Genomic DNA, 69,307 nt, shown 5'->3' on the forward strand with positions numbered 1-69,307 from the left:
ATATTGTCAGGGGGACAAGGAATGTCAAAAACTCCAAAATCAGACTGTAGTAGGTTTGTCTCTGCCTCTGCCTCTTGCTGTATGTAGTCATCTACACGGTCATTCTTCTAATCATAAGAAAAGAGCTTGATATGTCAGGGCAGGCCAACATGCTGGGCAAAGAGAACAAAATGAAGAGGTTTTTATCCAATGCAGACATGTTTTGGCTTCTGCGAAAGTTCCCAACACTAGTTGCAACTTCATGTGTCTCAGTGATACAAGACGGAATAAAAATGGAAAGAAACCTATCCATAGCATCTGCTTGTTTCAAAAGAATAGTTTCATTTATTTATGTCCCAGAAACAAGAGGAAACATAGAATTTCTTTGTAGAAAAAGTATTCTTACAATTTCTCCCCTCTGAAGGGGCATGCTCACTGAGAGATTTGAGGCCTCACATACAGTGAGAGAGATACTAAATACTTAATAAAATCGAGATTTTTCTACTTCGAACACATGTAATGAAACATGTAATGAACCTGTGCAGCTCTCTTCCTCATCAATGGCCAGCTCTGTGCTGACAGGCCAGAATACCGGGCTAGCTAGAAGTAGTTGCCACTGGTCATGGTGTTGACACAGCTAGAGGCAAAAGAGGCTGGTGCATGACTTTCTTCTTAGTCATCGGCTCTCCTGGTTTCGGCCCATTTTCTAAGTGTCTCTATGGGGAATACTTCTGTAAGTAGAACCCAAGAATCCCAGTGCCACAGACCCCCAGGATAGCTACTGACCCACACAGGGCAGCTAAAAATTAGACTTTGTCTTCCCAGCTCTTCACCCTGGTCATCCTTCTGGCACACAGTCTTCAGGGTAATGTGACATACAAGGAAACACACTTTATATGTGAGTTTCTAAAGCAAGCTCCTTCTGCTTCACAGTGTGGGACATATGGGCTAAATAGGCATACTTGTTTGTCATTTTCCTCAGTTTCCTTGCTGCTCTTCAGCAGTGTTTGGGATTTGGTTTGATGATCATAGTTATAGGTTTCTTCTTTAGATACTTCTATAGGACTTTTCCTCTGACCCCTAGAGGCTCATAGTTTTTTTCTGTCATGGTAAATCTAGCAATCCTAAATCCCCCTGATTTGGGAAATGCAATGAGTGTTGTTCTGTTTTGCTCTTGACAAAGGGCTGTGTCACTCTGTCTCCATTTCCCTTTTCTGAAATGGCAGGCCTAGCCCTCTGTTTTTATTTTGCTCCTTCTTAAAGGCTTTGAATTGGCTTGAATTTGAATTTATGTGAATCTCTTCCTGTCTTTAGTAATCCTTCTGTTTCAAAATGATATAACTGCTGGGGTCTGGGTCTACACTCACATATCTATGTGTAAAATCTTACAGCAACACTAGACTATACCTGTGTTTTCATTCTCTGGATGTTACTTTGAGAAGAAAGGAATATGCACGAATGTCTCCTCTGGGAAGAAAGATTTAGTGAATAAAGCAATGCATATATGAATTGTGCTTTTACGAAGTCCAGTCTGCTGACTAATCTTGGGCAGGCCTTTATGGGACTCAGCACAGCATATCACTAACAGAAAGGCAAACACTGTAAAACATTAACCATCTCATCTAAGATATGTCACTGCTACAGGTTTTTAAATGAAATATTATCCACATTTTCTGGTATGGGTGAAATTTTATTGAACTATTGATCTAAATTAAAAAGCTAAGGAAAAAAAATAAATATCAGGCTGGGGCAGATATCTACCACAGATAATTCCAGCCCAAACTCATAACATTTGGTAATATTGTAAACTGTAAAAAATAGGCTTTTATAATGGGAACTGTGGCACACTCTTGAGAGCTGACTGTATCAGTCTCATCTACAAGCACCCACCCAACCTTCTGCACAGTACTTGCATAAGCCTACTTGTGAAAAAAACACAGTATACTTTCATCAGAACAAAAGGATTTTCCTCCTACTCATGTTTCAGGGTGTTCTTTTATAGATTAAAGGTTTTTAGCCTCTTTTTTTATCTAATCTCTTTCCAAAATGACATTTCACTTAGCAGAATGTCCTGCAGCCTCTCCTATGACTTCCATCAGTCATACTGACCGAAAGAAAAGGGTCTATGGGTCTGTAGCATAACATAAGTTCAACCTTGTTCCAGACTGCAGACTTCCTGTTTGCTATTGAGCAGGTAATTGCATGTAGTTTTCTAACTACAATCCCATGCATATTAGAAGTGCTACTGTGTGAGTAAATATACTGAAGATTAAGAGGTGCAACTAGCAAGGTACTGCTGGCTTGGGATAGGTGGAACAGAGGTCACTAGGGATCTCATGCTGAGAAGATGTGGGTGGAATTTTCATAATCTTCTGATGGACAGATACACTGAGTAAAACATAAAGAACCTGTGGTCACAGATTTGCTGCCTTGCAAATAAGCGTGTGTGGCAGGGGAAGACTTGAAACTTACTGATCTCGGTTTGTTTTGGTAATGGAAAGTTAGAAGTAATGGCTGGTTTTCTCACAAGAAGCTCCACCTACCCCTTGTTCACTTTGTACCATCAGTGTAAACATTCTACATCAAGAAGATGATCAGAAAAAAAAACAAAACAGAAAATCATACGTTAAATACACATTATTAAAGGTTTAAATATGAAGCAGTTGGAAGCAGTAAGAAAACTGCATAGTATATGTGCATTATTGTACAGTCAGTCACAATGTGGCAGTGTACACAGACCACAGGGAAAGACTATGCAGACAGAATTAATGAGGGGCTTCCTTATTTTGTCCATCTGTGGCTGGGCCTTTGCTGGAATGACCTGCAGCTGAGGCAAACTAGGTCTGTGGGACCCAGTGCTGGTACTGGTGATAGCTTAATAGGATTGTCTTTCACTTGCTTGACACAGATACCACGCTGGAACTCGGAGTAGTCTCTTCTGCTGTTTTGAGGTCTGCTCTCTTTCTTCCTTCAAGAGAGTTCAAGAATGGATTATCTGCAAATTGTGGTGAAGCGCCAGTTTGCTTATGATCCTGTGCTGTCCAGGGTGCAATGCTGAGCCTTGCTGTCCTTGAGAGAAGTGAAATCTGTGGCTAGGAACGCAGAAAAGAGTTGTTAAAAGAGATGTTGGCTTTTTCTTTTCTCTCATGCTCTGGCTAGATACACCCACCTGCAGTGATGACGCTACTGCTCCAATCTCAGCCTGACAGGCACTAATGGGGAGGGACCAGTGCAACTTCTCCATGGCACTTGTGAAATTTTGAGCCAGCCTAGTGGTGGCTCCTGGCTGTAGCATGTTGCTTGGATGCAAAGCGGAATTACATGTAAGTGTCCTTGTTAATGAGGTGTGTACTGACAAGTGTGTGCAAAGCTCAGCTGATTCAAATCAGTCAAGTGCCTTCCATTGTGCTAGGTATGTTTTCACTCACCAGTGTAAGTATGCTTTCTAGAATGTGTTTCTTTTATATCTGCAAATAAGGGTGAGGTAGAACCTGGGTTCATGTTTGAAGAAGAAACAAAAGGAAAGATCTGATTAAAATAAGCTCCCAGATTCTAGAGTTACGTGGCAATTTCAGTTGTCTCAAGTCTCAGGCTGTACTGTTCTTCAAAGCAGTATTAGGAATGACTGTAACATAGAGTAATAACTCACCCAGGACTGCATCCACCAGCATAATGCCAAATGCTACATTAGTGTGATGCCTTAAGGTCCTTTTGATTTTTTGATTTTTCTAATTTTTATAAGTTTTATAAATAGTTATGTAGAAAATGTAGGTTTTAGAAGCAGCAACATTTATTTCCTTACCCTTACCCTTAGCATAGTAACTACACACATATCCCAACCCTTTTACCCCATTCCATGCTCCCCATATCAATTACCCCTGAATTCCATTAGAATATTTAGACTTCTCTTCAAGATAGGCCTCTTCTGTATAAGAACATCTAATCCCAGCCTGAACTGCAGAGTACAGTCAAGAACTGGGTAACCATGTGCCCTTTGTGCTCCGAGGAAGACGAAGTAATGCTCCCTTGGGCATCAAGTGCAATATTTTGCTGCTATGTCATGAGCTGACATGCAGAATAATTAAGCATCTGGGTGAATGTGGGGGGAGAAATGCTCTTCTCTTCATCTCCAACCTTTTATCTGATTCAAATGTTGACTGAAAAAGTTATTTCTCTTACATTCGCATGGGAATACATTTATTGATATGGCTCCACATATTTTTTATCTTGTTATTCATATCTTGGTACATGAGGCTACAGAGACTTGCTAATGTCCTTTCTGACATTTTTGTTATGTGTAAAATCAAGGCAACAGTTCAGGGGAGGATTTTTGCCTGGAAACACCTGGCAGGACAGGCCTTTTTGCCAGTGCTCTGACAATTTGGGCACCTCAGCACGTCTTACTGCTTCATGGACATCAGGGAACATTGAAGCAAAAAGATGTAAACTCATGAGAGTTACTTTTCCAGCCTTACTCAGCCTAGAGCAGGTAGATCTACAGGTTGGTGTGACAGCTTGTCAGTGGGATGACACGGGTTTGTATCCTTTTCCCAAGCCTCACAAACACTCTGAAGTGAGACCACCTTTCAGTTGCCCAGTGTGTCTGTTCATCATACTCAAACAGAAGTAGTAGGGGCATGGAGAGGCTTGTAATGGAGACTTGTAAAACTGAAATGATGTTAACATAGAAGAGACACAGCTGGTGATGCTGCAGTGGCCTCTCTGAGATAAGGTGGCAACTGAACATGGTATGTGAAGAGTTTTATGTAGATCTTTGGGTCAGGCTAACCAAGTGACAAAAAACTGATTCTGTGATCTCTCAGTAGAGCATTCCTGCTGGGAAAGACTGAAACATAAAAAATGCAGTTCTCATCTAGAAGTGAGGGCTGAAAAGTTAGTGCAATCTCTGAATTTATTAGAAATTTCCTCCTCTTCTTGAGATGAGTGGTGGAGTTGTTTGGGTTTTTTTTGATTTACTTTGCTTTTTTGAGGAGAACAATAGTTTAAAATGGATACATGTAGGAAAAAAATAAAAGTCCCATTAAAAGGCAAACAATCTCTTTCTGCTGTTGTGGTTTAACCCTGGACAGCAACTAAGCCCCCATTAGGCACCTATTTACTCACTACCTCCCTAGTGGGATCAGGGAGATAACTGGAAGTGTAAAAGTGAAAAAACTGGTGGGTTGAAATAAAGACAGTTTAAAAGTAAAACAAAGCTGCATGTGCAAGCAGAGCAAAACAAGAAATTCATTCACTGCTTCCCATGGGCAGGCAGGAGTTCAGCCATCTCCAGGAAAGCAGGGTTCCATCACATGTAACAGTGACTTGAGAAGACAAATGCCATAAAGCCAAACGTCTCCCAGGGTGTCCTGCTCCCACGTGAGCTCATCCACAGGTCACTGTCCCTTTGACTCAAGTTCATGCTGGAGCTCCAACCTGTGCAGCACAGCAGCATAGAAACAGCAGTGATGTCCTGGCCACCTGCCAGCCCAGGTGCATCACCAATGCCATTATCCAAATGTTCCCAGGATCAGCAGAGTAAGGTGATCAACAGCACAGCTCTACAGCCAGCAGGGAAAGCAAAAAGCCTCCACTCATCAGCACTAGACTCATGCAAACAAGCCCCATGGAAGCACAGGAGCCTGATGATTAATATCTGAACAGCAATAGCAGCTGTAACCTCGATCCAGCAAATTTCAATCAAATTTGTCCTTAACATGTAGTGGACACACCATTAAGAAGACCAATGTACTGTGAGAAAAAGGATAGAAATGTTCTTAGTTGCTGTGGTAGTTGTCCAGGAGGCTGTGCTGAAACTCAGGCTGTAGAATGCTTAGATTGCTGTATCCTCTCTCCTGCAGAAGGATTTTGAGATGACTTTGAGAGTAAACAGTGGAAGGAGTAGGAACCAGCCTTGTAACCACAAGGCTGGTTACAGAACCCTGTGGATTCTGGTATGCAAGTCTCTTTGATCCCTGATGGGAAACTGCAACTAAAGATGTGACATATTTTTCTTTTTGGCTGGAGACCTGACCAAACTGGAGAAAAGGTAAAGAAACCCAGTGAACAGAACTTAAAAAGAACATGTCCTGAATACCATGGACACCAGTGGGCTGTTGCTAACTGAGGTCACACCTATGTTGGTACCTCTGAAATTTTGACTTGCCCTGAATCTTATGAAGAGGGGAAAGGAAGATGAGTCTTCTCTGTGTAGTCCCTTTGTCTGTAATACACTTAGTAAGAGCCAAGCAGAGCTGTGGCTTTGTGGATGGTCCTACCCTACAGCGAGGGTGCTGGTGGAGAAGCTCTGTGCACGTAGGTTTGTGTGTGCAAGTGCTCAGGGCTTGCTGAGCTGCTGCAGAGATAAGACGTAGCTGAGGACAACTTGCAGGCAGGCAGTTGACGTGCACTGTGGAAACTCAGATATCAGGAGAGCTACAAATATCAGCTGAAGTCAGTGTGGTTTTCTGCTTGCTGGCCTTTGGGTAGTTAGGTTACCATAAAGAATTAACAGTAATTTTGTTGGCTTCCGAATTGTTTGTTCTTCTAGCTCTTATCTCTGAGTTCATTCGCACTGTATGTCAGCTCTGCAGAATGCAGACTCTGTTGGAACCAAACAGCTGTATGTGACAACAGATGGATAGACTGGAGCTGGGTCTGTAAGAGTGAAAGGAGAAGTTCCATGGTGCTGTGCCAGCAGAATCATTCTCTGTATCCCGCCAGTGTCCTGCAGAAACCTCCCCAGGCAGTGATTTACACCAGGTTATGGGCTGCACCAGGAGAGGCTAAGGGGCAGCAAGGTAGTGGTATTAAAACCTGCACATGAGAAGGAGTGAAGTGACATGGCGTTTCTTCTTATGTATAAAGCTAGAGAACTACTCCAAATCTTAGTGTGCTGAGACTGAGAAGCATGATCTTTTTATTACTGGTGTTTAGGTCCTGACGCCTGCAGTAGCTGGTTCAGATGTAAAATGAGGCTCACAAAGCTTGCGATGGGGTCAGGCACAGGTAGAAGCAGCGAATGAACAACAAAGATCTAGATCATACTCCACCTTGGAGTTCTTTGTTCTCTCCCCTCTCCTCACTATATTTGTCATGCAAACCTAACTCAGCCTTAGGCAGGTATTCTTCTATGGTTCAGGGGCTTAGCCCTGGCTGTATGTCATCAAATGAAAGATTAAACTCAAAGGCTCCCTTATGATAGGACCAGTAAGATGTGTTTCAAGAAATTAGCATTAGAGACCTTGTTCTCTGTGGGATGCAGTTCTCTGGATTATGCAAAGAAGTAAATGAGTGTGACACAGATCTCAGGACTGTAATAATTTCTGTGCTTCATGTAGCAATAACTGCCAAAGCTCAATTATTCTCTCTCTCTGTGAGACACTTCAAAATTCTTATAGCAAAAGTGAGAGTTGCTCAACTTTACCTTCAGTCCTGTGTGACCATTCTGGGAAGGTTGCTGCTCATTACACAAGACAATTTCTTCTTGATTTATTTTATTCTGTAAGAAATGCTACTTAAATACTAGGATACAAAGTATTTGAAATTGAATGACCTCAGTTTATACATTATGAATTAATTTCCAATTGCATGTGTGTTAGACTTGGTCTTCTAAAAAAAGAGCGAAACTTGCATGAGCGATTACAGCCATGTTTCTGCACAGTCACATGTGGCTGCATTGTACATGTTTGCTTCCTTCTCCTGAACAATTTGGTACCGGTGGGTTCTTGCTGCATGCCATGTTGCTGAGACATATTGGGACTTCCTTTTATCTCTGCTAAGTGCTGAGACACTTCTGCAGATGGAAGCTGCTGTGCTTGGTACTAGTTTCTCATTGTCCTAGGAAACAAGACAATACTCTTAAGCGGGAGGAAGAAGCTGTTGTGGAAATGCACTTTTGGTTTCTAGGAGTGTAAAAACAGAATTCCCCCCCTTTATTTGGTGGAGAAACAAAATACCATAAGGCTTTATGTCTGTGATCTCACATGAGCATGACCAGAGATTGCCATGCTCCATATGTACCTGCTACCACAGAAGGTGTAGAGATGAAAAACAGCCTGCAGGAAGAAGAGGCCCAGGAGGCTCATAAGGCTGATGACACAGTGAAGAAAGCTTCCAATCTCTAAAGATAAACAGTTGCTCATTAAGGTACATCTCAAAGATTGTATTTACCTTGTACCTCCGTCAGGATTTCATCTTCTGGACAATGCTTTCTTTGTGCTTTTCTTCGGAGGACAACCTAGGGTAGCTGCCTTCACCACCTAAAGCCTCCACCTACCAGCCAGTCTTTGGAAGCTGGAAGCTGCCTTTCAGTCTTCTTGTCACAACCTATGCGTTACCCAACAATTAGCAAGATGCAATGGCACCACTGGATTACAATCCATAGATCTGGGTGATCATACCACAGACATCTTGGTGTGTCATGAACTTGTGAATAATCCTGCCTTTCCATTCAGCCCTGGAGGTGGGAAGGAAAACCACTGCATCCATCTCCTTTCCTAGAATTTCACAAAGGACTTTACAGTTCTGACAGCACTCCTGTTTATCCTGTCTCCTCCCAGCAAATTTCTCACTGGAAACTTAGCTGCACAGTTCCTGCTGCAATCCTGCCAGGGCCACTGATGTTTGCTCAGTGCATAAACAGAGGGCTAAACAGGCTTTTGAACAGCAAATGCACGAAGGGAAGCTTACCTGAGGGGCAACAGGCTATGGACTCACTCCAGCTCCCAGCTGGGTGGAACACCACGCAGGTTGTGTCAGTCACATTGGTGTCACATGCTGTCAACCTGCTGAGAACAGTCACTGTCCTGTTGTCGTGGCTTTCTTCCTCAAGGGAGGAGTTGCTCTCTAGGAGCCACGAGACCTGAGCAGGCGGCTTCCCTGCCGCTGCCTCGCACACGGGCTTCCCGTGCTCGTCACAGAAGAGGCTCAGCCTTGGGGGCACTGCAAAGCACCAGGAAGGGGAGAAGCATGGAGTTAGTTTCCTGCAGCTGGGGCAGGATGTTCTTGTTCTCTACCCAAAATGAAAGCAGTGAAAAGAGGAGAATGAGGTTGGAGGTGCCATTCCATGGCAATAATGGGGATCCAACTCACAAGAGACAAAGATCCTGCCTCTTTTTTTCCTTTTGGACAACTCTCCTATGTTCAAGTGAGCCTTACCACAGCCATTCTCCACATCCTCTGTTAGGATATGGGAAATTGCTTCACAGCTGTTGTTTCTAGCTAGACAGTGGAAAAGGGAACAGCAGAAGGGAGCAGAGTTTTGGGAAATGAGGAGAAGGGAGACCAGACCTACTATCAATGAAATGCATGGGTTTATCCCAGCAAAAATGATAGAATCATAGAATGACTTAGGTTGGAAGGGACCTTAAAGATCATCTCCTTTCAACCCCACTGCGATGGGCAGGGACATCTTCCACCAGACCAGGCTGGTCAGAGCCATCCAGCCTGGCCATGAACGCTTCCAAGCTGGGGCATCCACAGCTTCTCTGGAAAGTCTATTGCATTGAGACCCTATTTTACTTGAAGTCATAGATCACCATGAATGATTGCATGACATCCTGTTTCCTTTATCTTGTTTCTTGCTTGCTACCTTACTTTTTTTAGCCATTCTGCAAAAGCCCTGTAAAGGGTTCTACACGTCCATTATACCCCTAGCAGAGAGACTTACCCTCCCCCTTCTGCCCCCGTTGGGCATATCAAGTGCTGATTTTAGCTATCCTTCTGCTATGTGGCTGCTCAGTTGTTATTAGTGGTTCAGCCCCTGGAAGAGCAGAGTTTTGCAAAAAGTGGCTTCATGCTGCTGCTGCTGCTGTTGCTGCGTAGTCCCTCTCTGAGGGCTTCTGTCAGGGCCCAGGCTCTAACTGTGCTTTCCTCTCCATCTCCTGCTCAAAGCATGCAACAACACTCACCTTGAAAAGTTGGGTTTGGTTTGTTTTTACCAGTTAAAAAACACAAAACATTTTACTTACTTTCAGAGATGTTGATTGGGTTTTTTTTCTAATATTGATGTGGTAAGTTTGGGTTAACTTTTAAGGAAAGTGTTTTAATTCCTGAACTAGGGAACTTCCTTTTGGGAGTGAAAAGGAAGGCATTTGCAGAAACTATTACTGGATTTATAAATTATCAAATAAACACTTTGCCTGCATCAGAAATGCTTTTGTTGCAGATCATTAAAGAATATTGTAGTCTGAGCAAATGTGTTGTAGATCTGCAAGGGACAGAATGAGATCATACCCTCCAGCCCTTACAGTGTAAAACTCAGAACTGTGGCTACATGAGCCATCAGTGCTCCTGAATTGTGGTTGCATTACAGCTTTTGGATGCTATGCCCACAAAAACTTCAACATGCTAAATAGGGTAACCTCAAATGGATGAGGTAATAAGATTACATTTGTAGATGATTATTATAAACAAAACAAAGGTTTGTTGTGGGATCTCAGTCATGCAACACTAGGTTACTGCATAAGCTGGTACTTTGCTTGGAAATTTCTATTATTTGAGAGCCTTTTGTTTTTTCATGCCATTGCACTGTTTTGGAACAGACATGGATTGTATGAAGATAGGAGCTCTGCTGACAAACCTGGTTAAGAACGTGGAGTACAGAAATGCCCTCACATAGCTTTGTTTGATGTTCTGAATGTCTGCAATAAAATCACTGCATGATGTGAGGGACAGCAAGACTGGAAAGGAAACACAGGGCACTGTCTTCCTTCTTTATCAATTCCTTTATTTCAAGATTTACCTGCTGCTACCCTAGTAATGGTCATAGCCATAGCAACCTTCCAACTAAGGAAGTAGAAGTTTGTCTCAAGTCAATTCTTGATGCAGTGGTTATATGGTCCCTGTCCCATATGCACCAATCATAGCGAGCTTTTCCACTTGATAGTGTCCTCACCAGTCTGTGTTATTGGCACTACTTTCATTTTTTCAGCCTAGATTCAAGGAGTTTCTAATAGCTTTAGCACACTTAAGACACAGAAATTTCTTCTCTTCTGCGCACTCACAGCACTGCATCCTGTGCTAATGACCAAGGCCAACTCTGAGAAAATGGATGAAGTAGTTCTGGTTTTGGCTCTTTGCCTGAAAGCCTGAAGTGCAAAAACAAATGCTGCAGCACAGGTCAGACCACATGCAAATAGAAAAAGTCAATAAAATTTAAGATGAATACTGAAAAGAGAATTTCAACGCTATAAAACCAGTAGAAACTACTCTTCAGATGGGATCAGCAATATTGGCTGCAACATGAACAATAATCCCTCTGTCTTCCATTACTTTACTCCAGAACTTTTAAAAACCTTTCCCACTAGTAAGTATAATGAGTATTTTAATTTTTTTAACTACTTTTAATGTCTCAGAATATCCAGCCCTTGAAGGGTTTGTGGCCTTGAATTCCTTACTGGGGATAAAGACACGTCTCTTCCTCTCCCCCCTGCAATAGAATAGTTTGCATAGAGGAAAATGCAGAGTTTCTTAGTATTTTATACAAATAATTTAGCATTTAAACCTGCATATCCTAGTAACTCTAGTTCCTAAACCACCTTCCAAGTGAAAAGAACATAAGATGTATTTAAGGGCAAGCACAGATTTAGACAGTCAGCAGTGCTCTTACTGTCACAGAAAACAGTAGGCAGGTTGGTGTATGTGCTCTGTCCTTTTCAGCATGCTTTCTGGTGACAATATTTGGTCTGAGTTTCTCTTTCTGGAAATGAAACTCAAGAGCCCAGCTGGTTTTGGTTCACAGGAACCAAACTGCCTGTCCCAAATGCACAACAAGAGGCCCTCACTGCTCTCACAGAATTCCATCTCCAGATGGTCTCACAGATACTCTTCTCTGAGAAGTATCTGAAATGAATAACAGTTTGACCTGTCTCACGATGCTAGGATCAGACCAGACAAGACAACTAGTGTTACCACTTCCTTCCAGCTCCACGCTCTTGCCCATTGTTTGGGATTTAGGTCAGTGTCAATGGTTATAGATCCCTCTTTCAAACTCCAGAGGAATGATTGTCAGAGTTTTTAATGTGGACTAAATTTGTAGTAATTCCCTAACATTTGAACTACATAACCAACAATTGAAAAGAGACATCTGCTGTCGCAGACATGAGGCATAGGCAATGTCAGACAGAATGCCTAATGTTTGGCAATAACATGCACAATAGAAAATAGTCTTTCAGGGGAGATACAAAGTAGGCTTAAATGTTGCTAATTTACCAGCTCTGTCCACAGTAACCTGCCATTTTCCATCTTCATAGTCTGTCCTTATAAAACCTTGAACTGCAATTTAGTACAGGAAAAAAAACAAACCACCTTCCATTGAAATGCACAGTTCTGTATTTCAGGTTTTAGATGTGGGTTTACTGGATGCTCTTGTTTATCTCACCCTTTGCTATAATTACAAGTATTCAGAAGGTCCTATACCATCTTAATTTGTTCCTGCCACCTATGTAGTCACATTAAAGGGAAGACTTAACAGTGGCTGGGGTACTAGCCTGTGAACTGGGCACCTCTGTTCACATCATCACACCTGCAGAGGTACTGTTAAATGGCCTGATTGGTTTCTCTACTGCCTTCCCTCCTGTCTCTGGCTGGCTGTTCTGGGTGTGATGTGCTAGAGAACATGTGCCTGGTGAGGGTAACTACTGCAGGGTGATTTGAAGTAGGCAAGTCTGCTGCCTGCAGCAGTGAGTTGTGTGGGACTCTGAGGCAAAAATAGCACTTCCTCTGTTTTGCGTGTCACAGTTTGGCATAGAAATGTGGAAATCTGCCTACTGGAATGGTTATGAACATACCTCTGGACAGTGTGGTTTTGCTGTTACCAGATTCACCACAGATTTCAGTTAAAATTAGGTTGCTGCATTACCATCAAAAAGCCCCTCAAAAAAACAATTAGCAGTGTTCTTGACATAATTCTTGAAAGGTTTTGCTTTTTTTCCTCTACATTTACCTGTGGTTATTCACACTCCTGGGATGACAGGAGGGAGGCCTGCTCTGTAAATTCCAAACTGGCTGGAACCAAATAAAGGGCATTTGTAGATTTATTTGGGAGCACTCTTCTAAGCATGCATGTAGCAGCCAGTGATTGTGGTCTGTCCTGAGCTATGCACATTTGAGCTCTGTCTTGCTGTGAAACAAAGCAGATTTTAAGAGGACTTGATTTACAGGTAGTAGAATGTAGGGGGTTTTTTTCCCTAGGTTTATACAGTTAACCTCTCACCATTAACAGCTTTCACTGATCATAAATTTGAGAAGCAGCATTTCTGTAGAAGTTTGTCTTACTACAAAATATTTGAAGCTATCTCTGAGACACATGTATGTTGCTGGCTGGCCTTTTCTTAAGGGATGGAAGTTCCCTCCCTACAGCTTTGTAACTGAGCTCAATACAAAGAAAGTAGGATGTAGCCTCTGTTATCTTCTAACAGTCCTTCCTGGACTTAAATCTATTCATTGTAAAAATGAAACTATTCAGAATTATAGCACTTAAAACAGAAGGCTGTGACTGCAGAAGAAAAAGGGGTCTCTGTCTCAAAGAAAAAGCAGCGTTCCTCAGGACGCCCAGGCTTGCCTGGCTGTAAGGCCAACATCAGGATATCTTTATATATTACTTTAATAAAGATACTGATAGAAGTTTACTTTCATTTAAGGGTGCTAAAACTGTGGTACTTCTTTGAAGCTGAAATGTTTCAAGGACATACATTTATTTCTGCAGGTTTTGTAGCCCTATGAACTGTAGTCATGGAGAAATATAATGTAAAAAGCTCTGTAGTTTTTTTAAATACGAAAACAGCGTCTGATACATATCAATTAAGCAGTAAAACTTCACGGGTTTTTTTACTATAATGTGAACACAGGTGGCAACAGTTTTGTGGTTAGTTTGGGTTTGTTTATTTTATCCAAAATAGAACTGACCTCTATATAGTTCAACTTAAACAGAAATAACTGATTTTTTTTTTCTTTTATTTCTTAATTTTTTTACTTATCAGGATAGCTCTTGGAAAACTGATGGCTGCAGCAGGGAGCCAGAGGATGCTGCAGGACTAGGTTGTTTTGCCCTGTTCCGTGGCCAAACAGAGCATCAGTGCATGGAGCCCTCAGCAGCTCAGAGGTGTTGCTGGGCTTGGCCTGAGTCTGTAAGAACACAGATGAGAAGACCCAAAGCTAAACAGGTGACAAAAACTCAGAGGAGCTGTTGACTCCCTCAAAGGCAGAGAGGCTCTGCAAAGAGGCCTTGATAAATCAGAGGGCTGGGCAATCACCAACCATATGAAGTTTAATAAGGGAAAGTGCCGGATTCTGCACCTGGGATGGGGCAACCCTGGATGTTCATACAGACTGGGGAATGAGCTGCTGGAAAGCAGTGCTACAGAAAGGGACCTGGGAGTCCTGGTCGAAGACAAGTTGAATATGAGTCAGCAGTGCCCTGGCAGCCAAGAGGGGCAACCGTGTCCTAGGGGGCATCAGGCAGAGCATCACCAGACAGTCGAGGAAGGGGATTGTCCCCCTCTGCTCTGACCTGAGGTGGCCTCACCTTGAATATTGTGAGCAGTTTTGGGCACGACAATATAAGAATACAGAGCTATTAGAGCGTGTCCAAAGGTGAGAAATGAAGATGGTGAAGGGTCCAGAGGGGAAGCCATACAAGGAGTAGCTGAGGTCACTTGGTCTGTTCAGCCTGGAGAAGACTGAGGGGAGACCTCACTGTGGTCTTCAACATCCCCATGACGGGAAGCAGAATGGCTTGCACTGGTCGCTTCTCTCTGGTAACCAGTGGCAGGATCCGTGGGAGTGGCCTGAAGCTGCATCAAGGGAGGTTTAGGTACGATACTGGAAAAAGGGTTTTCACCCAGAGGGTGTTTGGGCACTGGAACAGGCTCCCCAAGGAAGTGGTCACAGCACCAAGCCTGACAGAGCTGAAGAAATGCTTGGAAAAAGCTTTCGGGCACATGGTGTGATTCTCGGGGCTGTGTCCTGTGCAGGGCCAGGAGCTGGACTCCACGGTTCTTGAGGGTCCCTTCCAACTCCGCATATCCTGTGATTCTGTAAACAGCCTGGCCTGGGAAGGGCCTGCCCCTCTCAAAGGGTGATATGGACAGCAGGACGCTGCCGCCGCCGAGCCGGGCCCAGACAGCACCGGGCCGGGCGGGGGCACCCGAGATATCGCGCCCGCCCCGCTCCGCCCCACTATCCCTCTGTCCCGCCCCCTCCGCCCACTAATCCCTCTGTTCCGCGCTCGCTATCCCCGTTGTCCGCCCGCCGCCTCCGGGCTGGCCGTGTCCCCGCCTCAGGCGCCGGATGCTGCGGTCGCGGGCGTGGCGGTGTGGAGGCCCGGGTCCCGCCGCTGGGCCGCCTTGTCCCAGCTGGCTGCGGCTGGAGCGAGCCGCCGCACGCGGGATCATGTTTCCCTCAATCTTTCCGAAATCTCGTGAATCAGAAGAAGCTGCAGAAGCTGGAGCGGCACCTGGCGCCCGGCACCGACACGGCGTGGTTCCACATCTTCGAGCCCGGGCTGGACGCCCTGCAGCGCGCCGAGACGTTCTTCAGGTCCGGGCAGGGCCACCCCATCGACTACGTGAGCTCCGCCGTCCGCATGGACCACACCCCGCCGCCGGCCCTGCCCGAGGTCAGCGCTGCGCTGCCCTCGCACCCCTCGGCTGTGACCGGGCTGGGACAGCGGCTTCCCACCGCCCGGGCCGGGCTGAGCTGCTGGGGCAAGGGCGTGTCGGCAGTGGTTGTGGAGCTCTGGGGGCGGCAGTGTCAGAGCACTGCACAGTGCGTGCTGCACTTACTGCTGCTGTTTTAAAATAGTTCATTTGTTGTTGCTCTCCGTTGTGCAGCCCAGCAGCCCGGCGTGCCCGTGGCACAGGACACTGCTGTCCCCAGGCACTGGCACCAAGGGCTGGGAAATGACCAGGACTGTGGGACTGCCCCGGCACATTGAGGGCAGGTGTAGATGTGCCCTCTCTGCCTCTCCCTCTGCAGGTGTGCTTCATCGGCCGAAGCAATGTGGGGAAATCATCTTTAATCCGGGCCTTGTTTTCACTGTCTCCAGAAGTGGAGGTCAGAGTGTCAAAAACTCCAGTGAGTGACTTTTTTAACTTCTGTCCATCTTTGTCAGAAACTGATGCCAGGCCAGAGAGTAGGGCTGAGAAGGGGGGGAGGGGACAAGCTCTTGGGTAACCTGAAACAGCAGGAGAACGTGCCAGCTGTGGTGGCCACCACCTCATGTCTGGCAATGGCCTTGCTCAAGCACAGGAAGAGGCAGAAAGAGCCAAGCTTAGCTCTTCAGCCAGGCCTGGCACATGTGCCAGACAGAGGAGTTGCACAGCTCGAGCACATGTGCTGTTAAGTCCTTTGAGAAGAAACTGAGACACCCATGAAGGCATTTTTAGTCTGTTTTATGGATAGAGTCATGTCTCCTACAAGGGTAGGAGACTGGGTAGCTTAAAGCAACAGTAGCATTCTGGGAGGGCAGGGGCATGGAATAGAGATGTTTTGTGGGGCATCTCCTAGTACACTGCTTAAAGCAGCTTTTTAAAACCACTGCCTTCCCTGATCTTGCCTAAATCCTCTTCTCAGGGCCACACCAAGAAGATGAATTTCTTCAAAGTAGGGAAGTACTTTACTCTGGTGGATATGCCAGGATACGGCTACCGCGCCCCACAAGACTTTGTGGAGATGGTGGAGGCCTACCTGCAGGAACGGCACAAGTAAGGGACTTTCACGGCAGTCAATGCCAGACACCTACATACAGTGTCATGTAATTAGGTGAAAAAATGAAAAGGGGTAGGTGCTTCCAGTGGTAGTATTGGTTAGTTCTGACATAATTTCCCCGGGAGCTTCTGCAGTGTCATTCATTCGTGCTCAGCTCAAAACAACAGAAAAGACTGAGGTGCTGCTCCATGCTGACCTTCATCTTCCATGCATGGCTCTTCTTGACTCTTCCTATCCCCAGATCTCATGTTTTTGTTTCTCCTTATGATTTTGGAAGTAGCAGAGCAGGCGTGAAATAATGGTGGCAATTACTGTTGCTTGTCTTTCTGGCAGCTTGAAGAGGACTTTTCTGTTAGTTGATGGTGTAGTTGGACTCCAGAAAACAGATCATATTGCAGTAGAGATGCTGGAAGAGTTTGGAATTCCTTATGTGGTAGGTAATGCTGCTTTCTTGGGTTGGTTATAAGGTACGGGTAATCTGTAAGGGTGTGTACCCTGTACTTGAGTTTATGCAGGTTGTTCTACCCAGGCAGTAAGCCAACCCCATTTATTGTTAGTAAAATGTGCTGAGTAAGGCAAGTGGGATTTAAGGGGTTTTTTGCTTTGTTTATTAAACGGATACTTTTTTTTTTCAGTGCTCAGCTTGAGGAGCTTGAAAATGCCTGCTCCTTATGCAGGCTATAGAAATGTTTTGGTGAAATGTGTTCAAGTTTTACCCCTAGATATGACCCAGAGCTTTCAGTCTGCCTTGCAAGATGGTCCAGGACTCTTACAGATGTTCCAGGCTAGCAGCAAAATAATCTTATTTTCCTCTTTTAATCCTCCCTTTCTGGATCCATGCAGATGGTGTTAACCAAAATTGACCGAGCTGGCCGGGGACTGTTGTTAAAGAATGTACTGGGGATCCAGGAGTTTGTAAAGAAGAACACTCAGGGATGCTTTCCTCAACTGTTCCTGGTCAGGTAAAGCTCTGCTGTGCTGCTGCCATTTCCTTTTGGGTGACAAATTCAGGAGGGCAAGCTGAGCTGAAATGGGTTTGTCCACTTTAGAGGCAGCCCCTCTCTATGGCCCAAGGATGGAGGGTGGGCTGCTGATGGGGAAATGCCCCTTTTCTTCTTCCCTCTCCTCTGCAGAGTTGTTTTCAAGGTTGCTTCTTCCTTTGGCCTTTCTTGGAGGTGGGCAGAAGTCTTGGTGCTGGATGTTAGCAGGCTTTGCCATTCTATTTGGAGTTCTGGTAACAGTAGCAGCTGTAATTGTTGCATTAGGGAGCCGAACTTGAGGTTCATACCAAGGTGTACTGCACTGTGGGAGATGTAACTGAACACAGCAAGTAACTGTTTGCTCCTATTACTCCAAGACACAGCATTATCTGGCACTAAACATCCACACCTCTGTTTCCACAGTTCTGTGGAGTTTTCAGGAGTTCACTTGCTAAGGTGTTTTGTAGCCCACGTTACTGGAAACCTGGCTGCTGTAGAGACCAGCTGAAAAGACTGACTCCTGATCTGCTCAGCTCATCTGGAACAAAAGGTCTGTGTTTTTTTGTTGTAAATAACCCAAGGTACTAGAAGTTATTTAGGATAAATTAATATGTATAAAACTAAGCTTTTTGCTTATTAAGTTCATCAATTCAAGAAGTTTGCAGTGTGAGTGAATCCAGGGTATTATAAAACTGTTTTATGAAACCTACATGATTGTGCAGAGAACCTCCAAAGAGAAGCGAAGTTTTAATACAGCATTTTCTCTCCCTCCACTGAAATGTTCAAAAAGATACCACTGCATGCCTAAATTTTGCTATATTTAGGATATTAGAGATAGTCCAGTAATGTCTTTAATAAAGAGGCATTTAGTTTAGAATAGAAAAACTATAGCCCTAACATTAAGCAACCTGTACTTGTCCAGTTGAACTGAATGGTACACAGAAGTTTACTTCTCTCAGTTAGGGTTAGGATAGCAGGAGCCAAAAGCTACCACCTGTACAACCTTCCTGCTTTAAGGCCATCTGGAGTGGAAATAGCCAACATATTGTCTGTGAAGGTGTGTTTGACTTTCTGTATGTTTTACTTTTGTAACTTTCTGTGTTCTGCGTTCAGTAGGTGCAGTGAGATAGCATGCCCTGCTTGCATACATCGAGTTGTCCCTGTTCCAGATGGGTGAAGGAAAGGACACATCTTCAATGGGATCTACTTTTTGATCACTGTTGGCTTGAAACAGTGAAATGAAAGACTGGCCATCTGGAGGAACCCTCTTTTTCTGCACATTATCATCAGTCAGTGCTGCATTTCTGTTCTCGATCCAGCATGAAGTTCTGCATCTGCACTCGGATGAATTGCCAGATCTGAGACCTGTTGTCCATTATCTGTGTCTGTTCTGCCCTGGCAGCTGAAGCACAGTACTGATGTGTCCCATACTCTTTAGGGGTACTGTAGCAGCTCAGAGAACTGTGTCCCACACCAGCTGTGTCTGGCTAAGAGCACCTGAAACTGTGAAGTTTACAAGGTACAGAGTCAGACAAAAGGAGAGCTGTCAATAGCAGCAGTCATGCAGGAGAACTTAGATCAAAGCTATTAAGTGCCTGTGTTGAACTCTGGCACTCAGACTTTGTCATGTCTTAACATGGCCAAATGTGGGTGTGCAGTTGTCCGAGTTACTTACATTAAGTGTTTAAACCTCATGAAAGGGCAGTTTTTTCTAAACCACTCTGAGGGTGAGAAGGTGACATTTATAGCCCTTTCATTATGCAACTTCTTGTAACTCTCAGACTAGACATGAGGTGAGGCTTGTTTTCAGCACTCATGTAAGAAGTGAGGAATGTGATAAATGCATTAGAAAGACATGGCTCTCTAGCTTCTGCATTTTAACAGTAATTAAACCTGTAAGTCTCTTAATATTTTACCTCTAATCCCAAAATGCTACAGAGCAAACCAGCCCAGGGGATGCATGATCCTAGGGGAAGTGCAGTAGTATCTAGACAGATGGGACAGGTGAAAGTGAACACTTCAGGAAGAACTCTTTCTTAGTATTTTAAAACCAGGATTTTTGAAAAGCATCAGTCTTGTCATGGCTGTCATTTTCAAGGCCTCACCTGTGACTGGAGAGCCTCCGAAAATAATCCTGTATGTGTAAAAAATTGCAGTTCTGCTTTTAGTCCCTCCTCTGAAGAAAACCCCTTACAATGCTAGGAAAATGGGGCAGGCAACTCAGGAGGTGTTTAAGGATGTCATTAGGTCATGCAGAAAGAAACTAGAAAGGCGAAAGCTCAATTAGAACTTAATGTGGCCACTTCTCTAAAGAATAATAAAAGGTGTTTTTATAAATACATTAATAGCAAAAGGAGGGGCAAGGAAAACCTCCATTCTTTATTGGACACAAGGGGAGAATATAGTTACCAAAGATGAGGAAAAGGCTCAGGTACTTAACACCTTCTTTGTCTCGGTTTTCAACAATAAGACAGGTTGTCCTCTGGACAGCTGGCCTCCTGAGCTGGTAGACAGATATAGGGAGCAGAATAGCTCCTCTGTAATCCAGGAGGAAGCAGTTAGTGACCTGCTGGGTCACTTAGATGCTCACAAGTCTATGGGACCAGATGGGATCCATCCAAGGGTGATGAGGGGGCTGGCGGAAGAGCTCACCAAGCCACTCTCCATCATCTACCAACAGTCCTGGCTTACTGGGGAGGTCCCACATGACTAGGGGTTGGCCTATACATAAGAAGGACTGGAAGGAGGATCTGGGCAACTACAGGCCTGTCAGCCTGCTGTCAGTGCCTGGCAAGGTTATGGAACAGATCATCTTGGTTGCGATCACACAGCACCTACAGGGTGGCTGGGGGATCGGACCCAGCCAGCATGGATTTAGGAGGGGCAGGTCCTGCCTGACCAACTTGATCTTCTTTTATGACTAGGTGACCTGACTGGTGGATGAGGGGAAGACTGTGGATGTGGTCTATGTGGACTTCAGCAAAGCCTTTGGTGAAGTGTCCCAAAGCATACTCCTGAAAAAGCTGGCAGCCCATGGCTTCGACAGGGGCACTCTGTGCTGGGTTAGGAACTGGCTGGAGGGCCGGGCCCAGAGAGTGGTGGTGTCCCTCAGGGATCAGTATTGGGTCCAGTTCTATTTAATATCTTTGTTGATGATCTGGAAGAGGGGATTGAGTCCACCATCAGCAAATTTGCAGGTGGCACCAAGCTGAGGGGCATGTCAATTTGCTGGAGGGTAGGAGGACTCTGCAGGGGAAACTCGAGAGGCTGGATGGATGGCTCAAATCCAATAGTATGAGATTTAACAAGACCAAGTGCCAGGTCCTGCACTTCGGCCACAACAACCTCCTGCAGCACTACAGGCTTGGCACAGAGCAGCCAGGCAGAGGGACCTGGGGGCTCTGACTGACAGGAAGCTGAACATGATCCAGGAGTGTGCCTAGGTGGCCAAGAAGGCCAATTGCATCCTGGCCTGTATCAGGAACAGTTTGGCCAACAGGATTAGGGAAGTGATTGTCCCTCCATACTCAGCACTGGTTAGGCCACTACTCAAGTCCTGTGTCCAGTTCTGGGCCCCTCAGTTTAGGAAGGATATTGAGGTGCTGGAGCGTGTCCAGAGAAGGGTAACAAAGCTGGTGAAGGGTCTGGACCACAAGTCCTATGAGGAGCAGCTGAGGGAGCTGGGGTTCTTTAGCCTGGACAAAAGGAGGCTCGGGGGGATCCTTATTGGTCGTAGCCAAGTGGGGGTCAGTCTCCCAGGCAACTAACGACAGGACAAGAGAACAGAGTCTTAAGCTACGCCAAGGGAGGCTCAGGTTGGACATTAGGAAGAAGTTCTTCACAGTAAGAGTGATTGGGCATTGGAATGGACAGCCCAGGGAGGTGGTGAAGTCACCATCCCTGGAGGTGTTTTAAGAAAAGACTGGATGAGGCACTTAGTGTCATGGTCTAGTTGACAAGATGGAGTCAGGTCATAGGTTGGACTCAATAACCTCAGAGGTCTTTTCCAACCTCATTGATTCTCTGATTCTGTGAATTATTTTACAAACCACTTAAATACATTAAATGTGTCTAGTAAATCCATTTGTATAAAAAGTGGGACGTGTGCCTGGAACAGTAGGTACCTTCTTATCTTGAACAACTAGCTTTGCCTCTGGACACATCTTGTATTTCTGCTGTGCTAGTCAAAAGATCTTTACTCACAAGTGCTTCAAATAGTGGAATAACTTGCATTTTGCTCAGCCATTTGCAGGCGAGAACACCACAGTTGGATTCTTGAGTGCAACAGTGCCCCTGTGACAAGTGACAAGTAAGACAGCAAATAAAAGCAAGTCCTCTCCTTTACTTAAACAGTAAAACTTATATTTAAGTGTCTTCACAGGAACATGCTTTGGGTAAACAGGTGTCTGACACACTACTAGACTTTTTGTGCCAAGTTCTTAAGGAACATGCTGTATGAGGAGTTGCACTTTTTCAGACCAGGGACACAAATGCTCTCCCTTTCCCCCTTGATGAGTGGTGGGTGGGCCTGGCAGCTTACTGAAGCAGTAGAGCTCGTTTCGGTTTTAAATTCAGATGTCTTGGGTTGTTTGCAGTGCATATGCTTCTCTGCAGGCACCCAGCATTACCTTGTAAACTTTTGCCTCTTCTGCACCTGTTAGTTGCAGAATGATCTTGAGTACTAGCTTCTATGGAAAAGGATTCCACCTTGTGCATCTTCCCTGGTCTTTCAGCAGTAATTTCTCCTTTTTCTTTCTCTGCTGTCTGTGTCTGATCTAGTCTGTCACTATAACACTGGCACTACAAAGGCAGTATTTTTCAACAATGTCCAAAATTAGAACATTACAGTCTGGACAGGTGCACTACTCAATTATTAACAAACTAGTGGAATAATTGGGCTCAGAGCATTAAAGTCAGTGGGTCATACTCCAGTTGCTCAGCAGTTACAAATGGAACACTGCAATGATCTATTCTGGAATGTGTCCAGGTGAATATCTTTACGAGTAATCTGGAGCAGATGCATTATCAAACAACACATGGCACCAAACTGGGGGGAACAGTTGATACACTCAGGGGCAGGGCTGCCATTTAGAGGAACTTGGGAGAGCTGGAGGAAAGGGCTGACAGCAAACTTATGAAATTCAACAGGACTGGAGCACCTCCCCTACCAAGACAAGCTGAGGAAGTTGGAGCTGTTCAGCCTGGAGAAGAGGAGATTGTGAGGGCCCCCCTGAAGGAGGCCTACAGGAAAGCCGGAGAGGGACTCTCTGTCAGGAACTGTAGTGACAGGATGAGGAGTAATGGGTACAAATTGAAAGAGAAGAAACTTAGGATAGATATTAGGAAGAAATTCTTTATTGTGAGAGTGGTGAGACACTGGAACAGGTTGCCTAGGGAGATTGTGGATGCCTCAACCCTGGTGATGATCAAGGTCAGGTTGGATGGGGCATTGTTGCTGGGAGGTGTTCCTGCCCATGGCAGTGGTGTTGGAACAAGATGATCTTTAAGGTCCCTTCCAACCCCTTAACATTCTATGATTCTATGAACGTGGGCAAGTGCGTTTTTCTCAAGGGAAGGCAAAGCCCCTGCGAACCAGCAGGCAGACTGGGAGACCTTTTTAACATCATGGCTGATGTTCCTTTCAAGCAGGGGAATGGACCAGACACCTCCCGAGCTCACTTTCAGACCACGATATCCTGATCTGACAATCCAATAATGTGTCGACTACAGGTATGGGGAGGGTCATCAGATCTCTCCCACTAAATCCTTGGTGCCACGACTCCCACCAGCTCCCGCCCAGCCGGCAGCACCGCCCCGTGCCCGCCCCTCCACAGCTCGGCGGGCTCGGCGAGGGCGGGGGCGGGCAATGGGGAGAGAGGAACAGGAATCCCTTCCGCGCAGCCCGGACCGCCATGGCCGATGAGGAGGAGGACGTGCCGGTGAGTGGCGGGAGGGGCTGCAGTTCCCGGTGGTCCCCATCCCATGCCAGCAGCGGGAAGGGGCCGGGTCCCGGCGGGCGCTGACCGCGGCCTCTCCCCGCTGTGCCCGTGCAGTTCGAAGAGGACGCGGAGGACGCCGGCGGGGGCCTGGACGGCGGGCAGGGCAGGAGGAAGAGGCTGTTCTCCAAAGAGCGTGAGTCGAGCTGGGCCGGACAGCCCAGACCAGACCAGCCCAGCCTAGCCAGGACGGGTCATTCAGCTGAAACTCTGAGCAGATAGCTATGGAGTTCCTAAACTCACTTTTCCTTAGCAAAACAGCGGCTCTCATTCTGTGCCCTGGCTGCAAGTGCAGAAAGCTGTCATGTAGACAGACCCCCCCAAAAATACTGCTGGTGCATCCTCTGAACCGAGCTGTGCCCAAAGTCGGCTGTGCTGTAAGTCAGTGTGTAGGGCTTTGCAGGCTGAGTATTTAAAGAGCTTGTCATCAGATGTGCTTTTCTGCCTGTACAGCACCTGGCTTTCGTTGGTTTCTGTTTATTTCCTGTATGTTTGCTCAAGTATTGCCCTGCCTAACAGACAAGAGTTACATTCCTGCACCACCCTGGAGCAGGAATGTACAGGCTGGTGAACTCTAACTAGATGTGTGCTGCTGACACTACTGAATGGATGAAAGGAGCCTCACACTGAGTGTTTCTTTGTGCAGTAAGATGCATGATGTATGGATTCGGGGACGACCAGAACCCTTACACAGAATCCGTGGACATTCTTGAGGACCTGGTAATAGAGTTTATCACAGAAATGGTAAGTCAGCTCTAGACAGCATGGTCAAAACATCCTCACAAGGACTTTAGTCTTCTAAATAATACCTCTGACTCAAATACTGCATTATCCCGGGCCCCAAAGTCATGGCGCTAGTAGGAGAAAGCTAAACTTGGATTTTGCTTTTCCAAGAGAAGGGCAAAATTCATGCATCTTGTTCCACGTGGATTTAGAAAACTGAAGTCCTTAAGTAGGGGTTAAATTAGTATTGTAGGAGAGGAAATTCACATCTGACTTTGGGGGTCACTGTGGCATCACTGTATGTGCAGCTGACAGAAGACAAGGCTCAGCTTTGAAAATCTGTCAACTTTTTGTGTTGACCCAGTGTCTTTACGTGGATGGGAATGTAGCTCTGCTGCAAAAGAAATGCATTCTGGGGCCTGAAGCCATTACTCTACCAGGTATTTGGATACTCTTTAAAGTATCCAAGCATTTCCCTTTCTTTTGAAAGGCTGCCCTTGCCTTTCCTTATCAAAACACCCTACATTGTCCTCTGATAGGGTTAGCTCACATTGCTTCCAAGTTGTGCCTGATCTTCAGGCTTTTTGCATGCTGGGCATCATACTTGTAATCTAGCTTTAGTTTTGATACCATTATGTGATGTATATATACCGCTGTGTGTAGGTGTAGGTGACAGGGAGCTGGGGACAGCAGAGCAACAGTAAGTCCATGGTTTACTGGGAAGTTCTGTTGTGACTAGGATGATGGTGCCCAGGTCCTGCAATTGCTTACCTTGTTACAAAATTACAGGAAATAAAGTGGAATTGAGAATTTAAAAAAGTGGCAAAGGAACCCTGTTGACTTTCCTTTTCTCCCCTCTGACAGACTCACAAGGCCATGTCGATCGGGCGGCAGGGCCGTGTACAGGTCGAGGACATTGTCTTTCTAATTCGCAAGGACCCCCGGAAGTTTGCCAGGGTTAAAGACCTCCTTACTATGAATGAAGAACTGAAACGAGCCAGAAAGGCCTTCGATGAAGCAAACTATGGATCTTGATTCTGTGCACAAGCTGCACTGGGGCTTCATTTGGGCTGCCCAAGTAACGGCAGCTGCCCAGTAAGAAGGAAGATCGTGTGTGTTGTTTGGAGGGGTTAATCAGGATGAAGGTCACTGCTGGGATGTCTGCCCTCACTCCCAGCCTTTTCTGAGAACTATTCAAGCAGCTGAAATGTTATCTGATTGTATGTGGTATACTTGGGTATTTTTATACCATTTTAGGAAATGAAAAATTCCTGTAATGGCAGGAAGTCTGTTTGAAGTAGGCCTGTGTTGTATCAGATGGCTAGATGGCTGATGATACATGATTCTCTACAGCTATTTCAGTTATCACTGGGTACTCCTGTGAGAGGAAACCCAGAAAATGGATCTTGGTTAGCTGGACACAGGCTTCAAGCCCAAACTACTCTAAAAGTTCTGCTTTTTGCTCTGTATATGCTCTTTGAATAAAACATTTTAAGTTTGTGCCTACTGTTCATAACTAAACTTACATTGATCGATTCACACAAGATGCACAATAGAGGGGTTTTTACACTTAACAGGATAGGAAGGTTATTTTAATTTTTGTCCTGGTGGGCACAGCTCTTTTATTTTCTACCACTCTTAAGCCTAAGAAATTGAACTTAGCCCATTCCTGATTTACTTCCACTTACAGCCTTTCCTTACCCCTGTTAAGCAGGTGCTCTCTACCAAACCAGATTCCTGTTCTTTGTTCTGAGAATTTTTTTCCTTAATGTTTCCTGGTGATCCTGCTCATGGGAATTACTTACAAGCAAAAGCCTGGCAGAAACTACTATGCCCATTGCTTGTTCTAACACTATGGAATACCTGTACCTTACATTGCCAAGCAGACAAAAATTGCCCTTATATTAAAAAGATTTTGGGACAGCGAGAAACATGTTCATCAGTCAGGAGTTTACTGTTGCAGGCCAGACTGTGCTTTCCCCTATTTCTGGAAAAGCAGTAGGTTCAGCTAACTCCTCATTTCAGGACAAAAGCAACAAATGCTAAAACAGCAATACTACTGCATGTCAAGGCTGTCCCCTCTATAAGCAGCACAGAAAGAAGGGTGTATGACTTGGAAAAGTGTCTACAAGTCTTTTGTTCTAAGCAGCAGTAAGTGACAGCTGCAGGCTTCTGCTGTGGATGGTAACTAACTGCACTGTGGATTTGACAGCAGCACTTAACATGTGGTCGAGCAATACAGAAGAGTCACTGAGTGAGGGTAACAAAGTTGCTGCTCCTGGACAAGGCCAGGTAAAAGGATGAAGACTATTCAGCTGTTTGGAACACCCTTAAAATATGAAAAAACACCCATTAAAAAAAGCTGTTTTGCAAAAACAAAAAAATGGTTGCTACTTTCTTAGCAGAATCCAGGATTTGAGTTACTGAGACAGAATTAGAGTTCAGATGGTTTTACTTTAAAAAAAAATAAAATAATTGAAATTACTTCCTTCAATCCAGGGTCAGACACCTATTGCTGCAAAAATAGAATCAATATCCATGTTCTCAGTAGATTCTTTCCACGCAGGGCCGGGGCTTCCTTCAAGCAGCAGCTGCTTAGGGGTCCCTGCTGTGCTTAGTCTGACATGGGCTGTATCAGCATCAGAACGTTGTTCTTGACTCAGAGGTCCATCCTGGTAGGTGGGGAGGATGAGTGATGCACTTGTCTCACAGACCCCAGAAAGTTCACAAGGCTTTTGCTGAACAGTTTTCAGAGCTCCCTTCAAGCGTGCAGATGATTTGATCCTCCTTGGACAGAGCCACGCCCCGAGGTACCGCCTTGGCCAGCGTGTGTGTTGGGACCCGTACAGGAGGTATTTACGGACAGATGTTTTGACACAGCGCAGTTTTTTCTTCAAGCTTAAAAGGAGGAAGGTGCACAAAACATAACTTTATCAGATACTGAAGTGTTACTTCATTTGGGGTTTGGAGAGGTTTGGTTATTAGCCTTTATCATTTTCCTTGTCATACCAAGGAAACATAACAGCACCTTCTATATAGCACTACTATGGTAGTACCCAGGGCAGTCTGAAGAAAGACAACTCTTGCATCATACAACTGTTACCATTAAACATGCAGATTTTTTAAGTTGCATTTGTTATGTATTTGTGCATTTGTTAGCCTTTTAGATCCTTTCACAAGTGACTGATGCTAAACAGAATGCTCATGTCAGAGCATCCAGTAACCTGAACTAGTGATCCCGAGTTTAAAAAGAATGGCTTAGACCACTGTGTTTCACTATACTGTAGCAATATACATATTAAAATGTCATCCAGAAATTAAAATTACATCCAGAAATCCCACACCCATGCAAAAACTACCTGCATCCTTGAGCTTCCACGTGGTGCAGCCGGTTGCTTTTCAACAACTTGTTACGCAGAAAATAAGCTTCTGATTTGAATTTATTGTTTTTGCACCACAGAATAGCTTTTCTGAGTGCCTCTGACAGCTCCCCAAATGATGCAGCTGTTTGGACCATCTGTACAAGAGATTCAGTATGCTGTGACTTTGCTACACGAGAGGAAGGTGGTGCCAACTTTGCTTTAAAAGGTGTTGATGCCATGTTTATACCCTGAAACAATAACAGAAATATTAGTCTTTTAAAAAGATGATGTGCCTGGTCCTTTCTGGTGGAGGGGAGCAGAATACTGAAGATTTTGTGAGAACATTCCTTATTTCCCAAGAAGAAAGAGAAAGAGCACTCTTGTTTTGTGGAATACAAAAAGAAGATAATTAGAATTTGTATTCTTGTCTAATACTGAGCTATCTGGTCAGTCACCTGACAAACCAAGAAATGCTCAAATTCCTAAGCAGAAATGAGTAGCCATTTTCTGTGCAAAGCTTCCACACTAACTAGGGTTGTCAGACAAGCAAAAATAAGGCAGGGAAAGGGGACACTTTCAATCAGGAATATTGTGTTAGGGTCTGTAAAATTGAAAAATAATGTGTAAAAAGATACCCTACAGACCTCTTGTGCTGGATGTCTGGATGGCTTAAGCAAGCTCTTCACATCAATCCCCAGGTGCTTCCCTACAGAGAGAGAGATTTCCCATTACAATGTTGAGATAGTTTTACGTCTTTGCACAGAGATGCTGCAGTGCTTTGCCATGCTGAGCTCTCAGCAGGTTCACACCTGTAATCAGTATTTCCAGGCAGCTCAAGGGGACTACACTCATCTTGCATTGCAGCTGGCAAGGGATGAAGAGGATGCAGAGATTTACAGATGGCTGCAAAGAACTTAATGGGTAAAAGCTTCACACAAACACCTGGATGCCTGCAGTCACTGGCCATAGCCCTGAGTACAGAGAAAGTCTTGGGCACAGACCAGAACCAGCAAGCATAGAATACCTGCATCCTGTACTTATAGCCTTGCCTGCTCTTGTATGGACTGCAGACAGTGTTCTTAGCTTCTCACTATCCTTATCTATGCAGAAGGAGGAAAGTAAAAATAACTATTTTCAGGACTTGGATACTGCATTCATTATCTGCTTCTCTCCAGGCTGTATCCTCTTTAAAACAAACCCTCCAAAAAAATCACAATGCTGACATTATCCACAGCTTTATAAAGGCAAGGTACATTCAGCATTCTCTTCTCCCAAGGACAGGAGAGGGGAGCTTGTACTAGAACCACACTCTGTGGTAAAAGTGCTTGGCTCTGTTGGACAGAAGCTGTGGTCAGTCTCTGAGATGTCAGAAACTATTTGCACTGTGGCACAAGGCTTTACCTCTGCTGGCTCTGGGCACCAGAACTGTCTCTCCGATATCCATGGGGCACAGGATGCTATGGTTTGTCACACCACTTGTACAGGTTACAAAATTTCTCTTTTTTCCAACCTCTGATACTGCCTCTGCCATTGTTGGGAAGAGCTTCTTCAACCAGCTGGTAGATTTTTTTGTTGTAAGCATTTTAGCCTTTTGCTTCTTCACCTCAGAAGATAGGTTAATTCCAAGGAAGTTACTGATATCAGAAGGGAAGGTAAACCCCTTGATATAAGGCATCTGTTGGGTCTCAGATACCAGCTGAAGTGTTGTTGACAAGACATCATACAAGGACATGAGGGTCTGCAATACACACCTGTACTGAATCCTGAAGAGAGAAAAGACAAAGGTATGGAGTCCTCTCTAAGAAAACTTTATGCCCACTGAACAGCTACCTTAATCTCAAACAGAAGAGATTCCAAGCTGCCCTTTCCCTGGTTTCCCCCAGTGCAAGCTTAGCTTTTTACACTCCATCACCCTGCTTTCCTTAAGTCTGAGCCTTAAGGAACCGTTAAGGATCAGAATGTAGGAGTGACTTGACTAGTAAATTCCCAATCAGGAGCCCCTCTGCTTCCCTAGAGTTTTGCAGAGTGCCACACCTGGGACTCATCAGGTTCTCGGGTCACATCCAAATCATTTGCCATGAGGTATTCCCCCAAAAGCACCCTGTACCAACTCAGGCTGATGCCATACAATTGCCTGCTCTATGTTTCCTGGAGAGACAGATTTCTTGTGCCAAAGAACATTTTACTGAGTTCTTCTACACAATGATGTTATTTTCCTGTACTGAGAGAGACCAGAAGACCAATTTCCCTGCAAAACTCAGCAGTGTTATAGAACATGTTTATCCCAGCCTTTCCATTTCAGGAGGCAGGACTTGCTTGCTGCACAGAGTACCAGGTGTCAGTGTTTGTGTCAGGCTGGCACTAACACTGTGATTTCATTAGTGCTACATAAAGTTTGCTATGAGCCAAGAACAAAGCCTTCCATAACAGCATGTAAGAAGTCTCTCTCCAGTTGTACAACTCTTCGGGTGCTACAATCAAGTCCAAAAGAATGGAGGGACACCCTCTCCTCCTCCTCCCAACTGAATAAAGCTCACTTAGCAGCAAGGCCTAATTACAAGCCCTTACCCCTGACAGGCACATCAAACAGACAGACAGACAGACAACAAACAACAACTTTGAACACACAAACCATAGCCGGCTCAACAGCCCCAAAGCCACCGTGTTCAGAAGTATGAATTCCTTTGAGCAGAGATGTTTAACGGACAAGCTGAAGATTACAGCAGTTAAGGATAAAAAAGTAAACAGCATGTAATGAGACTTGCTGAACACACCAACTAGAGGCAATTCGCAAGGCGATACCCTGTAATAATTTGGGAGATGAGTACCCAAATTTTGAATTGCTCAAGGCCAGAACAGCAGCCAGCCAACAGCCTGAGGTTCCTACTTAATAACTTGAAAATAAGGTGTTTGGCTATGAAACAAGCTTCAAGATGCACATATGAATTGCACAGTTGAGTCCATTAGCAATACAGAGCCTCCAGCAGACCTAGGTTTGAATGTCATGAGGTGCTACTAGTGAATTGTAAGAATATTTTTATGATGAAAAAAGGATACAGAAAAGTTTTACTGCAACAGTCCAATAGACGCAGTATGAGCTTGCAGCCTCCCAGTACCTTCAGAGCCACTGTTTCCAGCATGGGCTGGCTGGGAACCAAGCACTCTGCATGGGCTTCAGATGTATCTTTCCTACGTTGATACAAGGATGAGAAGATGGTTACGATCTAGCAGCCCCCTCCTTTAGCTCTGCAGATTGAGTTAATGGATAGTATAAAACATAGAATCATGACACTTACTTAGGAATCAGTTCTACCAGAGTTTCAAGGCAGCCCACCAAATTCATTTTCCATAGGCGCTTCAAACATTGTTCTACCTAGAAAAAAAGAAAACTCTTTTGACTGGTATTTTGAGAGACTGGCAGTGCCTTGGTCTAAGAATCATCACTATGTTAAACAACACCTTCCCTTTACCAGTTTAGCAGCACAAACAGCAGGTTTGTGTTATGAAATGTTCTGGGATATTCCTACATCTCCCCTTTATCACTCTACTGTAAAAAAGGAATTAAGAGAAGGACTGCAGTAGGTCATGGTTAATTGGTGCTGCATGGTTTCCCCTGCTGTATACAATTACCTTTGGTATTGGCTGTCAAGAACGAAAACACATGAACAAATCAAGAAGGTAAGCACCATTCCTGCTCTGTTTCAAAACAATTATTTGAAGGTACTGACAATCCCTTTCCTGGAAAATCGGTAAGAAGTTTACTTTTCATGCTAAACCAGAAAGTACCTAATAGAGCAGCTTAGGACTATTCTTCCCCCCCTCCCACTATTACAATTAATTGAGAACAAAGCCTCTGTATTACTCCAGCATTCAAAGGTATGTAACTGTAGCTCCTTCAAGTCTCAGCGTGAGCACAAGACACCACGTATTCGTGGAAAAGCGGAAATGGCACTGGCTGCACAGAGCGGTCGCTCACCTGCTGCAGGGCGAGGTAGGGGCGGTGCCGGAGCAGCCTGCTGTGGAACGCGTAGAGCAGGGCGCGCACGACGCGTCCCTCGGCGGCCAGGCCGGGCCCCGACAGCCGCCTGCCCGGCGCGTGTCACAACCGCCGCGCCACACGACAGGCCGTCCACTGCGGGGGGAGCCGGACACGGTCTGCAGCGCCCGCCGTCACCCGGACCCCCGCGACCCCGGCCCCCACGCCCGGCCCCGCCCGACCGCCGCCAGCGCTTCAAACGCCCCCAGCCCTCTCGGCACAGGCGGACCTGCGGGGTGTTCACGGGGCCGCAGCGCCACCGTGGCGCTGCTTCGTGGGCCAGGGGCACGTCAGCCGGTTCGCACGGCGCGTCCAGCCGCTGCACGGCACATCCGCGGTCAGGCAACAGCGTACGTCGCCTGGGCGCCGCCATGTTCCCGCCGCGCGCGGCCTGGGCGGGACCATCCCGGCCGGGCCGGGGGAGGGCCGCGGGCCGGACCAAGTCACGCCGCGGGGGCGAGGCAGAGCCCGGGGCCTGGCGGTGGTGCGCTGCGTTCGCCAAGTGTCGTAAGCGAGAAGAGGAATAAATGTAAATTATGAGTGTTACTCACACTTTCCAAACCTCGCAATTCTTCAGTGTCAGCCTCGGGAGCTGGGGCTGTTGGTAGCCAGCGCAGCAGCCGCTGAGCTCCTCCGTGATGCCCGAGAGCCCAGGGGTGACCCCAGTCACGGGCCCTGCAACTGCGCCCTCCCATGTGACACACACACCCCTTAAAGTGCAAAAAAATCTGGGAGATCGGCTTCACACCAGTAGCAATTCCTATCCGGATGAGAGGACACAGTCTTAAGCTGTGTGAGGGGAGGCTTAGGCTGGACATAATGAGGAATTTTTTCACAGAAAGGGTGATTACACATTGGAATGGGCTGCCCAGGGAGGCAGCGGAGTCACAGTCCCTGGAGGTGTTTAAGGAAAGACTGAACATGGCACTTAGTGCCACAGTCTAGTAGACTTGGTGGTGGTCAGTCAAAGGTTGGACTTGATGATCTCAGAGGTCTTTTCCAACCCAACTGATTGTGTGATTCTGTGATATCAACACTCTGAACAAGGACAGGCCTTGCTGCCCATACCCCAGGTGCCCACCTGGCCATCCTGGTCCCTGCATGCATTTGTCCCAGCTCCTGGGATTTGCCATGGCAGGGACAAAGGGCCAAGGCCAGGCAGAAGTGGGGCCTGTGGTGAATGCAGGTGTCCCATGGAATTGATTGCTGTCATTTATTAGTGTTGTTAAAATAGTTTCCTACCAAATGGATTGAATTTTTGTGGTCTTCAATGAGTTCTCCTCCCCCAAGTATAAGACATTGTTTCCTGCCTCTTTCCCTTTCTGCCTGTAGTTGAAATTTCCTAACCGCTAACACTGGTATTCCAATTAAAATATTTGTTGGGAACAATGGAGCTAAATTGGGCACAACTTTTTGTATAGTCTTATCTTCTCTTGATTCCATTTTGTTGTATACTTTCTATTTTCTTTTAAGGAATCTTGTACAAATACAGATTAAAGTGATGTCCTTTTAAAAAGATAGAGCAAAGATTGGCATTAATGGTTGCACCTGTAGGAAAGAGAGATAAGAGCAAACCAAGAGGCAGAACTGACAAAAGGCTGCTGTGAGCACTTGCCTGGCCTGGAAAGAGGAGTGTTAAGCTTCCTAGACTAAGAGTGAAGGTGAAAGTAAAAATGGAATCTCTGAAGTGTGAGCAGAGGATCACAAAGGTCTCTCTAGCTGAGCTTCTGAGGTGTTTTGAACATCCTATAAGTGAGGAGCAAGCCTGGGCTATCTGCTTTCAGTGTTGCTGTAAAATAGAGCAGTTGGCTCAAGAGCTGTGCCCATCACTCCATTCTGTATTCATAAAAGGTTGTGGGAGTGTCTTGATCCATGCTGATGGTACTGCTTCCTTCAAGGTCTACCACAAGTCTGGTAAGAACATGGGTGCCAAGGGTTGTTTCCTTTAATAAGCTGAAATGGGACAAAGTAGGGAAATTTTCTTTTCCTCTGCTTTTTTTGTTGGTTTTGTTTGGGTTTTTTTCCCCTCTCCTCTCTCTGTATATTGTCATGAAGCTATTCTCTTGCCTATACTTTATTTCAGAGGACTGTAGATGAATGGTAATACAGATATATGACCTACTAATTTCTCTAGTCATGCTCTATTGAGTCATTTGGTTCCAGGAAATAGCTGGGATAAAAGCTTTTCACCACTTACTTTATTTGAAATAAATAATCTAAAGCTTTATTATATGTCCTGCTCTGTTCATCTTCCAACCTTCATCTTCTTACCTTTGTTATGGTAACTTTCACAGTGGATTTATGATTGCAGTTTTCCTTTTTCTGTCACTGTGTGTAGCCAGCAAGTGGCAACAAGTCTGTGTTATGTACAGCTTGGTGGGCCTGCTGCAGAGGTCAGTGCTAGGCTAACTCTTCAGGGATTAGAGGGGGTCATTAACAATAAAGACAAAGATCCCATGCCTTCCTTATGGTTAAATATCAATTAGCAGACGACAACAACAACAACAACAACAAAGGGAAAAAACCCGCAGCAGCCATTAGTTTGGGGCTAATGGTTACAATAAGAAGAGCATCTCATGTTGCTTTCTAGCAACATAGGATTTCCCCAAATATAGACCTACTTTCCCCAGGTGGGACTGACTTCAGTCAGAAGAGTTAGTTTCCTTATTATCAAGAATTCCCTCTCTTGAAAGGGGTTCTAAGTGCCTAAGCAGTTTTCTTTCTCCCCCAACCCTCTTTTTTCCCTTCCAGATATTGGCAGCATTCAGCATTCAGAGGACAAGGTAAGCTTGTATCTTTACCTTCATTATGTGTGCAGATAGAATCCTGCTATAGTAAAGGCCAGCTCAGGAGATATAGATGTCTTTGGAAACTATCAAGGTGCTTAAATTTGCTGTGCCCTGTGAGTATTTCCCTACAACCTGGGAAAGAAAACAAAATGCTCAGACTGAACTCAAGGAAAGCAATGGGACTGGGAAACAATGTGCACAGATGCTGTCTACTGTGCCCAGAGTCTTGTTGTCTTATTAATGATAACTTAGGGGTGCTAGTTCAGGCCATATAAAATCTTAAAACAACTTAAATGGGGAGTACCTCTCATCCTGAGAGATGTGCTCAGCCCTCAGGGGCAGATGAGGGTACATGCATGGCTGGGAATTGAGAGCTGTGACATTCTCCAGTTTGTGCTGCCTTGCTTCCTTGGTCTGTGTCTGCAGCTGTTGGAATGCTTGGGAGTGGTGATCTATGAAGCCCTGGACTGGGGAATTGACAGCCAACTGGAGCGACAACTGAGTGGTCCTTTGGAGAAATTGCTGCGCCTCATGTTGAAACTGGATGATGAGCCAATGAAACCAGAAGTCACCCTGCAGGATGTTATCAAGGTTTCCTTATTCCCACTTAGTAAATGTAGCAACTTTAGAGGAGCTGATGGAACCGTGCAGTTAACCAAGGGGCAAGACCATTTCTGGGTAAAAGCTGGGTAGATTGTTGGAGAACATAGAGGGAGCACGTGGCTTTCCCATCAGAGGGAAAAGGCAATACCATCTTAGGTACTTGCAGGTGCCCATGGAAAAGAATTAAGAAGGAACACTACACATGGCTCTCACACAGCTGTGTCTACAAAGTCCTTCTGTACATAGTCTCCAATTTCAATACCCAGAAGACTGGATATTGAAAAAAAAGTCACTTGTCTGTACTATTCAGTTTTTGCAAAGGCTGGGATTTCAATGTCTCAACTCAAACAGGTATTTGCCTCTCAAACAGAATTTAAAGGTATGAGAAACTTCTCATCCCTCTGTCTGATCTGGGCAGGGGAAAAGAACAGGGTAAGTGACTCCACCTGCTGTGGGGTTTTGTGCTTTGTCGGCACTGCAGGCTTCCCTATTCAGGTACTTATTTCAAAGCACACTCTGTGGAAGACAATATACATAAATTATGCAGTTACTTACATTATCATACATATAAGATTGGACATTTTGCTTCTTTGTTCCTCTGTATCTGCAATAGAAAAATAATATAAAGGGGCCATGAGGAAGATGATTTTTAACCATGGATTGAGGAAACTGAATCTTGCTTTATTCCATCCTCCCATGGTGTTTTTTTTTTTCATTTCAAGATCTCTTTTAAATAGCTGCAATTCTTTCAGGCCTGTGAGGAGCACTTGCCCAGGCCTTCTGAGGCTGCCAGACATTATGAAATGACCTGTAGGAATCTGTTTGCTGAATATATGGAACTTCAAAAGCTTGTGACCATCATCCAAACCTCCAAAGAGGTACATTTGGGATCACCCCTTAGCTGCTATTCCCTCCACCTTCACAGACCCACCAGGTTCTAAAGAAACCTTCCCATTGCACTGAATGTGGAGCATGTAGATGAAGGTCTGTTTTCACAATGGGAATGGCTTCTGTCTCTGCACCTTTTTTACTTATTATAGTGTTTAAAAGTTTAGGTGTTTGGGGTTTGTAGGCTTTTCAGATAAACTTTAGTAATTTATATTGGATAGATACTGAACAGTGCAATGACCTCATGTGCTTGCTTCTCAGCGACTGAGAAAAATGGATGTGGAAGATTTGGTGGAAAATCCCATTCAAAAGAAGAGAAACTGTGGCGTAAGGGATTTAATTTCTTCATTATGGGCATGGGTTTTTTTCTTCAGCCTTAGCTCTCTGAGGCTTCCCACTGATTCTTCTATGAAAAGTAGAGGTTGAACATATTAAACTGCTTAGGTTTTTTCAGGAGCTTAAGTAGTTAACGACTTGTCTGCAAAACAAGCTGGGGAGTGAACTTGAAGTTAAACTATTTCATATGTCAACCTCACGTGGACATTTATTCTACACAAATATTGTCTTTGTGGTTCAACTTAAACCACTTCTAAAAATGAAGTTGGAGGCAGTCTTTGGAATAAGTGTCCACAAGCAATTACTCAGGCTGTTTCTTTCTGCAGCTGAGCCCCAAACTCCAGCTCTTGGTGGGAACTGACACCTGCCAAAAGCAATCTGTTCCTTTCTTGTAGCTGGACTGAAAAATCCCAGAAAACTGTTCTGTTGTTGGTAGTACTGGGACGGACTACTTCACTTTTACTTTGTGGGGTCTATGTTGGTTCAGGACTGGCAGGGACTGAAGGCCAGTAGCGCTGTCCATCTTTGTGGCAGCTCCAGCAGCTCAAAGGGGTGAAGGGGGATGAGGTTGGAGATGTCACTTATAGGTTGGGCTCACTGCCTTTCTTGTCTTTGCATTCTGTCCTTCCATAGATCTTGGACTGTATGTTTGGGGCAGAGAAAGCAACTTACTCTGTTCTTTTCAAGGCCCTGCAAAGTCAGAGCTCAATCAGAAACAAACAGCTCTTCCTTCAGGCTGGAGCTCTGCCCAGCATAAACAAATGCACTGTAGTCTGGAGTCTGTGGAGGCAAACAGCAAGCCCCAAGAGACTTGTGGACTCGCTCCCTTTGTCTAAATAGCACTTGCTTTGAAGCATGCTCAAACTATTCGTATGAAAATGTTTGTGAAATGTGTGTTTGGGCATATTCTCAATTTTGTGATCTATTAAAATAAACTGGCAAGCTATCTCAAACCACAAACTCATCAACTGCTATAGCTCTTTTCTGCAGGGAATACATGAATAAATACAAGGGCTTTGCTGTGTGGCCTGAAGGCCAGTGTATTTGGCCTCTGCTCCTTCAGGAGACATGAATTCCGAAAGCTGGATGCCTGTTGCAAATCCTCTGCCTCTAGTTTCCAAGTCCCTAAGCACCAGTTGATTGCATCGCTCTGAAAAACTCTTGAGTTTAAAATAACCAGGGTGCTAACTTCACTGGGATCCCACAGATCAGAGCTGATGCCTTGAGTGGTGCTAAGAAGCTAATACTCTCTATGGGCCACACTTTTTTTGTTGACTGCTACAAAACAGGTCTTCTGAAATGCAGACCACAGCCTGACAGCATGCAGGGTTGTACAGTTTCAGCAGAGCTTATCTGTACACGTTACAAGTTGATATTCACCTTGAAATCTAAGCAGATGAGACCTGTTAAAAACACAGCTGTCTTACTGCTCATCTGCTGAACTTAATGCAGTGGATTTACGGTGTTGTAGCATTTTCATGTTGTATTGCACAGGTGTGGGAAGTTTAGGTGGTATTTAACACTACATGGGATGGCCCAAGTAGAATAATTGCAATGATCCAGTCAGTAGGGAAAGAAAAGTATGAGTGATGATGATGTCACCAACGTCTGAAAAATGTTTTGGGTGTGCAAGTTGCTCTGAAATGGACAGCTGAAGACAATTCTTGTCCCAAAACTAATGTGGCAATATTACAGTACAGAAGTCTCTTTTCAGGTCATGTTTTTAGTCAAGTGCTATAACCATGTGAAATACAACTCTATAAAGTGCAAACATCTTGGTGCTATTTCAAAAGTAAAAAAAAAAAAAAAAAAGTGCTATTTCAAAAGTCTGATGGGTTTGCCCAGAGACTTTTGTGTGTTCTCCCAGACAGTATTAAATACAGCCTAGGAGATATGGCTTGTATGCGGTCACTCTTTGATAATTCTAGTTCTCTGGAGTTGAGGTAAGACTGTACCAAAGCCAGGCTAAAACAATCCAACAAAAAATCTCTCTCCTTGAAGGCAGCCATCAGTCAGAGCTTGTATAAGATTCTTCTGATATTACACCAAGATATCTGAAGGGATAAGTTGAGAGAAGATGCTGTAAGTGGAAAAGGGAGAGGAGTCTAAGTCAAACTTTGTTTTGAGGCAGTTTTCTGAAATGTTTTGCTTCCCTTTCACTGTTTATAATACAATCACTTGTTCTTACTTAATTTGCCATTGGGATCCAGATAAGCTGTTGATTTAGCACTTCCATTACAATGTTGTCTAAACGTACTATTGAGTTGATTATTTTTTATCCTGTTTTTGTTGGGTTATACTGCATGCCTGAGCATCCTCAGATACTAAAGCAGGGAGAGAATGAGCAGATGTCAGTTTTTAGCTTGTGTCTGCAGGCTGAGACTGCTAATGTATGCTTCTGTGAAGTATGAGATCCCTTCCCAGTTGTCTTCCTCTTTTGTTTGTGGACACTTCAACCCTTGTTTTCTGAAAATTTAGAGGATTTTAATGGTGAGATTTGGGATTTCATTCCCAGTGTTTCCTAGGATTCAGTAATGTGAAAACACTGGTACCTGCAGTGCCAGTGCTTGCAGAAAGAAAATGTGTCTTGCTACCTGGCAGCAAAAGCTGTGTTTTGCTGAAGTACATTCATAAAGTTAATGACAAAATTTGGGAATGAGCCTGGTGAGCCAGCTCCTAGTTTTCTCATGGTAAATTAATCTCTGCAAAGAGAAGCAATTCCCTTCTCTGGTACTGTACCCTGCTCTGAAACTGAGTAGAAGCGGGTATTAAGGACACAACTGTGCGTTTCTGAATAACTTCAGTTTCTAAGCGTGCCCTGTTACGTGGAGGGAGGGGATGCTGCTCAGTGTGTTCTAGCCAGCTATTGACTTGGCCCTTCCTGGTTTCTCTGAGGCATCCCTGTGGCCCAGTGTCATCAGTGAACTGCAGGCTGGCGTGAGGCTGCGCAAGGCCAGTGAGCGACCACAGCGCTGTGTGCCTCCAAAAGAACGGATCCGCTCTCCCTTTGAATTGCTTTTGGATGATATTCAGCACAAGAGATACACCCTACGGAAGGTGAGTGACTTGGAAAGCATCTGCTCTACTTCATGTCTAAGCAGGATGTGTTGAGACGTCTTCTCCAAAAGCTTGTCTTCCTCAAGGGCACTTCGAAGTCCAGAAGTGTCTGGGTATCCCTCTCAGTTGCAACTCAACATTAGATCACCCTATTTTTCTACCCAAGTGCTTCATTTCCAGTAACTTTTTAAGTCAGCAGTAGTCACAGTTTCATGAAGCTGAATAGTAAACCTCTTCTCCCTCCAGGGGTCAGCCACTCCTTTCCCTGGAGCAGTTACGCTGCCCCGCACACAACAGTTTCATGGAACAGACTCTTGCCTGCTTGTGCTTTCCACCTTGGACACTTATGTCCTTCCAGGCTCCTTAAGCTGAGCTATGCTTGGCAGCATCTCTTACTAGTTTCCTTGCCTTCCCAGATGCCCCAGATGTTCTGGGTGTATGCGAAAGCAGTTTTGAGACAATACTTTGCTCAGTCTCAGGCAGAGGCCTCTAGGCAGTGTACTTGAGCTACTGCAGGAGTTTAGTCAGGGTAAAAAAAGTTAAGGCCCTCCCAGGGGCAGCTGCTGTTCTGACTCAAGTGGCAGTGACTTCCAATTTCACCACTTGGTTGGTGAAGATGACCAGATACAAGAATGTCTGGGGTGTCTCTAAAGGCTTGAGATACTCTTTGCTTGCTGCAGCTTGATCTGGGAATGATGAGCAGATCTAAAACATTGGCATAAGGCTTTGTGGCATTGGCATGCTTTGCAAACAGACGTCTTGGCAGAAGATGAGACACAACTCTTCTTGTAATAAAAACCAGTATTACAAAAAGTGAAAACTTTGCCTACCACACTAGACATCAGCTTTTTTTCCTCTTTGTTGGTGCTGCTGGAGTGCAGCAGGTTTATAAGCTTCAGCTAAACCATGCACCTCCATAAAGCCCCAGCTCTTGCTTGGCTTGACTGTGGTTCCAGCCTCCAGGTAAGGCTATGTCATTTCTTTGGCGATAATATCTTTATTGATATATTAATGAACAGTAGTGTAAAGGAGACAGTGCATCATAACTATTTGTGTTCCTTGCGATGTACTGTGTATCAGTGCACTGTGCAGTACAGAACCATAACTCAAGGTGGCAGGATTATCTGGGACTTGATTTTCTCTTTTTTTTTCTTCTTTTAAAAAAACAAAACAAAAAAAACCAAAACCCCCCACACTTTTCTTTTTGAGGAGAAGCACAAACATGTTTGAAGAGTAGTAGACAGAAATGCTCAAAGAAAGCAGAGTGCACGGGTCTTTGTGAAGGCTCTTAAACTAGGATTTCCCCATCTGCAAAGCTATTTTAAAGCTTCTCTAGCAAACAGTGGTCTAATTTGCAAATGAATGAAAGCACAGCTAGTGTGGGAAGCTGTAGTGTTGTTCTACCTGCACTCCCACATGTTCTGAAGTTGTACACACAGGCTCCATAACCTCAAAATAAGAATACGTGAATAAGGCAGCTAAAGACATGGATGTACAATTGACTTTTTTGTCAGTTGTCCCCTATGCAGCTAGCACAGGGCTTGATGCCTCACATGAATATGTGTCCTGCAATTCTATCTTGCTATTGTTCCTAGTTTATGTAGGGCTGTAAGCCAGTCTCTGAGACTCTAGCTTATGCATACAACTGCCTGCTGCTGCAGTTTTTGTTGCAGTTGCTGTTAACCTGTTCATTTGCTCTCCTCCCTGGAGCTGAGTTCTCACTGTTGAAGAGGATGTGACGATGGTGCTTATCAAAATTTGAATACAGTGTTTTCCAGCAGCTTCATGAGCAGTTCATGAGCTGCTAGGGCTGGAAGCCTCTAAGGGCTGTGCAGCACTTCTGATTGCCTCTAGCTTGCCATGGGCAAATCTGTCTCCACTGAGAATCCACATAAGTAAATCTCATCATTCTACACTTCCCAACTAATTTTTTTATGCCATCCCCACCTCCCCCATTGCCAAATCCTGAATTGCACCATTCAGTGTGCCACTGAATGGCAGGGTGTACCAGGAGGAAGGAACTATTGTAGAAAAAGAACTATTTCTTAAGCATCGTTTTTCCTCTTTCAGGTTATCGTTGAGCAAAAACACAAGGACCCCAAAGTTGATGTAGCTGCTCCCAAGCCTCATCTAAAGCTGGTAGGTGACCTGGTGCTGCATCTGATGATAGCAAAAAAAGGTAATTCTGGAGTGACAGAACAGCTTCAAGGAACATAGAGGTAATGCCTTAGCTACTGGTTTGTGTTTGGGAGGGGGATATATTAACTTTTTGAGCAGATCCTCCTGCCAAAACCAGGGCCTAGGAAAATGAGAGTTGACATCTTCATAGGAGAAAGGTGATCAGTCTTTCTTCCACTGCTTCTTTCATTTGGAACATTTTGTGGTCCTGAAAGAACTTCTGAAGTTCTCAATTTCAAATTTGAGAGTCACCAAAGTATTCTACTATGCCCAGTGCTGGAGGGTGTCTCCTGTGCAGGGCCCAGTGCCCTCTTGAGTGACAGGCACTTGTAAAACAGTGCCATTGCTGATGGATTTTTCTGTCACCACTGGTCTCCTTGCTCTATCCACTGGCTCTTTGTGGTGCTGTGCTTTGCCTGCAGGTGTTGGAGAGGCAGCTGAAAGAGTGTGTGCCATGTGAGACCAGCTGGCATGAATGGTCCACGATAGAAATAAAACAACCACAGAAGCTTCAGTCAGCAGCAGCACAGGAAAAAGGGAGCAGGCCCAAAGGTACCTGCTCCAAAATAGTGGCTGGCCTTTGAAATGAAAGCCCATTTATTTTTTCAATAACATTTATAATGCAAAGGGGATGGCAATGCAAATTTTGTGTTAGAGGTGGTTTGGCATAAGAATAGTTATTTCTAGAAAATCTGTCTGTGGCTTATTAAGACTCAAAAGATGGTTCAACTTACCCATTTTTTTATGGATGTTCAAAATTGTCCACTAAGTGGGAGGGCAGAATTTTGACCATCACCTAACACTAAAAGTTTATGTAACCATCATGACAAAGTCTGGCCTAATCTCAAATTCTGATCTGTGGGTATCAAATTTGTAATTTTCTTGTCCCAGCACAATATCTCATTTAGTCTGTGTGTATGGGGGTTTTTGTTCTCCCTCTCCCCTGCAGAAATGCTTTTGACACCAAATACAGCCTCGAACTCTCCAAGTGACAGTTTTTTAACTCTCCAAGATGCCAGTACTGAGTTCAAAGTTGTCAACACTAAAACACAGCAGCTGGGACCAGGAGTTCAGGTAAGGCTTTAAGTGAAAGGACTATGGGGAGGCATTAGAGCTGCAAATACACACATAGCCTGGAAGGTCAGGTACAAATCCTAGTGTAGGAAATCTTGTCTCAAAAGTGAACAAATGTGGTACTGTTGGGTTCACTGAAGTTCTTTTCTCTACAGAAGCACATATCATATTCAGACAGTTCTGTTTGTGGCATGACTGCAGCCTATAGGTACAGCGTATACAATCCCTTCTCTCTGACCAGTGCTAGGACCTGAGGAACTGGCCTGAAGCTGTGTCAGTGGAGGTTTAGGTTAGATAATAGGAAAATGTCTTTCACCCAGAGGGTGGTTGGTCACTGGAACAGGCTCCCCAGAGAAGTGGTCACAGCACCAAGCCTGACAGAGTTCAAGAAGTGTTTGGACAAGAGTGTGATTCTTGGGATGGTCCTGTGCTGGTCTAAGAGTTGGACTTTTCTTGTGGGTACCTTTCAGCTCAGGATAGTCTATGATTCTATAGAACCAAGGCCTGCTCTGGTCTCTTAAAACTAGATCCTGCAGAAGTTTTAATATGCATGGGAGTCTGGCCAATCTTACAGTGAGGCATTTGATGCTAGGGGTATTGATGTATTTTGGTTTCACATGGTATGTGAGCTCATGGAAGGAAAACTTAATTACTTATTTTTAAGAAGTAACTTGATTGGTAAATTCCCACTCTTCTGTCTATGGAGTTATTTTGGGAGCACCACTCCTCAATAAACCACGATGTCGTTGGGTTATTTTACTCCTGGCACGATCATGAAAAGCTTGACTTACTTGGTTCTGGGATTCAGCCTGAGCATATTCAGAAATTCTGTGGAACAGAATTTAAGCCCTAAAACATCATGTCTAGCACAGATGCTCTGGCATACAAACAGGAATCTGTTTTCTGTAAATATTTCTGTCTGAAATGCAGTTGCTTAACTGAGGAAGGCGGATATGAATTAATAAAAGCAGAAAATCTCAGCTATATTTGCCCCCATCTGTGCTACTTGGAGGAATGTTCAGCATTCGAGAACCCTGTAGTTGATGTATTACTGCTAAACTAGAAGGACCTTCATATGGAGACTAATATAATCAAATTTGTTTTCTGCTTTTCTAGAGAAGGTAGAAACAATGCTGTTGAGATACAGCACTGGGTTTGAGTTGGGTTAGCGAGTTGGGTTGGTCATAGTCTCTTGAACTGTTCTCCAATGTTGCTGTGTGTCAACTGGAGCCAAGAATATGGTTCCAATGTACTCCATGGGTTGCTTAGGGAAGATTTTGCAAAGTTGGTTCCTGAACAGATGAAACTTTCGTATTAGTATCCACATTGAACTTGGGAGAGAGAGAGCAGATGAATTGGAAATTTCACGAACTTGGCTGGAGCTTCCTGGTTGTGGAGTGCAGAGGAGGGTTAACTTTATATTCCAAGAAGTAATAGAAAGTTCCTAAATGTACTCCGTTGATTTCTTTCTTTGCTTCACTTCTGAGTGAGCCTGAACATTTCTGGTCAGTCCTGGGTGTCCTGGTTTTGTTTAGCAGCAGTACTTCTGCTGAAGCGGGTTTAGTGTCTCGCTTGCAGCTGATGAACATCCTGTCCTCTGATCTGCAGGAAACCACTCTCAAGCTGCCTGACAGCACCTGCCTGTCCTCCAGCAGGTCATCGCTAGTATCCTACAACAGCACAGGTCAGTGTACTTCCAGCTGCATGTCCAAACCAGGTGACAAAGTACAGTCAGTGGCCTGCTGGGTTCCCAAAGCCTTAGGCTGGGCTCACTGTACACTTTCTTTTCACTCTGATCACTTGGAGTTACTTTACAAGAAGAGCTCTAACACTAAGTAATGAGTCTGGGGAGGTGCCCTTAGAAAACCATTTCTCTGCAGTTGACTAAAGCCTGTGTAGTTCCTGCAGCTTCAAAACAATGATACCATGTCCCCAAAGGCCTAACTGGAATTTGCAGTAAAAGCTAGATGAATGTTTTGAATATTCAAGTAGAAAGAGCACCACTTGATTTCATTAAACTAAGTGGTGCTAATGAAGCCTCATCACTGCCTACTGACAAACATAATTACTGTAACCTCTGCTTTTTGTGATCTGAGCAGATGGGGTGGAGGAGGAGAGACATGAGCCTTGCAACCTTCAGAGGATAGTGTAGTGCTCTTGAGTGTTTTTTGGGGTGAATACTTAAAAGCTGCCAGCTAGTTTTCTGCACCCTAAAACTCTCTCTTCCTATTCAGGTCTCACTGCAAATTCCCTGTGTCCCCCATGTCCACCCACACTAGGAGACGTCAAACCCAAGAGTTTCCTGAATACTGGCCAACAGCAGCTGCCTCCTTACAGAAGAAGGTCCAGATCTTTAGAGACAGGCCTTCAAAGCAAGGAACTTGTAAGTCCAACATGTCAGCAAGCAGCCCTGGTCTGATAGATCTTGTAATGACTAGAGCTTGCACCTTGATCCTCATGTAAGCACTAAGCATGCTCTGTGGTTTTTATCTTGGGACATATTGTATACTGATCTGAAGTTGGTATATTATTCTCTCACTGGAGACAGCTTAAGAGAGGGCTGGATGCTGCAGTGTCCTTGCAGTGCCTTCCCAGTTTGAATGATGTGAAATAGTTGTTTCTCATACAAGAAGAAAAAAATACCTCTGTATTACTTGAAAATGTCCATCAAGACTTCCTCAAGCAGACTGTAGTTGACAGTAGGACTGTCCTGCTTTCTCTATCTCCCCTCATTCTTTCTAGATTCTAATATGTTCACAAGTGTCCCTTAAGCTGCAGTAAAGGGAACAAGCAGTTGACAAACTGTAGATAGCACAGCATTGGTGACTTATAAATATATCATGTATGCAGTACTGAAGTCATCAGGCTCTGCATGATGGTAGTGAGAGAAATGCTGGGGTTTGTGTGCTTCTGTGCAACTTTCTGAATTATGGCCTTGCCCTGTTCTGTCCTGACAAGGTGTGCTGTGCCCTTGCTTCCTTCTTTCCTTCTGCATCTCTCTCTGCCTGACCTTGGCAAGTCTCTAAACTGACCTGAGGACTCTGAGACCTCTTTGTTCAGCAGTGGGCTGGGGGATGCAGGTGGGTTGGGTTCCCCAGGTCTCTCCTGGTAGACCACCAAACTATAGTTGCCATGTGTGTGGGGCCAGTGATTCCTGGGAAAGAGAAGTGCTGTGCTGTGCTGTGGAAAGGGATCTTTGTACTCAGGAGGGGCCAGGGTGGCATCTGTTCTGTGGTCTGTTCCAAAGGGTAAAATTCCCCGAAGACTGGCTCTGGAGATGGTATTAGCTGCTGTAGTGACCAATGGATCTGCTTCCTTTATGATGTGTCAGGAACCTGCTTGAAAACTGTAGCAATCACTAAACTCCCTGTAGTATTTTCTCCGCTAGCATCATCAAACAGTCAACCGATATTCCTCATCACGGGCAAAACTGGGTTTTGGAGACAAATGCTCCTCAGCCTTTGGGACCCAGTTTTGAGGATAACCTCCCCAGATAGCTGCTTTCTTCAGCCTTCTCCAATGTTTAACTTCTGCCTTTCAACAGGACTGTCTCTTTCCTACCAAGTGGCCATCACCAACCATTGCTGAGCTGATTGGAACCAGATATTCAGAGATGGTGCTGAAAGGGCAAGACTTCTTTCAAAGGGGTGGTGATGGTGTCTTTCTAAGAGCAAAGGTATGTTTCCTCTTCTTCTCTTTGTGCTATCCAGCTATATAAAAGCTGTCTGGTTTTATGACCCTCAGTGCCAAACTGCTGAGGTGCCCTTTGCCTCAACTTATCCTGTTCATAACAGCTGATCCGAGTTTGGCCCTAGGCTGGAAACAGTTTTTAGTACTTGTGCAGTGATGGCTTATAATCCAGTTTAAACTCTGTAAATTGCTTAGAAAGTAACCCAGCCTTTGCTTTTTACTTCTTGTCTGTGATTTCCATGCTAGGAGAGCTGACTGCTGTGACTGTGGGTGAGTTCTGAAATCCTGAAGTAAATAGTTGGGATTTGGTACTGCTAAAGAGTGAAAATGAGGCTCCCACACCCGAGTTGACCTAACTCAAACCACCTTGCTGAGTGGACACAAAGGTCGGGGAGATGAGAGGGACAGAGAATGACCTGCAGCACAGGACTGTTGGCTGTTCACATTTCTTGACTACTGCCTTACTCACTGAGTCTCCTTTAGAGGGGGTGTTGCAGCCAGCCCCTTCAGAACAGATGTCCTGAGTACAAGCCCTTTGCAACACAGATGTGAGGAAGTCTGTGCTACTGGGCTTATGGGTCAGCTTCTTGCCCTCATTTATTTAGCAGTACAGACAGAGTCAAAGGGTTCTAATAGCAAAGCTATGCTACTTCCACAGTCTGTCTGATGCTCCTGAGACTGAATTCTTGTTTTTATCTCACCTTACCGACCTTGCTTTAACTTGCCTGTTCTATGCCTATTCAAAAATGGCTCTTATCCCCTTTGTGTTCTTGCTGCTGAAGTTTTTTTAGCTTTCTCAAGCTCTACTTCTCAAGATAATATCACTTCTGACTGCCAGCTGTGTATGAATGTGCTCTTTCTTATAAAGTTCAAGCGACTCATCAGCTTCCTTATGACTCATTTTTTGCTTCAGGATTGAATTCAAATTTGCCCTGATTTAATCTCTTTGGGATTGCTGCAGTCTACCTCAAAGAATGTCTCTCTTCTTCCCTCTCTCTTAACTAGCTACTGTTACACTCTTACACAATACATCTATTGTTTGCTCCAGAGCCTTTTTTTAAACTCCTGTTGTCTGGCAGCTGCCCCAAACCTCTGCATCATAAAAACACTGGCCTACAAGTAAGAATTTTTTTTGCCTTTTTAGCTTTTAATTCCTGTGTCTTTGCTATCCTTTATTCGACCTCTGTTATTGTATATGGATCTAAAGCCTTTAGAAGGTTGGTTTATATGCTTGCTCTTTGACAGGCAGTGGATACTGTTGGTACAAAGATATTTCCCTTTTGCATTCACAAATAACTTTCCTTTCCACAGATCTGTTTCAGCTGCCATAAGCAGATGTTTCTTAAGTGGCCTTACAACTGTTACCTCTGCAGCAGGTGAGCTGGTACAAAAAGGGTGAATGTGGAGGGGGAAAAGAGTGAAAGAATAGGGCTGAAAATACCCAGTATTCAAAGACTTGTAGTACTGGATAGGAACAGGTTGCTGAGCCCTTCAGTTTTGTCTTACTGCACAAGCCAGGCTGAAGTGTCTACAGCTGCAGAGGATGTGGAAAAGTTTGTCTCTGAAGTGGTATCTCAGTTTTAATTCTTAGTATTAAGCTAGCAATAACCAAATTTACTGTGCCAGTATTAAATTCAATTTCTCTGAGATCACTCTGAATTTTGCTCTAAAGATTGAATTTAACTTCAGACAAGGGCTTGAACAGGTTCTGGGAGAGGGTCTTCACCAGAATCCTCTGTTGAGGACTGAAAAGGAGAACTCCAGACCTTGTGACTGGGGAAGTCGGACCTACTTGTATCCACTTAGTTGTCAGAAACTTTCTGTTCATGGAAGAGGGAGAGAGATACTTCAGGCTCATTAAGGCTCACTTAAATCTATTTGAAGCAGTGGTGAAGCACTGAATTGATTACAAGCAGCAAGTAAACAACCACTGGAAATTGAGCAACTGTCTGGTGGTAGTGCTGGGTGAATTTTAATGAGGATTTGCAGAGAAAGCCTTGAAGCTATGGATGCTGACACATTTCAGATGAATTAAACAACCATAAATAGGAGAGCTGGCAAACTGAATGGGGGAGTTCTAAGCTTTCTTACTTTGCCATCAAGCAATTCTGCCACAATCACAAATTCTGACTTACTTGGGAAAGTCACCTTTAGCTGCCATATTAGTATCTGCTGAGCTTTACTCAAATGATAATGCTGGGAACTTTTTCTTTCAGTGTTGTCTGCTGTGACTGCTGCATCAAGGCAAGTCTAGTCTGTACAACAGCGTATGAGTTTTTTACATTTTCTGTTTTCCCAATGCCTCACCTAGTCATAGGAAGCTTTCCTTCATCCCACTGATACCTCAAATCTACCCTCTACCTTATTTCTAAGAAAACAGAAAAGGGAATATTATGAGGTGCAAAAGCAGCAAGGGTGCTGCAGACATCTCTTGTCATACTCAGCTAAAACAACTCTGGTTCCTCTTTCATCCTGTGTAAAGTGGTTGGGATTACACTGTGATCTATTTATACAAGGGTCAGAAAGTTCACTGCATTAATGTCTACCTTTTAAGTGCACTAATAAATCAATTGCATGCCATGCAAATTCTCCTGCTAAGCAGGAGGATGTGTTTCCTGGAGAACTCAGGTGACTTGTGTTGTGATTCTAGATGTCGATGCCCTTCCGAACATGCATACATCTTCCACTTTACTTCCTAAAATTTTTGAGACTCTCCAGAGAGGACGACCCAGCTACTGAAGAGCAGAAGAGCTCAGAGTTGCTTCATGAAATAGAGCACGGGCAGTATTTTGGGTAAGCTGGGACAGGGATGTTCTGGTTTTACCTTGAAAGATGTTACCAGTTACTTATGCAAATCTACAAACATGCAGACAGCGGTATGTAGTAGTAGGTTGGTCAGCTGAATGTTCTGCTGAATTACTGGTTTAGTCCCTGGTCTAACTGGTGTATAGTTCTCTGGAAGTATTGTGGATTTTAGATGACCAAAAGGGAGGATGTGAAGGTGCTCTGAAGTAGATTTTCCTTTCTAACTATTAGGTTTCTGATGTGGATTTAGAAGTGTCCACATTAGCCCAGACATGGAAAATCCTTTGCAATAGCTTCAATTGTATAAGAATTTCCAGACTGCATTACATTCTATCCCCCACAGCTGGAGGTCTGTCACTACAACCCAGGCATAGCCCCTTTATACCTACAAATCAAATATGCTAATTGTCTTAAGCATAACTGACTGAAGAGTAATGCCATAAATGGTTTCTCATTTTCCCTCCACACATATACAGACACCCTTTCCTTTTTGTCCCCAGAAAATGAACTATTCCAAAGAGAGCTTTTGACAGTTCTGAGTGGAAAAGACAGACCATGTGTGTATAAGTGCAATATCTAAGACTGAAAACATACATTATCTCTTCTCTATGTTCTCATCTTCCCAAAACAGTTAAGTGTTCTACTGGAGGAACTGGTGTCTTTTTTTTTTTTCTTTCTTCTCTGAAACCATTCTTTAATGTAGCCAGAATAAAGTCACAGCAGTTTCTGGTTCAAAGACTTGTATGTCAGTTGCCAAAAAGCAGGGGTAGCGTTCACTACTGAAGTTAACTGCGTGGGGCAGGCAGTGGTTTGGTCTGTCTTACAATGCAGGTGCTGTAGAAGAGGTCTGAGAGACTGCATTGCTGTCATACTTCAGGATGGCAAAAAAAAATCCTGCTGCATGAGGATGCAGCCACAACCTTGAATCAGACATAGATAGTCATTAGCCCTTTGACATACTGACGATAAAGTGTCAGTAAATGAAAGTGTTCTGGTGCTTATAGCCTTCCTAAGTGGTGCTGACGGCTCTTTTGAACTCATGCAGTTACCTAAATCACTTAGCAGCCTGGGGGGAAGGGTGGAAGAGCACGATGCCCTCTAATAGAAACCTGGGTCAGCTTTCCTGCTTTTGTTTTTCCCTCTCCCTCTCCAGTGTACCCGTTATTTTGGAGCCACGTTGCCTAGCACGGCCTCTGTGCTGTTACACAGGGGCCATGGCAGACTGGCTGACTGCAGACATCTGTACCCGCTGTGAGCAGTACCTGATGAATGTGGCTTCCTGTCAGCAGCAAAGCATCCCTCCCAGAAGAACTTCCTGGGCTTGATCCAAACTGCAATAACTATACCATACATTTCTCTTGTCACTTGTTCTGTACCTGAAATAAATGAAACAGCTTTATGCACCTATTGACATAAAGGCCTGATTAGAAGACCTCCCTGCTAGTCAGTCTAAGCAGGGAGCACAGTTAGTATTTCTGTATTGTGAAGTATTCTAAAGCTTTGTGGGTTTTGGAACTGTTTTGATTCTTTTTATGTTTCTTTGAGGAAAATAAACATTGAAGCACTATCACGTCTCTAGCATTTTCTTCTTTGCACCTGCAGTTGCCATTGTTCCGTGGCACTGTTTGCATTCATTGCTGAGCAGGCTTCACCCAATGTAATGAGTACAGGGAAACTTTTAACCTAAACCCCCACTCCTGAGAGGGTTGGAAAGTGGAGCTCTTGGTTATGTGATCACATCACCATGCATTTTGCAAGTGCTCCTTCCTCATAACTCACTAAACAGCACTTAAAGCTCACTGCTTTGATGCATGTAACACTACAGTGATGGCTGCCAGGCTTTAGGAAGCAGACTTGATTTAGGAAGCTTGATTTGGTTTTTGTCTGTGCACTATCATCCTTTGGCACCAGAGCTTCCTGGTGTGTGTCGCTACTATATCTCAATGCCATCATCACCTGAGGAGCAGATGGTTTTTCTTGAAAGATTCTTCTCTTTGTATTGGCTTTAAGCTTTGCCCTAAGGTGAACTAGACTGTTGCAATGTATATGAAAAATAAAGAATGTTTTAGTAGATTTTTTTGTGTGTGTTAAAACCAGAAATGAGATATTTGATAGTATGTGTATTTCTCCCCAGGAATTGCCTATATGGAAGGGATGTAGGGTCTAAATGGAGTTTGCTTTGATTAGTTTCGCAGTGTTGAAGGATACAATGGACTTGTAGCTGGAATGAGTCATGCTAAAGAAAATAATGTCTAGGGAGGGCCAGTTCTTCTAGATAAAGTAGAAGGGAAGAAAGACATGTTTAAGCTGAGCCTAACTAAGGTCTGCATCCAAACTGCCAGGAGGGTCAATACCTCCAGCTGACTTGCGCTGGCCTGACTGCTTCCTCCAAACTGCCTGTCTGCAAGCTGATGCCACTTGCAGGTTTGGGCAAGCTCTGCAAGTAAATGAATGTGGGGAAGCTGGAGCTTGTGCTTCCTTTTGGAGCAAGTTCTTCCTTCAGTCAATTAGGAGGGATGCAGCCTGCCTGCCCAGGTCCTCTCCTGTATGTACTAATCGCTGGTGCTGCTGGGAGGCACATCCATATCAGGCAGGTGGGCTCCTTGCAGGCTTTAGGGAATGGCAGCCAAGCCACAGGTGCGCTTGCTGGCAAGATGGGCACAGTGTGGGCCCAGGGGCATGAGGTGCTCTTGGACACTTGCTGAGTGGAGTAGTTTAGGTAAAACTAGAAATGAGCTGAGATCAGCCTGTTTTGATTAATGTGTAAGCCCAAAATGCTGCTCAGAGCCTGAGTGCAGCAGATGGAGAGCAGTCCGTATGGCACTGAGGTAGATATCACTTTATCAGGAGAGCAAACGTAGTTCTACATTCTGTCTCTCGCACATCTGCTGTGGTGTGACATGGGCTTGTTTTATTGCGTTTCCCTTTTCCTACCTTGTGACCATGACAGGGGTGAGGAAATGCCCTCATTTGCAGAACAGACAGGCAAAAAGGTAGGGGTGGGTGGATGCTAAGGGATAGCCTGACCTTCTCTACTTCTCCCTGATCTAGCAACCTCGTGGGATAACCCATGTTCCCATCATTCCTCTCAACTACATCGGTTGCATTAACCGCGGGGCAGGCTAGCAAAACCTCTGTCCCCTGTACAGGGGTGACATCTTCAACCGTGGTGAGCAACCATTGTTCCTGACCATGGCAAGTCATGAAAGCTAGCAGGGGCAGACTTACTAGAAAAGTACACCTGTTTAAATACAGTCAAAAGAGTCTAGTCACCTCCTTTCCCTGGCTGAGTAGAGCCTTTAGGAGGAAAGAGAGAAAAGGCCTTATCTGGGAGCCACAGAGTGCAGAGTGGAGCAGGTACAGGCACAGGGCAGGCAGCCTGAAGCAAGGGTGCAGGAGGGAGGCTCCTGTGTGGAATAGATCTGGGACAAAGCCTTGAAGGCACCGAGAGCAGCACTTTCCAGGGATGTGGAAGTGATTGTGCAAAATGTGTTCTTTCCAGACCCCCTAAAAGGTGGTGGTTTGGAAGAAAGCCTTCCCTCTGCAAGCACACGGCGGGATTGGATCTGGTTTTTTAGCTTGTTCCTCTCTCATACGGACCAGAGCCTTCATGGCTTGATGTTAACCCTCTAGACGAGCTTGCTCCCATTTTGTTTCCCCGTGGGGTCGGCCCTGTGCCGGTGTCTGGGGTCAGCCCTGTGCCGGTGTCTGGGGTCAGCCCTGTGCCGGTGTCTGGGGTCGTCTCCGTGCCGGTGTCTGGGGTCAGCCCTGTGCCGGTGTCTAGGGTCGGTCGGGGTCCTGGGTGCTGTGCGGTGTGCTGGGGTGCCCTCGTCGGTGTGCTGGGTCGGCCTCCCCGGATGTCGGTGTCCGGCCTCTGTGCGGTGTGGCTGGGGTCGCCTGTGCAGTGTGCTGTGGCTAGCTGTGCGGTTGCTGGGGTCGGCCCTGTGCCGGTGCTGGGTCGGCCTGTGGTGTCCCCGAGGGGGCGGGGGGGGGCCAGGCCCGCCCCGCAGGGGGCAGCCGCGGGCCGCGCTGCCCGGGGCGGGGCCGCAAAATCAGGACATCTCAAAAATAGGAAAATATTTTTTTACCGCCTCTTTTTTTTTTTTTTTTTTTTTTTTTTTTTTTTTTTTTTTTTTGTCGGTCTCGGGGCGCTCCCCCAAGCCCTTGTCCTGGAAATGTCCCAGTGGGCATTTCCCACTGGCAGAGAGGGCCTGGGTAATGGGCAGTGGGGAGGTGAGAGTGAAGGGGAAGGTGGGGGCACGTGGGCCAAGGACATCTGGGACAGAGGCACAGGAACACAAAAAGGAGGTTTCAGGTGGAGGGGAGAGGCAGCACAGGCGTGACTGCAGTAATGTCATGTGGCTGTCAGAGTAGTTTGGTGTTTGCTGCTTGAAGCCACCTGGGAAAACATGCTCCAGTAGAATCATAGAATGGCTTGGGTTGGAAAGGACCGTAAAGATCATCTATCTCCAACCCCCCTGCAGTGGGCAGGGACACCTTCCACTAGAGCAAGCTGCTCAAAGCCCCATCCAGCCTGGCCTTGAACACTTCCAGAAAGAGGTACAAACCCACCTGAATAGCGTCACCCAGGGCACCACTGCCAGCACCTTCTTGTTCAGATGAAAGGTGGATTTTGAGTGGGGTTTCACCCTACATCTGATTCAGTTTGGCATAATTATTTTTGTTTCTTTTGTTACAAAGGATAAACATAAGGACTTCATATTTTACACATGAAATAAAACCATAGATGTAGTGTTGGGCAGGATTGGATTTAAAAGCAGGATTAGATTTAAAAACTATGTGGGCAAATTGGGGAAATGGTCTGGAAGAAACAGGAGGCAGCTGAATAAGGAAAAAGTGGAAGGTCGCACACTTGAGCAACAATATGAACTCCCAGAGTACAGAGGAGGGAGTGATGGGTTAAGTAGCAATTCTTCAGAAAAAGGATCAAAAGCTGAATGCAAGTCAGCTATGTCATGGTGTTGAGGTGATGGAAAATAAGTTGAGGGTAGATGTGGCGTAATTGGATCCAGCCCAGTAGAGAGCAGGGAGAGCAAGCGGAAGTGGAGAAACCATTACCTACCAGGGAAGTCTGAAAGAACTGAAATTCTCTAACCCTAAGGAAGAGAGAACTGAAGTCTTTAGGCACATAAAAGGACATAATCGTTGCTCCTTGTCTGTGATGGAGGAGAGGAAAAAAAAAAAGAAAGAAAAAAGAAGGCTTAAGTCACAGCAGGAAAGGCTCAATTTAGATGTTAGGAAAAACTTTCTAATGACAGGGATAATAAAGAATAGACTGCCTGGGGAGCAGAGAGCTTTAAGATCAAGTTAAGCAACATCTGTCAGGGATGTCCGAGGTTTAGGTGATCCTACTTCGGTTAGTGGGATGGACTGGTCTGACCTTTCAAGGTCCCTTTCAGCTCTAATTTTTCAGTGGTTCTGTGGGTCGACATTAATCTTCTTGATGGTATTTAAACAGTCAGCAGCTTCTCTTAAGTAACTGCTAGCAAGTCTCTTCTCTTGCCTGCGGTTTAAAATTAACTTAATTTCCATGCATCACTTTCGCCCTCCAGCTCCCAAGTCCTGCACAGCCAAGCAGCAGCTGAATTCCTGGACTGCTTGTCAGTACCTTCCTTGTGGCTCTGTGGCTATGCACAAAAAAAAAAAAAAAAGAAAAAGAAAAAAAAGGATACAAACGCTGCATACAGGTGACTATGCCACCAGTGTGAGGGTGCCCTCCTTTTCTGCACTTATATGTAGGAGATATGGTCCCCCTTCTTGAGACAGCGGAATCTCATATGTGGTTATTTCATTTTGTGCCCTTCAGGAACCTGCCTCTTCATGTTGCCTGCAGCCTTCTGATTCTATAAGGTTTGAGTGTCCAAGCCCAGACACTGCCCAGCGTGCGTGGCACTTCTGTGTAACAATGTGTACAACAACAGGTGGTGTAATTAATACTTGTCCACAAGTGATCTCTCTTCAAATGGGGCAGACTCCAGAAAGAAGAAGGCTGAAGTTGGCCCTGGAGGCCCTTGAAGCCACTAATGAAGGTGAATTTTCATCTACCAGCAACAGAGTAAGAGGGAGAGAAAAAAACAGGCCACGATGAGCAGTGTCTGCAATCCTTGTTGAGTGCCACTGGAAAACAAGGAGAGCTGGTGAGTGTGTACTGAAGTCATGGTGTCTGAAAACTTCTTAGTTTTTTGCTTAAAACAGAAAAGACAGCATTTCCATAGCTGGGAAAAACTGAAAAAAAGCTGAAAAGAGAGGGAACCCCTGCCTGGAAGTCCTTACCTTTGGAAAATAACTCCCTGCCAGGCACTGAGCTGCACATATGGATTGTGAAGGGTGACCATGAAAACTGGGTGAGTATGGCATCAAGAGGATCACTGACCCCACATCACAGCTAGAAGATCAGCGATAGAGGAGATAGCCATAAACCAAAACAGGTTATCCAAAGTCAGGAAAACATGAGGCTTCCAAACCTTCATTGCATCCTCCTTAGTTATTTACTTAAAACAGAAAAGATTACATTTCTATAGCTGGGAAAAATCATCCCCATTGAGAGAGAGAACCACAGGTATCTTACCTGCCCACAGACAAGCGGTCACAATTTCTCTCACTAATCTTCTCCAGTGGTTTTAACCATCCAAGGTAATTGTGGGCCCGATACACAAGCCTTCACACTTGCTTTTGTTAACAGAGCAAGCAAGATCTGTGTTATCTCTGCACGACAAGTAGTAAGAACCTTATTTCATACGTGTGAGTAACGTATAAAGAAATGAAGCAGCCACCACAGGAGCAGGTTGGAACACAGGGTCTTTCACTCCCAGCCCTGAGCTCCTTCTTTCAGACCGTGCTGCCAGCTCTGAGACGTGGCTGGGCTGTTATTTATTCGTGTAATAAAACGCCACCTGAATGCAGCTGGAGTCCTACCTTTGAGCAACACGAGCACGCTAGGGACTTTATTTACAGCTATTTCACTTTGCCTCTCTTGATGCTGGGAATGAGAGTTTCAGGTGTGCTACCCTTTAAAAAAACCCACTGTGAAATATGCATATGTTCAAGTGGGTTGTGCTTTTGTGGAGCCTGTATCCCAAACTACATAGTAGCTGCTTTGTGCACAAATTGTACAAAGGCACAGTTCCACTCCAGTGAAAATGTATTTATCAGAACTAAGACAGTATGAATCTGATTCATTAAATAGGACCTCATTTTTTTAAGGGAATGTTAGGAGTAATACAAATACAGCAAGCTCGTAAGGCCCTTGAAAGGTAAGGGTGAAGCAAGCTTACTCTTTAACTACTGCAACTTGGGAAAGGTGTTTTTGGAAGTGCCATAAAAATTGTAACTTTCTTGGGATATTCTGAACACTACTGTACCCCACAGGGTTCAGGGGAATGATGAAATTACCCACCCAAATGTAAGTTTATTTGAACAATGCAATTTATATGAAGTCCAGGATTTTTCAAGATAAGAGAAAATCAGGACCTTTTTCATTTTTTGCCCAGACAGCTGGGGAATTCAGGACTGGCTACACTTGAGCACCCTGCGTTTTGGGCATTGCAAACTCAAAAGTTTCCCATCTGAGGGGTGCTGCCAGCTGCAGTGAGCTTGATCTCTGCTTAGCTTTGGAGCTGGAGCCAGACGGCCTGCTAACACAGTATGGCTGCAGGCCTTTTTGGTGTTTTCACTCTGTGGAGTTTTTATGAGACCATATCTGTCAAACGTATGTGTGAAGATAAATCAAACAAGCACAGCCATGGCTATTAAATAAATGTGAAATCTGAGTGGCTTCCACCAGCCCCTCAGTCCCTCCCCCTCGGCTGCCGTGTGTACTGAGTGTTTTATAGGCACAGGACGGTGAAGGATGGCTGGTTATGAGAAAGGGGAAGCAGTGGGGAGGCAGCTCCAAGGGAAGGGAGTGATTTCATTGCAGCGGGAAGCAGAGAGCTACAGGATGGGTTTGGGGCTCATGCTGCTGAAATGTTTAGCCTGTTTTGGATCTCGATGACTTTTGAAGAAGGAGAGACTCAACAAATTCCATCAGGGACATGGTCTGACTGCTGTGATGGCATCCAAAGTGCAATGAAGATGGGAATTCAGCAGAGGAGACAAGAAGGCACTCCATGCAGAAGTGTAATGGGGTAATCAGTCTCGGACCACATTTGGGGCTAATGCTGTGTGAGCACCACAAGGTTGCTGCAACTTGAATACCAAAGCATGAGAAGGACATCAAGCTTCTACATGCCTCACAGCCTGTCTTCTCCTGGAAAATAAAATAATCTTGACCTGATCACCACTCACATTTTCCCACTATCCCCTAAATTGTTCTTCCCCCAGGAGAAGGGTGGTCTTTCCAAGGTCAGGGTTGAGGTTACTGACAGGTCAGGGAGGGCAAGGTCAGGCTTGAAGCTGACTGTCTGTACCAAAGCTGTCCCACATAGGGAGAGGGCCTTGCAGTTTCCAAAGCCATCAATCTCCTCCCCACTTTCACCAGCTATTCACCTCTCCCAGTTTTAAGTGGAAGAAAATACAGCCAACCTCTTCAAGTCCTTGTGTCACGACTCTGGGAGCTGCATTCTTGCTCTCGAGTGCTCAGTCACCGAAACAGAATAGCTAATATATCACTCCCAGTGTCTTTATTTGGGGGTTGAAGTTGGATCAATGTATCTGAAGCCTACTGTAACCAGGAAATGATTCTTCTTATTTCTGACAATGGGGCCGCTTCTGCCACCAAGAAAGCACTTGTCACTTCTCCCTGGTTGCACTGGGGTTTGGCTGAATGTGCCTGTTTACCCTGGCACACAGGGAGAGCATCCTCGCAGAGGAGATGGGGACTCAACAGGAGTGGAGGCTAACAAATCACGTGGTGGTGAAGTGTACGGTGCTGGTGCTAAAGGCAAAGCAGGAGGGGCAGGACATGGCCCATAAGGCAGGAACATGGGACAAAGATTATTTGATGTGACTCCTAAATCTGTGATATCATTGCGCCTCCATCAATTTTTAATGCTGATTGACACTAGGAGAGGATTTGACCCATAAGATTATAGTCTGCTGCACAGAGGATGTCATGGCAGCTCTTGGTCCTTCTGTGAATATCACCAATGTTCAGCTGAATGAAAATAAATACTCAGAGATGGGTTTTGCCAGTAAAAACATACAAGGAAAGAGAAGGCTAATGTACTAACAAGTGCATTTCTGCTGAGTTGCTAATGCAATGCAAAATGATTATTAGTAATATTAGCAATGCACGCGAGACTACCATTGAACAAATGATTTGTGAACACCCAAAAGGCCAGGAAAACACTTAGAACAAACCTTTCTTTCAAAGTAAATAATTTAGATTGGATTCTGTTAGCTCATGGGGCCAGGTTGTTTTGTTGATGTGCTGGCACTGTTACTTCCAATGAAATCTAAATCAGCCAGTTTACACAAGCTGAAAATCTTTTTTTGTTGACCATGAGAGTCATTATTAATGTTAAATACGTAAGAGACTAGCTTTTCATTCACTGTTGGAGAAGGATTTTTTTAAGAGTGTTCTGTAGGTCCTCGTGTATAGCATATACATTCTGTTCCAAGGGATTCAGCTGCCACTTACCATCTGAAATGCTGAGTCTATACCATGATGTCAGTGGGAACAATTTTATTCTGATTCCAAATAACAGAAAGCACAATTCAGAGGTCTTGAAGTGTTCAATTGTCAGGGCAGAGCACAGGGCACAATTTGAATTTAGAATGGGAACACAGAGAAAAATATGTTTGTGACTCATGGCAGCGATACGCCTGCAACTTATCTGTGCATATAAACACCTGATAACCCTTACTCTGCCATCCAAGGTAAGGATCCATACGTAGGTTTAGATCATATTTTACTCCTAAAACTGTGCTTCCTCATAGAGCAATTCCAAAAATGCAGGTTTTCATGCAATGATGGTTACTTCCAGCTCTCAGGTCTTCAGTTTATCCTACCTATCTCTCCTGTGGTCACTAGCCATCCTCTGTTTATGCTGCTGCCCTGTGACCAGGGTAAGAACCTTGTCAAGAACAGCCTAGAGATGCAGGTTGGTTTTGACATCTGCTGTACTGCCTGTAGTGGGAAAACTCCTCACACTGGGATCCGTAACATTCTCCAAGGCACAGGCAGCATGGGCAGTATCTTGGAAGCCAGACCTGCTGTTGTTGTCTTTCCTTAGTCCAGAGGAGATAGGCACCATTGCTGACGGGGGAACTGTGAAGGCAAACTACTGGCTTCTCACCTCCTGCAGGCATATCCCTCCATTCCTGTCACCACCACCAGTGCTGGCTGCAGGGAGCTTCCTTCTACAGCAGCAATAGCTGTTTTCCCACCCCATCCCTTCAAAGGCACTGGGAGCAGCAAGCCCTACCTCCAGGGTTTTCAGTGCTCTCCCATCTAGCCCTGCATCCTTCACCTCCTCAGGACAAGGCAAATCTGGAGAGGCCTGTCCTGCTTCTCAAACATTCAGCAGCAGCTGAAGAAGTGCAAAAAGATCAGTGACACCTGCTGCAGCTGAGGGACTGCAAGGGGAATAAGTGGAAACAGGCCCTGTGTAGAGGGAGAAGTTTGGGGGGGCAGACTGAGGAAGGGGAAAGGAGAAGCATTCTAGTGCTTCTCCCTGCCTGTCCCACTGAATACTCCTAACAAGGCTCTCCACATACAATGGGCTCTTACCAGCTCTCCTCCACAGTCAACCTCCCTCAGAAGAGCTGCAGACTAACCCCAAATCTCTGCTCCACCTTCAGAACCCTGAGGCAGGACAGTGCTGTCATTCCTGACAGCTACCCAACCTGTTCTTAAAGCTCTGGCCTTAGGGAGGCTTCATGCCTGGACACTTTATGCATTGCCTCTATCTATTTGCCCTAATACTTTTGCAACATCAAGTTTGAACCTTTCTTACTGCAGTTTAAGGCTGTTATTATTTCTGAACATCTTGGTTTTGGGCAAGTAGAACTGACAGTGCCTTTCTCCTCTGTCACGAACTTAAAGACTTGCTGGGCTTACTACTGGTCTTCTTTTTTTTAAGGCTAAGCTTTACTAAGACTTCTCGGTTTCCTCCCAGAACATGTTCTCTAGACCTCTGATGATACTTCTTGTTTTCATCTGGATTGTATTTAAATAGCCCTCATCTTTTTTTTGCTTTTTCCAAGAGTATGGCACTGATGACAAACAGTTTGGTTTTTAATCTGCACTAAACCTCAGCTCCAGTAGTTCCATATTCATATTTGTGCAGTCAGTTATTCCTCAGTGTGGATTCTCCTCTGTAGAGATTCCTACTGTGTGCTTTCTTTTTTTCCCTCTGACTGTTTCTTTAATTTGTCAGGCTGTTGTTTGCTTTTTTAAAAAATTCTAGTCCTGTCTTCAGTGTCCTTGCAGATTCTTCAGCTTTGGGCATCCTGCAAATTTGATCAAGTCACTAACAGACTGGAACTGGAGACAGAGAGAAACCTGTACATGTCTGTCCAATCTGTACATCTCTATTCCTGTCTGTGGCGAGTGAAGTCCTGTTCACAGCCTTCTGGATACCAGTGCTGTGTCTGCTCTGCAGTAGATAGACCACACATTCCTTGCTGGTTTATGAGAATTTCATGCGAGACAGTGTCAAAGGACTTCCTCGAGTCAAGATACTGACATCTGCTTCTCTTTAATGGCCTGCGAGGTCTGTCTGCTTGTTTTAAAAGAAAATTAGATGGGTTTGTCAGGACCAGACTATGAAGCTAATACTGGTTGTTACTCATCCCATTACATTTCTTACAAATAGCTTTTTTTATTACTAATTCCAGAATTTTTCCCATAATTGAAATTAAATTAATGTCTATAATTCCCCATTCCTTCCCCCCCCAAGACTTCTTGATTTTTACTTTTGTTCCTTTTGCTATGCTTTTATATTAATCCTTAGTAATCCAGCCTAGGTTTCACTCTCTGCATAGCCTCTTTAAGCTTAAGGTCAACAGTGGCATTCTAGTCAATCTATTCTTTTCTTGTATTCCTATTCCTTTCTCTGCACTGGTGTAGAGCTTGCTTGGGCAAAATGTATCTTGCTGTCTTCCTGTCCCAGCAACTAGCTGAGTGCAAAAAAATCCCCCTTTACCACCAAAGCCTGGGCTGTGGTTGAAGTCTGCTTATTGCTTCTTGGCTCGTTGTTTTGCAGGAGACTTGTCACAATGCTGAGGCCCACACCTGGTGACCTGTAGGCCACCCTATGCTGTTAATGCTCATGTTTTCTCCCTAAGCTATTTTAGCTATGGCATTTCACCTGGCAGAAGTTCTGGGCCACCCACCTCACTGCTGGTGCCACTTTCTTTCTTTCTTTTTTTTTCGGTCTCATCAGAAATGGTTGGCATGAATGAGATGGCCACATCTTCTGCCATGCCCAGCAACTATCCATTCCAGCTACTCTGCAGGAGAGGGAAGGAATACTGAGCACCACTGGCAAGCTAAAGCCTCCCCACTCTGTTACTTTTCTTAGCCTGCGAAGTCAAGGTTAGATCTGCATTACCATACTGGCAGTGAAATCCTAGTTCAAGCCAGCTTTGGATAATGTTTGCTCAGGTGTAGTATCTTGGAAAGTGAAATCATTGCTGCTCCTTTCCTAGAAAAAATAGTCATTGTTTGCCACATTTAATTAAGTTTTCCCCTCTGTTCACACAGTCTCCCCCACCCAGATCTGAAGTTAGTTTTATAGTTTCCTCTCAGCCTTCTCCTTTGATCCTAAAGGAGCTGTCACCTCAGTACCTACAGCCCTTCCTTTCTCACCTTGGCCAGCATAAAATGTGTTTGTGTGTTAATGGCTTTCTCCTTGGGGGCAGCTGACTCTCTTTACTAGTCAGCTGGATGCTGGATGAAATCATTCTCTCTGCTTCAAGTATGTCACACATATATATTTCCCTGCCTGGGTTTTATGTTCCATCCCGACTTCATTCATAGGAAATGATTCTGTTTTAGTTCATTTTGTTTTGGAAAGTGAATCTGTTGCCAGGGGAATGTGAGAGATTTCCAGAGACTGGGTCCAACTTTAGTGCAGGAAGGTGCTACAAAGACTTTGCCACACACAGCCTGCTGCTGCTGCTCTTCATTCCTGCACTGCAAGAGGCTGTTTCCTCCTTAGAGCCTCCTCAGCACCAGCCACACTCAAGCCAACGTGTCTGAAGTTGTGTGGAGTCTCTGCTTTGGTCAGCCATGTCTGTGACCTGCTCTCTCCACCTTATCTGGCTTCTGTCAGACGACTTGCCCTATCCCTGAACTAGCACCAAAGCTTGAACCCTCAGGTCTGTGCACTGGGGAAAAACCTGCTTTGCTAAAGAAAGCTGTATTACAGCAACGAAAGGTCAGGATCAAGCCTTCAGGTTACGATGAAGAAGGCTTAAGAGAGAAAAAAGAAAAAATGCCACTTGATATAAATAAACAACACAATTACCCATGTTGCGAGACCTAAGTGCAATTATGAGTAGTGCCATTTTTAGACTGTTGGGATACAGTTCTGCAACAAAAGTTATTAATAAAATGCTGCACCATGAGTGTGGCTTCAATAGCGTGACTCAGAAACCTCAACCCAACGACAGCTTGTCTGCTGTAGAGCCTAATATGGATGCTACATTTAGCCATGCCACAGCAGGCTAGATTCAAAATTCTCAATTAGTATGATTAACCCAAAGTATAAAGCAGACTGCACATTTTCTCTGCTGTACCATCAAATCAACGCTGTTCAGCTCCGGTACTGGGATGGGATGGATCTGCAGGATCCATCACCACACCATAGATGTGGTGTATGAAGAGGGCTAACAGGGGAGAATGGTGATTTAAGGAGAGTCTGGAAGAGCAAATCTAGAAGGGAGGAGTGAGCATGTGGAGTGAAGTGCCAGAGAAGAGTTGTGTGCAGTTGCACACAGGGACCCCAATCTGCTCCCCCTCTGCTCCTCAGAGGTAGAATCTTAAGCTGCTGTAATCAGTGACAGATGCCGGCTGCTGAGCCAGAGCTCTGCTTCATCTCAAGAGAGGGAAGTGACGAAGGAGGCACCAAAGATGTGTGTTAGAGTGGTACACAAAGAACTATTACAGATTGCACTGTCTGAAATGAACAAATGTTGTTCTCTAGTGTTAGCTGTAGATTAACTTTCAAAAGTACCAACATTTGTAAAGGTTTAGAGAAAATCTCTGATTTTTGATTTTTTTTTCTTTTTGGTGTATTACTATGTTAACAGGCTTATTAAATCTTACTTCTACAGATCATTTTGAAATTCATGCTTACATTATGACCTAAAAGAATGAAGGAAAAAAGTACCTCCATCCAAAACGTGGCTGGCAGAGGACAAAAAAAATCTCTGCTTTGGAAACGAACACTCACTCATTTGGAAATGAACACCCCTCTCTCATACAAATGCACACATGCTCTTGCTAGGCACATCACTGCAGATCAGGTTAACTAAGAAGAGCTAAGGCCAAATCTGGAACAAGAGAAAACTCTGTCAGTAGAAACAGCTCAGCAGATGCACATTTATTACATTCACTGAAGCAGCAAAATAAAAAGTAAAACAAAACAAAACTATTTCTTGGTGCCTGTGTCTGATTTGCCTGCAATGACCTCTCTTTCCTTCAAGCCAAGTCCTTTCTTTCTGCAGATCTCCATGTATGGTTGGCATTCCACAAATAGGGAAGCATCAATAAATCAGTGACAGACAAGGAAGGACTTCAGCCTTCCCTACAGCTTGCAGTACTAAAAGTTCATCTCCAAGTGCTCCCTCTTCATTCCAAGCAGCAGCCAGGGTGCTTAAGGTTTGGGAATAGGAACAGCATGGGCTCAATGCTGGCCAGGCCGTGAAACTGGAGTCGGAGGGGATGGGGACGCAGATAATACTGCACTGAACTGAACACCATTAGATATTGGACTACACAGAGAGCCAAGAACTTGGGTGGTAGCTGTTATTGTGAATCATGATCAAGAAATGTTGTTATTACATAGTGCTTTATGTTGGGTTGATGCCTGATGCAAACAGTGGGGATCCAGCTTTGTACAACATAAAGAGCAAAGAAAGGCTCACAGAGCAAAGGGGCAGAAAAGCCTGCATGAAGACAGTCAATATGGCAGAGAGAATACTGTATGAAGCATCAATGGCAAGGTTCAATTGCATAGGTAGCTTCTGTGATACAGTATACCTGTCACAGAATACTTCAGATGAGACCTTGGCAGAGCTCCAGCCTTGGCCCCCACTCAGACAAAGGCTATTTTCAAAGTTAGGTCGTGTTGTCCAGGGCTCTGTCCAGTTCACTTCTGAAAATCTCCAAGGATAGGAGTTTCACAGTGTCTTTGTGAAACTTGTTCCAATGCTGAAACATCCTCCCGGACAACATTTTTTTTCCCTGTGACTCTTCCAGGTGCAGTCTGTCTTCTCTCTAACCTCCTTTAGCTAACTGAAAACTGCAAGTAGATTCCCCCTTAGCTAAGGGTTCTCCCTTTGTTCCAGGCTAAACAGGTCTGTTTCCCCCAGCTTTTCCTGATATGCCCCTCTGTAGCCCCCACATCTCTTGCTGGGCAGTAATTTTCCTCTGTCCCATCTATTTAGACAGTCAGGTCTTTGGGATTGGTAGTGTTATTTGACAAATGCATGGCAGATTGATCAAAGAGGCAAGGGGCACAGATGGAAAACTTTCTCCTCGAAGTAATCCTGTTCCTTTTCCTTGCTGGAGGTCAGAAAGGGGCTGTAAGTAAAGCTGCAGGCTCACTTGGAGACCAGGACAAGGAAGGAGTACACCAATGAGTGCTTGGTTATGGTCTAGTGGGTGTCTTCATCTTCTGAAGCAAGATTTGTTACACCTGAGCCATCACTGACAAGCATATCTCCAGTCTCCACCTAAATTGTGCTCATGAAGAAGAGTCTGTGGTATCCCTTATCAGCTCCAAAGCCTCCCTATAACTGCTCTGTTGGCCTAAATCTTTGCTGCAAACCAACCGCAGTTTTTCTCTTGGACTCTGAAGTCTTCAGGACAAGCCCTTATGCATTGAAAGGCTGTTAATGCTCTCTCTTAGTTTTTTCTTCTCCAGACTAAACAAACCCAATTCTTTCAATCTGCCCTCATAGATTATGTTTTCCAAAGCTTTTATCGTGCTTGCTCCTGCACCTCAGAGCGCTCCCCAGTTTGTTTACCCATTATGGACAGTGCTGTGCCCAGCATCCCCAGCTGAGGCGTCCTCAGGGCCAACTGCAGCACAGTCATTTTCTCCCATGCCTGTCCTATGAATCTCTCATTAAAGGGTCCCAATCAAGAGACTTGCCTCTTTTGAAACAGCATGACAGTGTTGACAAAGTTTTTGTCTGCAATCCTGGGAGCCTTTCCTGCAGCAGTGCTCTTTATCCAATTAGTCCCCATTTTGTGTTTGAGTTCCAACACCTCGCTGTGGTATTTTGCACTCACTCTTGTGTGATTTCCATCTTGCTGATTTGAGACCAGTTCTCCAATTTATTCAGATTGTTTTGAAATCTGCTGAGGCTGCCTTCCCCTCCATGCAGACCCCATGGCTGCAACTCCTCCCAGCTCAGTGGTGCACATGAATGTTATCCTGATTTCTCTGCAATATCCCTGACACTGTGGTCCCTATTATCTCCAGTTCTGTGGTCAGGCAAGCTGCTGAACTGCCTGGGGCAGAAAGCTGTTTACAAAAAACACAGTTGTTAACCTTTTGGGACAGTGTTACAGTGAGCTGCACACCTGCTTGTAGGATGATTCCACCCACCACAGGTTTCTGGTGGTCTATGAGGCAGTATTCCAGGACACCAGAGGGGTTATTGCTGGGCCGTGGTCACTCTTGATGGTCTTCTGGTAGCAGCACTGGTAAGTGCAAAGGTTTGGGGAAAAAAAGCTTCCTTGTGGTCAACAGCTGTGAAGAACTGAGCTGTGAAAGTTATCCAAAGGGAAGTTTTAGGCAGAAGGATGCATGGAAGGGTTACTTCCCTTTCTTTAGTTTCATAAATACCCAAAATACCCTGGCCAGTTGGGGAGAGGGAATGCATCCTCAGGACTTGCGGGCTTACACCAGCCCTCCTTCGGCCCCATGAGCTCTTGGATGACTACAGGGCCCCACGAAGCACCAGCTCATGCCTGGAATGAGGGGCCTCCCCACAGACTGAGCCTGGAGCAGGACCCCTTCCCCATGCTCCCTTCGGTGCCTGGCTGTCTCCAGGCCCTGGCTGCCAGGCTGGGATGTGGGTTAGCAGATTTTTTCCACGCTGTTTCTCCGGGATCCCTGACAGAGCCCATCAGAGCTGCCTTTTATCAGCACTGCACGCCTTAGTGAGCCTGTCATGACTCACACACAATGTGCTCTGTGCCAGATTAATCCGGCTGGCTTTCATGCTCAGGATGTGGGCGATGGGCAAGGTGGGGGGGGCATGGGGACAGATGCAGAGCCAGTGGGGGCCCAGGAGATGGGCAGACATGAGGACTGGGAGTACTGAGGAGAAGGACTTCATTTCAGGATGGTCTGAAAGGACAAAGAGAGAACAAGCCCAGGGGCGCAAAAAAGAAAGGAAAGCAACAGGTGTGCATGCTGCCTTCCAGCTGCAGGTATTAGTTGCCCTGACTTTTTAACAGGCTTCATGCTGGAAGTTGTGCAGAGGTGTTCATCCCCATCAGTGAGTTTGTTTCCACTGTTGCACCCCTAGCTTCAATCCCTTAGCTCTAATTCCCCCTTCCCAGCAGTGTCAATGTTTGGGTCTGATGGAGCCAAGGGTGGGAGGTAGCCCTTGCCACGTGATTGTCTCCTGCCACCTCTTGAGTATCTCCAGCTCCTGGCACACCAATCATCCACTCAGCCAGCAGTAATTTATCTCCAGCTTTTGGGGTCACACAGTACTAAGTGTGGTTTGCAAGATTTCATGGAGCTCTTCTGCTCCAGAAACTCAACTTGTTATCAGTCCAGTTGGGATCATGCCAGTATGTTGCTGTGGGTACATGAGAGTATAGTTAGGTGTTCACCTCTGTTACATAGCTCTATCCAACCCTAAGAGAGAGGGAAAGACAGATATTTGCAAATTCAGGTGCAAAAACATTCTTTGATGTTGCTAATACTTTTGATTTAGGTTTGACATTTCTTTGATACATAAACACATCAGTTGAAACAGATCACTTGGGGGGCTTACTGAGACAGATATGTCTGAAGCCTTGGTCCATGAACTGAGGGAAGACAGTGTTTATAGCTCACCTTTCATCTTTTATCTTTTCTGGACTGCAATCCCAAAGTAATTAAAATTTCTCAAAAATGTATTGGTTATGAAATGGATGTCTTCAGAAAGGGCTGCCATGAAAGTCATCCCTGAAATATGAGGCAAGCTTGAGGAAAGCTGCCCGCTTTCATTCCAAAGTTAACTGCATGCCACTCAAATATGGAATCTCCTTCTGCTCATTTGTGGAAAGTATTTGCCCCTGAAATAAAGACCTGTGAAGCTGAGCTATGAGAAAGAGTTTCGTATACTATAGGTAGAAAATATCTAGTAAATTATGTTCCCTCCATAGTTAATTTCTGTGAGTACAATTTTCTGTGAGTCTGTTTAGCATGTCTCCTAAATCATGTCCAAACTGTGGTGATTCAAGAGGAGTGTAGAGAAGTCATATTTTTGTCTTCCAGACTTTCTTTGGAGCAAGTATCCCCATGACATGAGCTGCAACCTGAATAGTGCCACAACAGCTCAGAGGCACAGAGGAGGAAGCTTGACCTGCCTTCTTGGTGCTGATGCACCTTGTAGGACAGCATTATGGACACTGCTGCTGCCTTTACTGCTGGCACCTACCTAGTGGGAATGCCGAAAAGAGCCGGGCAATTACACCCTGCAGAGCTAAACAGGGTGTTCAGGCTATTTTGGAAGTCTTCCTACAGGGCATCACATTGGGGTTTGGAGCTATTGGTCCAGCACCTGGTTAAATAGCCTGGTTACTTTTTATTTAAAGAGCTATAAATTTGCTCAGAGGGCCCTGACCTGCACTGACAACTTGGTTAATGGTTTCGAGGTATGCAGAATGGAAATCAAACATTACCAGGTCTTTCTGAAAAAGGACATATGTTTCACATTGTATGCAATATAAAGAAAAAACAGGAAAATGCAGGAAAGTTTATTATATTTCTTGCCAGTTAAAGGTATTCAGTTGTGTAATACATCACCATATAGCTCTTTCTCATTGGTTGATTGTTCCATCTTCAGTCACCAAGTAATGAGGATTTTCATTCATCTTCATTAAATGCAGAATGGAGAACCTGAAGTGGTTCATTGTTCAAAAGCTGCTCTTCTATTCTACTTTGGCAGCTTTTTCCTTTTGCTTTCCTCAGGTGTAAGGCCTTGATTTAGCAAGGTGTTTAAACATCTCTTTAAGTTTAAACATATAATTTAGTTTATTCCTACCCGGCAGCGCCTCTAAGCATGTTCTTAACCATGCACTCCAGTTGCAGTGAAGTAAAGCAAGCAATTAAGCAGGTGCTTTGCTGAAGCAGATCCTAAATGACTACTTAAGTCCTTTGTAAAAAGGAGTATAAATCCTCCTCCTGACAGGGGTGGGAGTGGGGATGGATACGTTTTATTATCATCCTCCTCTTTAAAGCTTGACTTCGTCTTGCAGACTGCCCGGGTCCTTCCTTGGGCTGGTAACCAGCTGGTAAGTGGCTGTTACCTCTGTGAGAGCTGTGACCATGTACGAAAAATTCGGATTTACAGCAACAATGACACGATCATCATCCCTTTTATGGAAATGAAAGCTGGTGGCAGGGATGTTGGGAGCTGGCTTGTGTTAACCCAGGCAGGGGGAAGACAGCAGGGCTGCCCCAGTTTACACCTGCTGAGGATGGGGGCAGCGAGGGAGGGAAAGGTTTACCCTGGTTTTGTTTCACACCACACCACCGTCTTCCCACGGGGGCCGCGAGGCCCTTCTGCGGTCACCGTGCTGCTTGGAAAATGAACACTGTCTCTGTTTAATTTTAATGCAGCCCATTAACTAAGCTGCCTCACTGCACTTTGTCCATCTGGGTCGTCCCATGCACGCCAGAGTTTCCCTTTCATATTATTCCCCATCGATTCAGGAGGCCCTTTTGACTCACCCCCC

General features: G+C 45.0%; 5 protein-coding genes across 5 annotated transcripts; 3 read left to right on the top strand and 2 right to left on the bottom strand.

Annotated features, from left to right (window-relative positions):
- Positions 1 to 7,419: 7,419 nt before the first annotated feature.
- Positions 7,420 to 9,434, bottom strand: LOC108640029 (cell surface glycoprotein CD200 receptor 1-A-like). The gene is made up of 3 exons (XM_029960634.1): positions 9,374 to 9,434; positions 8,671 to 8,922; positions 7,420 to 8,101 (listed from the first exon to the last, which is right to left on the bottom strand). Exons 1-3 carry the CDS (start codon positions 9,432 to 9,434, stop codon positions 7,947 to 7,949), a joined length of 468 nt encoding a protein of 155 aa, XP_029816494.1. The 3' UTR covers positions 7,420 to 7,946.
- Positions 9,435 to 14,696: 5,262 nt separating this feature from the next.
- On the top strand, positions 14,697 to 19,029 carry GTPBP8 (GTP binding protein 8 (putative)). Its single transcript, XM_018074650.2, has 8 exons — positions 14,697 to 14,738; positions 15,410 to 15,598; positions 15,958 to 16,056; positions 16,555 to 16,685; positions 17,023 to 17,122; positions 17,533 to 17,651; positions 18,093 to 18,219; positions 18,783 to 19,029. The coding sequence occupies exons 1-7, from the start codon at positions 14,697 to 14,699 to the stop codon at positions 18,175 to 18,177; spliced, it is 765 nt and encodes a 254-aa protein (XP_017930139.2). The 3' UTR covers positions 18,178 to 18,219; positions 18,783 to 19,029.
- Positions 19,030 to 23,544: 4,515 nt separating this feature from the next.
- On the top strand, positions 23,545 to 25,895 carry TAF13 (TATA-box binding protein associated factor 13). Its single transcript, XM_018074710.3, has 4 exons — positions 23,545 to 23,608; positions 23,723 to 23,801; positions 24,312 to 24,409; positions 25,253 to 25,895. The coding sequence occupies exons 1-4, from the start codon at positions 23,582 to 23,584 to the stop codon at positions 25,421 to 25,423; spliced, it is 375 nt and encodes a 124-aa protein (XP_017930199.2). The 5' UTR covers positions 23,545 to 23,581; the 3' UTR covers positions 25,424 to 25,895.
- A 503-nt stretch (positions 25,896 to 26,398) lies between these two features.
- Positions 26,399 to 31,882, bottom strand: NEPRO (nucleolus and neural progenitor protein). Its single transcript, XM_025895321.2, has 8 exons — positions 31,727 to 31,882; positions 31,047 to 31,123; positions 30,808 to 30,939; positions 30,383 to 30,460; positions 29,152 to 29,513; positions 28,395 to 28,456; positions 27,748 to 27,998; positions 26,399 to 27,286 (listed from the first exon to the last, which is right to left on the bottom strand). Exons 2-8 carry the CDS (start codon positions 31,091 to 31,093, stop codon positions 26,890 to 26,892), a joined length of 1,329 nt encoding a protein of 442 aa, XP_025751106.1. The 5' UTR covers positions 31,094 to 31,123; positions 31,727 to 31,882; the 3' UTR covers positions 26,399 to 26,889.
- A 1,388-nt stretch (positions 31,883 to 33,270) lies between these two features.
- On the top strand, positions 33,271 to 50,546 carry LOC103756507 (protein spire homolog 1-like). Its single transcript, XM_018074477.2, is given in 16 exon segments — positions 33,271 to 33,700; positions 34,538 to 34,569; positions 35,002 to 35,166; positions 35,931 to 36,056; positions 36,328 to 36,393; positions 39,298 to 39,459; positions 41,530 to 41,598; positions 42,060 to 42,189; positions 42,587 to 42,711; positions 44,320 to 44,395; positions 44,946 to 45,094; positions 46,256 to 46,387; positions 47,713 to 47,777; positions 48,618 to 48,645; positions 49,052 to 49,194; positions 50,360 to 50,546. Coding segments are annotated over 16 exon segments (1,896 nt in total). The 5' UTR covers positions 33,271 to 33,459.
- The last annotated feature ends 18,761 nt before the right edge of the window (positions 50,547 to 69,307 follow it).

This window comes from Manacus vitellinus, unplaced genomic scaffold, assembly GCF_001715985.3.
Source record: "Manacus vitellinus isolate BGI_N305 unplaced genomic scaffold, ASM171598v3 scaffold_28_pilon, whole genome shotgun sequence".
In the NCBI taxonomy this organism is placed as follows: domain Eukaryota; kingdom Metazoa; phylum Chordata; class Aves; order Passeriformes; family Pipridae; genus Manacus; species Manacus vitellinus.

Bases quoted from the DNA above. Each gene is read 5' to 3' on its own strand.
- LOC108640029 (XM_029960634.1), bottom strand. From the start codon at position 9,434: ATGGCCAGGCTGGATGGCTCTGACCAGCCTGGTCTGGTGGAAGATGTC. The intron at 8,923-9,373 runs GTGGGGTTGAAA...GGTGCTTTGCAG, and splicing joins AGATGTCCCTGCCCATCGCA to TGCCCCCAAGGCTGAGCCTC. The intron at 8,102-8,670 runs GTAAGCTTCCCT...GTTTATCTTTAG, and splicing joins CATAGCCTGTTGCCCCTCAG to AGATTGGAAGCTTTCTTCAC.
- GTPBP8 (XM_018074650.2), top strand. From the start codon at position 14,697: ATGACGGGAAGCAGAATGGCTTGCACTGGTCGCTTCTCTCTG. The intron at 15,599-15,957 runs GTCAGCGCTGCG...CTCCCTCTGCAG, and splicing joins CGCCGCCGGCCCTGCCCGAG to GTGTGCTTCATCGGCCGAAG. The intron at 16,686-17,022 runs GTAAGGGACTTT...TCTTTCTGGCAG, and splicing joins TACCTGCAGGAACGGCACAA to CTTGAAGAGGACTTTTCTGT.
- TAF13 (XM_018074710.3), top strand. From the start codon at position 23,582: ATGGCCGATGAGGAGGAGGACGTGCCG. The intron at 23,802-24,311 runs GTGAGTCGAGCT...TTCTTTGTGCAG, and splicing joins GAGGCTGTTCTCCAAAGAGC to TAAGATGCATGATGTATGGA. The intron at 24,410-25,252 runs GTAAGTCAGCTC...CCCCTCTGACAG, and splicing joins TAGAGTTTATCACAGAAATG to ACTCACAAGGCCATGTCGAT.
- NEPRO (XM_025895321.2), bottom strand. From the start codon at position 31,093: ATGAATTTGGTGGGCTGCCTTGAAACTCTGGTAGAACTGATTCCTAA. The intron at 30,461-30,807 runs GTATCCTTTTTT...TGTAATCTTCAG, and splicing joins TGTTGCAGTAAAACTTTTCT to CTTGTCCGTTAAACATCTCT. The intron at 28,457-29,151 runs GTAAAGCCTTGT...CTCTCTCTGTAG, and splicing joins GGTGCCCAGAGCCAGCAGAG to GGAAGCACCTGGGGATTGAT.